Source organism: Manihot esculenta, chromosome 13 (genome assembly GCF_001659605.2).
Source record: "Manihot esculenta cultivar AM560-2 chromosome 13, M.esculenta_v8, whole genome shotgun sequence".
Taxonomy (NCBI): domain Eukaryota; kingdom Viridiplantae; phylum Streptophyta; class Magnoliopsida; order Malpighiales; family Euphorbiaceae; genus Manihot; species Manihot esculenta.
Genome location: NC_035173.2, coordinates 30,929,507 through 31,000,610, shown reverse-complemented (window position 1 = coordinate 31,000,610; position 71,104 = coordinate 30,929,507). Strand labels below are relative to the sequence as shown.

General features: G+C 35.1%; 7 protein-coding genes across 10 annotated transcripts; 3 read left to right on the top strand and 4 right to left on the bottom strand.

The window, feature by feature from the left end:
* Window positions 1-2,695: 2,695 nt before the first annotated feature.
* On the bottom strand, window positions 2,696-3,321 carry LOC110629573. The gene has a single exon (XM_021776604.2). It carries the CDS (start codon window positions 3,271-3,273, stop codon window positions 2,947-2,949), a length of 327 nt encoding a protein of 108 aa, XP_021632296.1. The 5' UTR covers window positions 3,274-3,321; the 3' UTR covers window positions 2,696-2,946.
* Window positions 3,322-4,733: 1,412 nt separating this feature from the next.
* On the top strand, window positions 4,734-10,963 carry LOC110629572 (E3 ubiquitin-protein ligase FANCL). Of its 3 annotated transcripts, none has more exons than XM_021776602.2 (11): window positions 4,734-4,909; window positions 5,076-5,147; window positions 5,920-5,990; window positions 6,706-6,790; window positions 6,865-6,939; window positions 7,075-7,189; window positions 7,300-7,357; window positions 7,436-7,507; window positions 8,587-8,717; window positions 8,791-8,914; window positions 10,540-10,963. In XM_021776602.2, the coding sequence occupies exons 1-11, from the start codon at window positions 4,907-4,909 to the stop codon at window positions 10,613-10,615; spliced, it is 882 nt and encodes a 293-aa protein (XP_021632294.1). In that variant the 5' UTR covers window positions 4,734-4,906; the 3' UTR covers window positions 10,616-10,963. The 3 variants fall into 3 exon arrangements, with proteins under 3 accessions (XP_021632294.1, XP_021632293.1, XP_021632295.1); XM_021776601.2 differs by having other exon boundaries at window positions 4,736-4,909; window positions 10,499-10,963; XM_021776603.2 differs by having other exon boundaries at window positions 4,737-4,909; window positions 6,712-6,790; window positions 10,499-10,963.
* A 3,332-nt stretch (window positions 10,964-14,295) lies between these two features.
* LOC110629370 (probable xyloglucan endotransglucosylase/hydrolase protein 6) lies at window positions 14,296-15,981 on the bottom strand. The gene is made up of 4 exons (XM_021776307.2): window positions 15,735-15,981; window positions 15,541-15,641; window positions 15,240-15,436; window positions 14,296-14,909 (listed from the first exon to the last, which is right to left on the bottom strand). The coding sequence occupies exons 1-4, from the start codon at window positions 15,922-15,924 to the stop codon at window positions 14,519-14,521; spliced, it is 879 nt and encodes a 292-aa protein (XP_021631999.1). The 5' UTR covers window positions 15,925-15,981; the 3' UTR covers window positions 14,296-14,518.
* A 22,074-nt stretch (window positions 15,982-38,055) lies between these two features.
* Window positions 38,056-39,653, top strand: LOC110629691 (EPIDERMAL PATTERNING FACTOR-like protein 2). The gene is made up of 3 exons (XM_021776776.2): window positions 38,056-39,094; window positions 39,188-39,222; window positions 39,316-39,653. Exons 1-3 carry the CDS (start codon window positions 38,986-38,988, stop codon window positions 39,559-39,561), a joined length of 390 nt encoding a protein of 129 aa, XP_021632468.1. The 5' UTR covers window positions 38,056-38,985; the 3' UTR covers window positions 39,562-39,653.
* A 9,455-nt stretch (window positions 39,654-49,108) lies between these two features.
* On the top strand, window positions 49,109-53,454 carry LOC110629807 (dentin sialophosphoprotein). Of its 2 annotated transcripts, none has more exons than XM_043949565.1 (2): window positions 49,109-49,128; window positions 50,708-53,454. In XM_043949565.1, the coding sequence occupies exon 2, from the start codon at window positions 50,803-50,805 to the stop codon at window positions 53,212-53,214; it is 2,412 nt and encodes an 803-aa protein (XP_043805500.1). In that variant the 5' UTR covers window positions 49,109-49,128; window positions 50,708-50,802; the 3' UTR covers window positions 53,215-53,454. The 2 variants fall into 2 exon arrangements, with proteins under 2 accessions (XP_043805500.1, XP_021632642.2); XM_021776950.2 differs by lacking the exon at window positions 49,109-49,128 and adding an exon at window positions 49,248-49,625.
* An 808-nt stretch (window positions 53,455-54,262) lies between these two features.
* Window positions 54,263-60,213, bottom strand: LOC110629808 (cytochrome c oxidase subunit 6a, mitochondrial). The gene is made up of 4 exons (XM_021776951.2): window positions 60,004-60,213; window positions 59,461-59,576; window positions 59,196-59,238; window positions 54,263-54,537 (listed from the first exon to the last, which is right to left on the bottom strand). The coding sequence occupies exons 1-4, from the start codon at window positions 60,113-60,115 to the stop codon at window positions 54,503-54,505; spliced, it is 306 nt and encodes a 101-aa protein (XP_021632643.1). The 5' UTR covers window positions 60,116-60,213; the 3' UTR covers window positions 54,263-54,502.
* A 4,671-nt stretch (window positions 60,214-64,884) lies between these two features.
* Window positions 64,885-66,382, bottom strand: LOC110629659. Its single transcript, XM_021776735.2, has one exon. It carries the CDS (start codon window positions 66,115-66,117, stop codon window positions 64,993-64,995), a length of 1,125 nt encoding a protein of 374 aa, XP_021632427.1. The 5' UTR covers window positions 66,118-66,382; the 3' UTR covers window positions 64,885-64,992.
* Window positions 66,383-71,104: the final 4,722 nt, after the last annotated feature.

The following is a 71,104-nucleotide window of genomic DNA, read 5'->3' as shown; positions in this document are numbered from 1 at the left end:
TGTTAGCATGACCGATAGAATTAAGGGCTAACGATTCAGTTTTGGGATTACAAACAGACTTATCTAAAACATCCAAGACCAGGGATTTAATTTTACAAGAATTAAAATAAGTAGAGGCACATTTAGATTTATTTAAAGAGACAGGGGTAGAAATGTCATTTGCCCTCCTTTCTAACCCTAAAATACCTCCTTCCCGATCATAAGGGACACCCGTGCCTCCTCCTTTTGCGGCTCCTTATAGCGCCGTGATAAACATCTCCATCATCTTTGTCCAGACAACATAATTAGAATCATTCAATTTTATGTCGGACAGTGGCTGTGCTGAATCAAGAGTGAATTGGTTCACTGATTTTTGATTTCCATCTTGGCTATTCTGAATTAACTGGAATAGTTTTTGTGACAGGTCTGCTATTGGATCAATTATTGCCTGGGATTGGTCAACCGGGCTGGGGAGGTCGGCCATTGTTGTTTTGGTGAGAGAAAGAAGTTGGGAAAGGTATCTGGTAAAGGATTATTGCAGGACGGCTATATTTTTAGACCGAAACCCGCTCTGATACCATCTTAAGATTATAGGAAGAAAACTGTTTTTATTTTCTTGTCTCTTGTATAGTAAGTTACAGAGTTTATATAGTACATAATATGAACAATTAGACCTTTGATTGTGCCCTCAATTATGTCCTAGAATCATGCTATGCTAAACATGGTAAGATATGATCACTGATTGATTTACAATCATGACAGAGGATTCTTTCCAACACACTGATTGATTTCCAATCATGGCAGAGGATTCTTTCCAACACAAGCTTCACTCTTATCTACGTGTTCTTTCGCATTTGATCACCTCCCGGTCTTTTTCAGTAGGATCTGAAACATTGGCAGTTGAATGAACCTTATCCTTGTCAGTTGATGAAATTTTGCCATCAACAGCAACTTGTGTTTGTCCATCCAAGGATTTGGAGGTTGGATTGGTAATGGCATCTTTTTCTAAATCTTTCCCAAAACTGGATACAACCCCTCCACAGGATCAGTCCTATGTGTCCCCTCCAAAACTGTTTCAACTTTGGGATCTAAATTTCTAGTATCAGTTGTCACGGCAGCTTCCTCCTCAATAATGTTGGGTCTTTAAGCTTGAACCTTCCTTGATGGTTGAAGAAGGTGCACTTGCAGTTTTGATTCCTAGATTCCCTGCCTCAATATCCATTGATGAAATTTTCCTATTAATTACAAACTCCATCCAAGCATTTGGAGGTTGGAGAGAGTCGGTTTGATAGAGGGAGAAGAGAGAGCGAAGGGAGAAGAAAAGAGAGAAGAGAGGCTATTACCATAATTGAATGACATGTTAAGAAAATAATAGTAAAAAATTTTAGTTGACATGCCATGTAGATGCTCTACACTCTGTGCCCATTTGAAATTTGGATAAAAATTTTAAGAATTTTTAAAAATTGATTTATTGTGTCAAAATTAAAAGACGAAAATTAAATCACAAAACGTTGTAAAAAGTTAAAGATTTTTAGTGCTAATAATCCATTAATTTTTTATTGATTGTTTGTAAAATTAAACTATATGCTCAAAAGGGTAGATAAAAATTTTGGGAACCATTGATATTGGCATCATCATGTCATGCCCATCAACAAAAAGCATCTACCAAAAGGCTTTAGAGAAAATTAACTATATGGATCATGTGTGGTGTAGTTAATTGTAAGACTGCATGATGAAAGATCTGACAAATACCACCTCGCAAGCCTTAAAAAGTTATTGTTTTATATTTCTACCCACTGAGTTCAATTGCATGCTTTTCATGGCCACCCTAAATATTAGATAACACACTCTTCAACGACTCGAGGACACGCCTTGCTAGAACTACCACCACAGCTCCCAGAATCTGGAGATCGATCACTTCTTACTTAGTCAGAAGTGTACGACCACGTTTTGAACAGAGTTCGGCGGCCGGAACGCACGTAAAGCTAGCTGATGAGAATGGGTGCAGTAGCTGCCATGGTGATTCTGCTGGTTTTTTTAAATCTTGGAGCTGTTGCTACTGCAGCTGATCAAGAGGTTCCCAATTTCAATCGGCTTGTTTCTGCTTCTAGCAATGCATCAACCTATAATACAACTCTTGATGAAAAGAGAGGTATCCCAACAGGATCCAATCCTCTTCATAACAGGTAGCTAATGTGAATCATTCAAAAGATTAGAGCTTTGCAGTTGAGTTAATTAGTGGGTTGCTTCAACTAGAAGAAGAAGAAGAAGAAGTTTAATTGTGATTCCTTGTGTTGTTTTGTATAAAAAAGACAGTACTGGGGAGTTTCTGACATGAACATGCATGAGTTGTCTGTTGGTTTCAAGTCTAGTATCATAAGTGTGTTTTTTGTATGTTTAATTTATAGAATTATTTATTTAATCATGAAATCATCATGTGCTTTGTCTTTCTCGCCTTTCCTAATATTTTAAATTCTCGGCCATCATTTTTTGCTGAGTCTTGTAATTTTATTGCATAAATCAGCAATATAAAACTCTTACTTTATATATTTTATTTGTTAATGTGCATGCCTCTCATCAATATGGCACGTGTCTTCATTTTCTATGTAAAGTTTTAGATTTTTTTAATATATTTTTTAAAAAATATTTGTTTAATTTTTATACTCAAGATTTTTAAGAAAATCAACCAATAACTTTAATAATATATAAATACATATAGTCAATAGTCTATCGACCGCCATTAAACATTAATCTTCTAATGTAAATGAACATCTCAACGGCCATGAGAAAACTCTGAGGATAGAAGGAAGGTAAATGACCATCTCACCCCCAAGCCAAGTAAGAAGGAGGTAAAACAACTAAAACTCATTGGCCTATTACATTGCAAATATAAAACACGCATGCATGGTAATTAAACACAGAAATATTTAGACAAAAAAAAAATGCGGAAAGGAATGTTATTGGTGATCAATATCTATATGCCACACAGCTACATTTGCATCGAGCCATGCATTTCTTGCAGTCGGAAAGTCTTAACATAGCACCATCGCAGTCGCATTTCTTAACACATTTGGACCTTGAGCCACCACCCCACAAGCACCGTGCCATGCACCGTAGGATCGGAGCACATGATGGACACCCATGCTTCATCTGATCAACTATGCACTCCTTGCATCCGCTGCCGGCAGTCGACGCCAACGGGCAGGCCACCGTTGGAGAAATGACCATCAACCACAATATGAGAAACATGAGTGATAAACCACGTCTTGTAAACAGCTTCTTCTTCGTTTCCATCTCTTGTAAACAGCTTTTACTACCGCTTTGCTGCTATAGCTCTTTGTGCCTTCCCTTATTTATTGAGTAGAGAGCTCTGCTGTGGGACTTGCAATGTCATTAAATAATCTCATTAATTGTATCATAGAGAAGTATGCAATTTCTTGATTTGCTCAATCTTTCATATCTTCAGGGTTCATCTGTATATAACACTCTGGAAATTCTTCCATAACTTTGACCTGACTTCTACTCATCTCTCCTGATGGCACAATAAATACACGTTTGCATTAAATTTTTTCAATGATGTACAGTTGTTAGATTTCTGTCTAGCGTGCACCGCTTGGGAGTTAAATTGAGAATTATCTTCCTCAACTTATATTTTTTAATTATTATTTAAATATTTATGAAAAAATATTATTATCTTTGTAAAAAGAATTAAAAAGTATTAAATTGTAGTTTATCTTAAAAAAAAATACTAATTTATTATAAGTATTTATATTTTCTCTCTTTTAGATTTATATTATTATATTAAACATAATATAATAATATAATTTCACTTAAAACATTAAATATTTGCGATTTTATTATTTTATATTCAGTATTAATAATTTACTACAAATATTTAATAATATTATCTACATGCTTTATGAATTCAAACAATAAGTCTATTTTAATTATATATATTTTTCTATATTTTTTTACTCGCACTTCAATTTATGTGACTCGTAATACTTAAAAAATTATAATCCCCATAATTTATAAATAAAAACAACTATTATTTTGCAATCTCTAAATACATTATTTCTTGCTCAATTTATTTGAAATTTAAGAATAATCACAAGTTATTAAAAAATATTAAAATATAATAAAATTAAATTACGTTGGATAATAAATTAATAATGAATAATAAATAATAAAATTAATAACATCAAATAATTTAACACATTTAATATTATATACAAAATTAAAAATATTAATATTTTATTCACATATATAAAACTTACTTTAGTCACATAATTATAATTTTGAGTGGATAGATCAATATCAAATTCAAATTCTACTTATAAATAAATAAAAAATTTATGAATTAAATTTTTAGAACTAAAAGATAAATTTTATGAAATAAAAAAAATGATAAGATTCCATTAAAATTTAGAAAATAAGAAAAAGAATGAAAAGCTTACCTTCAACTTATGTAAAATTATCAAATAAATGGTTCAATGGTAAATTCAAATTTTACCTATAAATAATTATAAATTTACGCATTAAAATTTAAGGATTAAAAAGAGAAATTTTATATTTAAGCTGAACGGAAAACTTAAATTATATATATAAATAATTAGTATATAAATTTTAAAGATTAAAAGGGAAATTTTGTATAGAAATAATTGTGAGCTAATGTTTGATAAATAATTTTAGATTCAAATTACACTCGTTTCTTTTTAACATTTTTTTAATAATTAATCCTCAATTGCCTTGCCAAAAAATACTAACAAAAAGAAAAATAATTGGCGCCTGAAAAAAAGTCGAAATATGAACGAACAATGGTATTCCGATTTCTATAGGCCATTTGTTTTATGTCTCCGATCAGACTTCTCCTCGGCTTCAGGCCAATCTGACGGACGGCCGTTATTTGTCTTCCTTGCCAAGTCAAATGGTTCTTCTTTTCCCTCTGTTGCCTCATTCGTGTTCTGTGCTATACTACATTCGCTCTGTATAATCTGTTGATATCTAAAACAAGGCCACCATCTGTTTGATAAAATTCCGACATCGGTCATGCCACGGTAAATATTTGAGCACCTTATCATTTCTTTCAATTGCAGGAATTTGCTGAAGAGAACAGGAGCAGAGAGCTAGCAGCTTCGTCTTCATTTTACCGCTCCGTGTACTCAGAGGTGACTAAATCTCACTTGTCCTATTTCCTCTTTGTATGCGCACAGATTTATCAATTGCTTTGAACTCAACGAAAATACTATGCATGCATTTGCAATTTTCAGCTCTTCGAAGTCAAGTTCTTTGGTAATAAGGGGGAATGATGCATAATCTTCTATCTAGGTTTATAGAAGTAGTATTTTATTTAGGATGTTTGAGTTGGTACAGGATTCCTAATTATTGTGGTTTGTGATTTTCTTATATTGGGAGTATGGGGACGATTTGTTATACTATAAATACCTGTGTTGTCTAGGTATTTAGTAGAGTCTATTATGATTGTTATTGACAATTGAGAATTAATAAAAATTGAGAGTTCATTTCTTTTTCCCCTTTGAGTATTTCTCGTGGTTCTGCCTCGTTTCATTTGCTTTGACACATGATTTTGATAAATTCTTTTTCCTCTTTATTAATGTACACTAGAACTTCTTGTGATAGATTTCTCAAAGTTTTATACTTATCCTTACGTAGAAACTGTAAAGGTTATGGGTTCTTTCCTTTATAAATATATGCTTGTGAAGGTTTTGGTTCTTTCTTATACAAATATATTGTTACATATCAAGGTATTGAGCTATTGTACTGTATCCTCATCATACTAGCAAAAAAAAGGGGCCTAATCTGCTTCATGAAGATTTACAGAGCTATTGCAATGAGTTTCTTGCTGCAAATAATTGTTTCAAGTTTTCTTGACTTACTGACGATTACCTTGTTGGTTCCTTTTTTTCACCTTAAATACAGATAGAAGAAATTGGATGGGAGCATCTGGTGAATTTGGCTGGAGACCTAAAGTTTATTAGCTTTCGCATTGTGTAAGATGTGTTCTTTGTAGAACTCAATAGTACTGAGGCACAATCTAGCTTTTTTTTCTTCCCTTTCATGTTCTGTGGCCCTTATTCCATTTCCCATGTAGTTTATCCCTACAAAAGATGCACAAATTTTTTTCTTGCACATTCAGATTTATATTAATGCAAATTCTTGGTGTCTAGAGGTTCTCTTGGCATATAGTTTGTTTTGGAAGAAGATAAAACAAACATTTGGTATAAGGGATTACATTGTTGTATCAGAACACAGTTACCATCATAGAACTGCCTGCAAATTCTAGCTAGCTTATTGAGCGTCTATGTATCTTATGAAAGCAGGAAAGCTAAACCTCTTTTTCTTGGTGGCTGGTGCCTAGAATCAAGTGTTTGCAAGTGCAAAGATGTGCTTTTTCTCTTCCATGAGCATGTTACTGTTTATTGTCTCAAATTTTTATTCCTTTTTATATTCAAAGTAGCAAGGACGTTTTGCATGAAACAGCTTGATTGATTCTAACATAACATGAATGCAATTGGACTACTAATGCTTGATGGTGTATGTATTCCATTGCATTGGTGAAAGGTAGTTTTCAAGGCATAACTCTTTTTTAACAGTGGAATTATCACACTATTGAGTTTTGATTCCTTTGTATATGCATCTCACGGTTATATATTGTGATATTTTAGTCCTTCAACTTTCCATTAGAGTAACATTTGTGTATTTAAGTGCCAGAGATAAGAAGGGACGAGTGCATATTCTCGAAGTTCAGTTGGATAAAACCTATCCAAAATGTCCACCTTCAGTTTCTGCAGTAGGTATTTCATAATCCCTTTGGGATATTGGTTCATAAGTTTCTAGGTTGAATGTGTTTTTGGCTTCTTATAGGATGTACCATATATATTCAATGTTGAATGGTCAATGAACTCAAGATTGAAAGATTTGGTGCAGCAGTTCCAGGAAGTATGCTATTGCCGGCTTTATTGCATATTTCTTTAGCTTTTCATTTCAAAAGCCAGTGACTTCTTGGAAGAGTCTTTATCAATAGGTTGTCTTACACTAACAGAGGGTATCAATTATTTGTTTGTAACATAGCAGCATTTAGAGAAGCTTCAGGAATTTTGGGCTACCTTGGATGATATTGATAATTCTCTTTGCGTAGTTAATCTGAAACAGACATCCCGAGCCGTGTCATTTCGTCAAATGGATATAGGTAAAACTGATTTTAATTCTGCATGTACTGGTTTTGTATAACCTTTTATATCTTTTATTATTAAATCCTTTCATTCCCCTCCTGTTATTCTTACCTTCCTCTTTTTTCAGGAAATGACTGTTTCATAATGCTTTCTATAAATTCCAAAAATCCTAAAGCTTTACCAGAGTAAGTTGCCATCTTATACTAATGTTACTGTTTGATTGCTTTTTCATTCTGTAATCGGCACTGAATTTTAAAGTTTAGGTGTCGGTTTTTGGGTTCAGGTCCAATTGTGAACTCTTTGAGAAAGTTATGGAAAAGAAATAGCAAGCAATGGTACAATCTTGAAACTTCTTTTGATTACAGTCAGTGACTCAATATTTTGAATTGTTAAACTTGTTGTGCGAAGTTATTTGGATATACAAATCAGGGATGCAATTTTTAGAGAAACAACCATTTACATATCTTACTATCACCAATAATTATTGAACATATCTCTAATTTCAATATAGTCACTAAATTTCAACTTGTGTTGGCAAAATCACTCAACTGTTATTTTCTTTAATGATTGTTATTAGATTTTGACAGAATTCCAGCCAAATGTTTGGCATGATCGGCAAGGAATAAAATTCTAATCTAGTTCTATGGCTAAAAGCAGGCAATATCTTTTTTGGGGCGGTCAATTTCTACAAAATTTAGCAGTACTGACCTTGTTAGATAAATAAAAGTTTGATTACGTTGATATGGATTGAAAGTTAGTAATTCGTGCTGGAATTCATTGATAAGATATGGTGACAATTGGTGAAATTTAGGCCCATTCTCATACATGTACTTGGTTCTCCATTTGGAATATGTTGTACCTTGGTTGTTTTTTCCAGCAGCAAGCTATTGCTCGATGGCATCTTTAAGGTTCTATCGTTGGTTTCAGAAATCAGATTATACAAGCACAGAACTTAATTGATTTTCTTATTTTCTTTTTCTTTTTCGAGAAATTTCCTGAATTCCCATTTATTACTCTCTAAATGGCTAAGTGTTTAGTTTCAACCATGTACTTATTGGAAATGTTCCATTTAGTCCATTTATCAACTTTATATTCAAATTAACTCAAAAAGTTTCTATTTAAGCTTCGTTAGCACAAAATTCAAAATTTGCAAGCTAAATTTCTTGATTAGTCAAACAATAAGCAACTCAATTCTTGATTTTCTTGATTATTGGGCTCAATTAAACTTATATTGAAATTGCTAGGTTAATTTGGATAAAAAGTTAAAATTGAACTAAATTGAACATCTCCAATAAGTACAAGGGGTGAAATTGAACATTAAGCCTTCTTTATATTACGGAATAAGAATTTTCAACTCGATGTCACTTGCACTAATCACTGAATAGGGTATATGTGCACTTTGATTACTTCACAGGATGAAGGACAAAACAATTCTAGAAAATCTTACATCCATCCTGGAGACCCAATTACCAAAGCCTCCAGATGTCCAGAAGAATAATCAACAAGTTGAATGTGGAATTTGTTATGCTCAATATCTCCCAACTGGTAATGCTTTGCCGCATTTATAATCATTAGATGTTTATTATTTATGCATTGTAACTTTGAAATATTATTGTAGATGATGAGCTTGGACCCAGGAGTGGGACTGGAACTGACTATACTTGTGATAATAGCCATTGCAACAGGGCATTTCATAGTGTTTGTCTTGGGGACTGGTTGCGCTCTATAACAACAACGAGGCAGTATGTTCATTTTATAGAATATGTATTTTATTATGGCTGTACTTGTCGTTCTCCTTACTTTGTTATAGAGGTCTCTTAAGTTGAGTTTGCTGCATTCCTACCCATATGCTGTTAGTAACAGTTATCCGCCAAAATGTTCAAATTTGATAATTGATATAAACTTCGGTAGCATCCAAGTTATCAGATGTGCCAACCCTGCATGTTGACTGGACAACTGTTGAGTTGTGCACTAAATCAAATGGGATCAATACTTGAACCAAATAAGACCTTGTTTCAAAACCAGTTTGACCTGGCTGGGTTTGGCTGGATAATTATGTAGTATATATTATATATGTATATACATCAAAGTCTTTTATTTTCATTATTTTTAACGCTCCCTCAAATTTTCTTTTTCAAATGACACTTCTCTTTAAAAAAAAAAAAAATCATATGAGCACTATATAGATCTGTTGCAGATATGTATGTGCAATTTGGTTTAAGAAGCTTTTCTTTTTTATCTGTTTTTTTTTTAATAAAAAACGTACAAAAACTACACAAGTGTTTGTGTGTAGTTGTGAGTGCGTGATCGCATGCATATCTACTCATATGTGCTTTTTCTTATTTAGTTCTCAAACTTGTATGAAACTTTTATGAGGAACTTTAATAATCTAAATAACCTCTTATTATTGAAACTCTTTTAACTATTAAATCATATATTTAGTTTTCACCTTGTTTTGAAATACTTCATCACCTCATTTAGATGAAAATTTTTCTGAGAAATACAAATTATTTTAAATTAATCTTGCTTTCTGGTTCCACGTTTTGGTCCCTACTGGTCATTGTTTGAAACATTAACCTAGTGACAAGGTCCCTTGACCGGGTGGGTGTCTGCGCACATCTGATAACACTGGATAATGCTCTTCTTATCTTCATATCTTCTACTTCGTTCATGCTCTTTTTGGAACAAGTTACACGTGCATATGGGTATGACCCACTTGCGAAGTTTGCCAAACCCATACAAGAACCCAATTGGATAAATTCTGATAAGGCAGTGTACTGCTACAATCTTCTTTGAGAAATTTAAGCGGTCTATTTAAAGGGGAGGTATAAATGATGGGACACGTGGGTGCCCTTCAATGTTAGATTCCCTCATTTTTCTTTTTCTTTACCATTATTATTTTCTCAAGTACCTCAAACAAATGGACCATTGCTTTGGCCAGTGGTATAGAATAAATATAAAACGTGGTGAAAACAACATAATTTTGTTGCCGACACTGATAAGAATGGCTGCTGTTGGGGTGGCCTCGCTCAATTGCAGATTTTTGCTTTTAAATGCTTTGTTAATTATTGTTGAATGCATGTACGCGTTGAAGGATTGCTGGAAAAGCTGAATTTCCGGAATAACATGTCCAAACCTGCCTTTACTTGTTATGCACTTTTCCTTGATAAACATATATGTCCATTGCTGCTATTAGATGTTTCCAAGTTGCTCATCAGTGACAACCACACACGGAAAAACATATTTTGCCTTTGCCGTCGATTTTTGTTCTGTATTCAGTATTCTTAGGTACTGGGTTATTGTTTCTGTGCATTCTTATTATGCAGATCATTTAATGTCCTGTTTGGGAATTGTCCCTACTGTTCAGAGCCAGTTGCGGTCAAGATCAGCAACACAAAGAAGTAAATCTAGGTCTTCACTGGAATCATGTCAAGTATTTCTAGGTGATCAATCTGTTGGGCACGTAGGTAAACTGCGAATTCCCAAAGTGAAGCAGTAACATTCTCTTCTATTTTCTTTTAGTGTAAATTGAGCAGTTTACTCCGTTCATGAATCCAACCAAATGATGATTTTGGCAACTTCAGGAGCATTAATTTTAAGCGGCATCCAATGTAGCCTTACCACCCACTTTTATTAATTTCTTTTTGGCGGAACTGTGATCTGTGATGCAATTATGAAATAACGCTTTCAAATCATTACTTTGTTGTACTAACCTTATCTGTTAGCCTGTTGACTTGATTACACCTAATCAAGACTTGATTGCAACCTGCCAAAGAGATCCATTTTACTTCTAGTTACTGAGTTTTAATTTTTTTTTTTTTTTTTTATTGCTGAATGCTGATTGATCTTATATCAATTGGATTAGTATGCTTTGCTTCTTGCAGCATTTCTTTTGACACTGACAGGCATGCTATTTTTGGTTGGACCATTGAGTGAACCCAACCGTCCACTGCATTGGCAGGTATGCCAATATGAACCAGTTTATCCTTCTGTAGCTTATTGAATTTGGTTATTGCTAGCAAGGATGGTCCCCTACTGTTACTGAGGGCCGCAACGGTTGAGGATCTTCCTTTCTTTGTGTTCTTATTTGAAGTTGCCTGCATTAAACTTCAACTACCGCTAATAATTGGACAAGGCTGGTTGTGATTGCAAAAAGCGCCTTCACAAACACATGTATAATATCTAATATTTAGGATAAACATCAGGTGTTTTTCTGACTTTTAAGGGTTGTAATAATATCCCCTGAAATTAAAAAAATGTTACATAAATTTGCTTAACGATAAATATTTGCACAGTGAAATCCTATTTAACCCGGTACTATCGGTTTTTAAATAACATGCTAACGTGGCCTCTTCAGCGTAGAGTTCAGCTAAGTATATCTTCAACGACACAACAGTTAGCTTTCGGCGAGAGCTTTTGGCGTGACTTCTTCTCGCTAGGGACTTCAACGCCCTTATATTTACTCCGCATCAGAGAAACTATAAAGTAAGACCGATGTAATTTTAGATGGTACAACAAATCAATAAAAAATGATAAATAAATTTAGAAAAAATAGTAATTAATTAATATTTTTTATAAAAAAATTAATTAGTTTACTTTATTTATTTATTGTATCATATAAGCGTCTGTCTATATGATATAATGGTCGATTTTATAAATTTTTTATAAGGGGTGGAGTGTCAAATAAAAGTAATAGAGGAGAATAATTTATGTTATTTCTATTTAAAGGAAATGTTATTCATAGTTTTTTTTTATATTTAGCGTGATATTTATATTTTTAGAATAATTTATATTTATATATTTATATTTATGTCATATGTCTTTAGTTTTTCCAAATACATCTGATTTATAGGAGAGGAAGTAATAGATTTATGCAGGTTCATTGGAAATGAATGCTTAGTGAGAGAAATTTTTAGAGAAATAATGAAGATGAGAGAGAAGAAAAGAGAGTGAAGACTTTTTAGTTGAGGCAGGTGGGAAGAGAAAGAAGACAATACTTTACCGCCATATTGGATATACCATGACAACAACTTAAAAACCACAATAGAAGGTAGGAGGATTTTACAGTGCAAAGATTTCATGTTGAGGATTCTATGTTATATGTATAAAATTTTTGAAATTTTATAGATTTGGAAAATAAACTTAAGAATTATTAAAATTGTCATTACTTTTTTAAGGACTCTAAATAGGTGACATCATATCCAATCCATGTTATACTGTGAAGGAGCAAAGTAGCGAGAAATTTCACCTCTTGGAAAATTATATAATTTGACAAGAAAATTGTTGTCACAATAGTAGATGTTATTTTTAAGGGAATTTACCATTTAATTCCCTGAGAAAATTTATTAATTCATTTTTTAATTTTAAAAACGAAATCTTCCAATTTAACATACGATATTATGAAATCCAAAAATATAGAGTTTATAGTGGTTATGTAAGTTTAGATGGAGAAAAAAAGTTCATCACCTTTTATCTTTTTTTTTTATCTGTTAGTAATATCTAACCGGCTCTTTATTATAGTGCCATTTATTTTCATCATTCTGATCTATACGTACAGATATATTAGAGTATCTCTTGTCTTGCTCTTCTTCCTTTTGTCACATATAGATAGAGTTGTAAAATGACTTGATTTGCTCTTTTTCCTCTTGTCACGTTGTTAGATTAGGCTTCCTTCAGATAAACTCACATGTGAGGTCAGTCCGGTCTGATTCTCCTTACCGGATTGAGACGCGCAACGTGAAATTGATTCACTTTGAGAAGGGCTTGATGGACTTTGAGTCTATTTTTTTTTTAAGCCCCAACCTTACTCCAAATATAAAAATATTGGAAACACTTATCACAATATAGCAGATGTTTTTTTTATTCACTGAATATAGCCTATGTTAATTTGGGCAGCCATGTATATAGATAGTTGAGAAACCAAAGTTCTTTTCATATGAGTTAGTGCTCGGAACACGATTACGTTATTATATGTATTGAATTCAGACGATGCCAAGTAATAGGGCATACAGAAGATTCGTACCATTGACCAAGATGTATCGTCTGTCGTGAACCACAAATACCAATGCACATTATTGATCTTCTACAGTAGATTTGTAATGATTCAATCATATATCGATCAACCACATTTGGTGCCATGGGGGCTATAGGGTTTTGCAACTAGGACGTCTAGTGACGTGTCTATATGGGATATTTAAAACTAAACTTTCTATACAAGGATTATGCTCGTAAATTAGGATTTTTCGATTTTGATTCTAAGTATAATTTTAATTAAATTAAAGTTGAAATAAAAAATTTGATTTTTGATTGTTAGAAATTTAACTTAAAATCAAATTTCTGTTCTGGATTCAGTTTAATTTTACACAATTTCATGTGATTTCAATTTAATTTTAATTTTAATTTTGATTCTAGATTATTTTTTATGGATGGAAAAATTTATTAATAAAAGAGAGAAACATAAGAGAAGCGCAAAACCCACCTGCCAATTCTAATTTTGTTTGATTCTACTGTTATGATTCTATTTTAACCCTAATTTTAATTTCAATTTTAGTTTAAATATATGTTAATTATTGCGTATTGAATTGCAATATTCTTTTGTTTTTCTAAATAGTAAATGGTTTTAAATTTTAAATATTAAAATAATATTAATAAATGATACTAATATTTAAATAATAATAATATTAATTTTAAAAATATATTATATATAATTTTCAATAAAAATATTATATTATTATGTACAGTTATTATTTGTTATTTTTCAATTCCAACACAATTGTTTCTTCCAATTAGATAACTCTAGAAACTGTGCACTTGCATGTAATGACTCTGCAATGAGGCAGTGAATATCAACTTTAGGCCTCACATACTCTGCAATGAGACAGTGACCACCCTAGTCTGAGGGACCATATGTATGGATGCATTGCATATGTCAAACAAGTACTTGTAAAATCTTGCGATTCAAGCATCAATTTTTTTTTTTTTGTTTGACGAAGCTCTTGTGGGGAATTGGACACAGGAATAAGGGGGACCAAATAATCTATGGGTAAAAGTTCATGACTTTGTAGCATAACGTTTTATGGACCATTTAATAGGCCACCCATTTTCTCTGTTTCCGTTTCATCAATTTGAAATAAGTACCAACAGCAAGGTTTTTATTTTCTTCCTTCAGCTTTTGAAAATTTATACATAGAGAAGAAGAAGAAGAAGAACACTCATTTCAACAATCATGCATAAGCATACTAGGACATGTACGTAAAATATACATGAGACATTTCAAGTATATGATCAATATCAACGTATACGTAACAAATTGCTTCATGGGTTGTGCTTATTTGCCTCAACATTTTTCAGACCCCGGCCATGCACTCCGGTGGGGCAACTGGGTATCGAGACTTGTCGGTGCAGTAGTCGTAAATCATGTGGTTGATTCGAACCCACCGATATTTCCTAGCTTCTACAGCGTTGAGGGATTGATAAGTAGTACCCTCCCACCAATTACTAGGGTTTGCTGCACAATTTGCTGGTCCTGGAACTGGGCATCCTTCAATGTCAAAGTCCTTGTAGTATGCATAGAAAGGAGCTTTGCTCCAGTCAATTTTTTCCAGGCCACCTCTTGTTGCCCAGTCATCAGCTTCCCATAATGTTGAGTAGACTCCCATTGACTGGAACTTTGGATATGGGATTCCTTTGGCTTCATTATTCTTGTAAACCCTAATTGGCACATCATCTACATAAAACCTGCAACCCCACCAGCAGTAACATCATTAAGATAGATCACTGCTTTAACATTGTCACAACTAATTCTGATCTTAATAGTTATGGCCTCTCAGTTAATGGATACTGACCTTACATAGTGGACTGGAAACTACATTAATTAATATAAAGGACAAAAACTACAAAAGTTAACCTCCTTGTAATAGTCGATTAAAACTGTTCGTCCGGTTAAAACCGGTCTAAATAGCATCTCTCGTCGCACATTAAAATTTGAAAAGAGTTTATAAATAGTTAGGTTTAATTACTAATTAAATATGTTTAAATCAGTTTTAGCCGCTGAATAATTAAACTTACACAATATGGTGATGGTTCCAGAGGATGGTGTAAGAGTGGAAGTCTGCAGAAGGGTCAAACCACAAGTTAATTCTTTGTTCTCTATCACCTTTTCCATGAGCATAGATATTTGTTTGGACAGTGTATGGCTGTCCTGTCCTATTCCCCAAGAATTCAAAGTCCAGTTCGTCTCTTATGTTGTCGGTGTTCGAATTCATCTACAACAAAAAGTTCAAGAAAAAAATATCAAGTTCTAACACTCGAAGCACAGAGATTACTGGAGTCTCTCTTTTCTTTTTTCTTGCATTAATTAACAACATACATAAAAGGCAGTGACAGTTCCTGCAGAGTCTCCAGGGACGAGCTTGATCTTCATGCTTACACGACCAAACAAGTACTGCATCTTGGATGCAAACCCACATCCTGAAATTCAACAAATGTAATTAATTAATAACTACGATCATAGTAATCTAATCAATTATTTAATAATTAAAGTGAGCCCACGAGAAGTTTAACCTGAGCTTTGGTCAAGAACGAGTTGGATAGCTCTCCCTCCATCGATTTGCCTGATATGTGACTCAGACCAGGTGACTTTAAAATCCTGAAGAAAAGTTGCAGGTCTAGCAGAGACAGGGAGAGAAAATGAGAGAAAAGAAAAGAAAAGAAAGAAGAAAGCAACGCTTCTTAAGGAGAGACACAAGGCCATAGTTTGTGGTTGTATATACTAAAAAGAGAAGTAAATTAAGAGTATGATTTAAAGAGGGTTATGAGTTGAAGCTTATATATAGGCGTGGAGGATTAATAGGGCAGCGAAGGCTAAAAGATGGTGACTGCTCTATTCAAATGGAAAGCAACACTTAGCGTTTAGCTTTCAAGTCCAGCTAATGGCAAGCCGTCGCTAGGCCCTACTCAACCGTCAAAGTTATTTTGGTTCGAGCTCTTAGTAGGCCTGGCCATGGGCTAGTTCTGTGATCTAATTTGCCTATTGAATTTGAGCCGACCCGATTTTTAATAGTTTTAAAACAGTTACGATTTTTTGATAGTTGTGATATGATTTTAATTTAGTTTTCAAGTGATTACAGTTCTGATTTTTTATAGTTTCAATTTTGATTTTAATTTAAAAAAATTATAATTGGTACACTTTAAAAAAGATTTTGATCCAATTTAAAAATCGAAATCAATTTGATTCGATTCTAAATTAAATCGGTTTAATTTCAAAATATAAAAAATACTCTTTTAAAAAAAAAAGCTATTACATATAAAAAAATATTTAATTTTTTATTTAATTAACAAAATATTCTTCATCTTGTTATTTTTGTAAGTATTTAAACATAAAATAAAAAATAAAAATCTTTTCTTTTTGCTTCAAATAAACAGAGCCATCTTTTTCCCAACACTCTCAACCCATAAATAGGGAGATACCTATCATCTAGTGACTATTGCTTCTAGTTTGTATGTTGAAGATATCTGTGGCCAGCCGTGAGATGGTGACTGACATGGAACGGTCCGATTGACGGCCACTTCCATTGTGGGACCTACTTCCATGTGGGCCATTCAGTCTACTTGGACGATTTTATGCCCATCACTTCAACTTCTTTACAAATAAAACTTCCATCTTCTGCTTACTAATCTTATCTTTTAATTCTAATCTTCACACGCTAAATACACGTGGCTGCTTCATCACCAATCAAACTAAGTATCAAACCATAAATACACTACTAAAATTGAAATTTTTGAATTTTTTCTCCTTTAAATAGAAAAAATTATTAAATTATATATTAATTATATATATATATATATATTTTTTTTTCATTTTTCATTCCATTATTTTTTAAAATTACAGATTTTAAGAATAATTAAATAGATATTTTCCATACAAATAAATGAATGAAAATTGGAAAATTAAGAGAAAAAGAGACCCACATATGTGAAATCCATATAAAATGATGCGAAGGTAGAAGACAAAGAGATCACTTTTTGTATTTGAATAATTGGAATTGAAGAATCAGTGTGATCAATCAGGAGACGCCACGTTTCACCTAATATTCCTTGGGAAACTTGCCCACGTTTATCTTGGATTTCAGTGTCCTAACAACAGAGCCATGTCATATTTCATGTGCACGTGGCATTATTTTATTGGAAATCTATATGACTGGGGGTTTGCCGAAAAATTAATGACTTGTGGGACCGTAATTTGGATAATTATATCGCGTAACCCTCATTGCATATGAGTTATATGTAAAGATTAAATAATTTTATATAAAATGATAATTCAGTTATAAAAATAACTTTTATAAAATTATAATCATTTAACATTATTTTCTTAAAAAAATTTTTATTTTTATTTTTAATAAATTAAATAATAATATTTTTTTTATCAAATTGCTATTACATATAAAATTAGAATTTCTGGAGAGGATGTAATTTTTCCAACATGTGAGAGTGACCATTCAAGAAAAAACAGAGAGTGACATGGTGGACCTTACTCCTAAGAAACGTGTCAAATGTTGATTGACTAACATGTATACAAATAAGCCAATGAGATTTTAAGTTCACTAAATTGACATCTGAAATATACTTGAAAGGTGTAGATTTAATTGAAAAATGTTGCTACTTTTTCTAGGGCTATCTGTTTGATATCTCAATCAATTTTATCAACTTATCAAAATTTTACTATTCAAAAATACTTCGAAAGCAATATTTTTTAATTTAATTTATAGTCCCATGTTTATATATACAAAAAAATTCGCTTTGAGTTCAAAATATCAAACTTTTTAGTATTTTAAAAATTTTTATTATCCAAATTTTAATTTTGATCTCTTATTAATACAAATATTTTGTTATAATTATGACTTATAATGTAAACATGAAAATTTTTAAAGACTTATTTTACTAATTATAGTTAGAGAAATGTTCATCAATGTAATTGAAGATTATTTTCTATATTAGTTACAACACCGATTATAATATTATTTCTAAATTAACTGATATTTCTTTTATCACTCAATTGATACCGTCAGAATAGAATAATTAAATGAAATATTTAATTAAATTAAAATATCGGTCTAATATATATAAGTGTGTCATAGAAATGTCATTTATTTTTTACCCATATAAAAAAAGAGGCACTTTAGCTTATTAAAGTCCATGAAAGAAGAGAGATTAATTATCTAAATCGAATTTATATGTATTTATTGTGTAAATGCATTGAGTTCCATATGGATTCCATCCGCATTTTATATTATAGATTACGAATTCGATCTAAATAAGAATTTTGTATTCTAAAAAAATATATAGTATGAGAGGAATTAATTATTACAGTTTGTTGAGGGTAAAAAACATAAATAGTTTCAAATTTTTTGTGATTGTAACTATTTCCATATGGATCCCACGTAAATATGCGTTGCATGTTTTTACAATTGGGAACGTTGTTGATTAGTAGTTTGCTAATTAATGATAATAATAAAAAATAAAGTGTCAGCAACGAAGCTAGAGGTAAAAGGTGCAACTGCCGACTGTTGATTGGACAGGTAGATTTGACTAATTAACAACAATTTCATTTGTCACAGACAGTGTTGTCTTTTTTGTTTTCTCAGTTGTATTTTATAAGCATGATTAATTATGTGATAATAATAGCGTCAATAAAGTTAGTTGCTATAATGTTTCCTATTATCATCGTTAAATTTAAATTAAAAAAATAATTAAAATTTTTATAAAAAACATAATATTTTTATCTCAATAAAAAAATCCAATAACTATAAAAATTTATGGTACCATATTAAATTTAAAATAAATTTAATTTAATTTATAAATTAATGTAATAAAAAATTAAAACTCTTATAAAAAAAATATATTATTGCATTTACAGGTTTAGTGGTAAATATATTTAAAAAAAATATTATCCTTTTTCATGTTTGTGATGCCTTTAGCTTTTGTTTTATATATTACTGCTTTAATTCTTTCAATATTATATTGAGATTAAAATGTTAATTTTTTTTAAAGTAAAACTACTGATTCTATTAATAAAATAATAAAATTTTATCAAATAAATAGTGATATTATCTCAAATAAAGATGATTATGTCTAATTAATTTTTTAGCCAAAATATGAGTAGTTATAGTAGTATTATGACGAGTCTATCTAATAGAAATATCAATTCTAGAGTGTAACAAAAATTTACGATCATTCAAAATTAAACTCCTGTATAAGATAATTTGGCAAAAATACTTCTAAGTGTCTGTCTAAATCTCTGCATAAGATAATTTAACAAAAATACTTCTCTTTCTTTCTCATCTCTTGAACATAAATCATTAAAGTCTTCCGAACAAAGTTACAGAAGAAAACTTCTACGAGATAACACTTGAATAAGGTTCTAAGATTGGCGACTACGAGATAACACTTGAATAAGGTTCTAAGATTGGCGACTACGAGATAACACTTGAATAAGGTTGTAAGATTGATGTCGTCGCCGCGATTCCGGAAACTCATAATATCTAGTAAACCTCTATTGAATATTACCTTTCAAAACAATCGAATAAATAAAATTTGAAGAAAAACCAACCACTGAAACAAATACATAACTCTTTCACATTAATGAAAAACCTGCTCTCAGTAATTATCTATTAACTGAGAAGCAATCATCAAAATATAAAAAATTATAAAAAAATTCTGAAAACTAAGAGCTTTTTTTTCATAAAAAATAAAATGTATGCATATGAAAAACCTTTCCACCATATATAAATTATAAGTGACGATCGGAATATATTTAGAGTTTTTAATAGGGACAATAATATCTTATTTTTAATCGATAATCAATTAATGAAAAAAATATTAAATTTAAGGAGAAAAAAATGGCGTGAGTATCAAATTACGGAGTTAATTTTTTTATTTAAATATTTAACAATATTCTGTAGGTAGCCCTAATTAAGCTAAGAGAGAGAGAGAAAAAGATAATACGGGTTTGATATCAATTTCACTTGATTAGGCGTCACTTGTCTTTCTAAAATAAAGTTTCATAATTGGATAGCTAATTAATTTGATTTGACAATTCACAATCACATTATTCATTATCCAATAAAATTAGTTAATCAATATAATTATTAGTTACATTTTCTCGAATTTCAACTTTAAATATTGAATAATTTTAAAATTTTAAAAATAATATTTGAATTTTTTTAATTAATATTAGTTACCGTGCATCCACGTAATGGCCAAATTGAAAGGAAATGCTCTACGTCTGTTGATAAATTCAATATCAGGTACTGTGTCAGCATCAGCCTAGCTCAATCAGAGAGTTGCTAAATATATACTGGATGTAGACATATATATATTAGTAGTTAACAGATTAAATGGCTAGGGTTCCAATCAAGTGTATGTTATTCTAATTTCTATCTCATTGATGGAGTTTGAAAAAGGATTGGCTTTCCCTTCTCTACTTATCTAAATGTGTAGCCAAACAGAACAAGGCAGACCCACATAGGAATGAAATAATTAATCATGTAGGGTTTGTGAACAAAGTCCATGAAACTATTCTAGGAAAGGAGTTAGATGTTCTTATACCGTAAAGTTTTGAATTCAAACATTGTGGATGAGAAAAAATTTCTAATGGAAGAGCCCTCTTCATTTAGATTCAACATCTCGACTCTAAATTAGTCGGAATCAATAAGTTATCAAATAATATAGGTTTAATATAGAATGAAAACAACTCTATAGTTTAATTATCAATGGGTTACCGAATAATATAGAGTTTGATATAAAATGAAAACAATTCTATTGTTTAATTGCAGAAGAGGAAAAGGAAGTTGATGACCGCTGGATTCCTTCACCCCGGGCCAGGGGCTTGACCACAGCCCAAGGCCCATGACGTAGAGGCCCACACACCTGATATACATAACAAGTCTGGCTCATCCAACCCTCAAGGCCGGGCTCGACCCATCTTCTTCACTCAAGCCGGCCCAGCCCACACGAAGCAGGCCCTCTCCACTCAGGCTTAGCGTCCGGCCCAACTCTTGGCCCAGCCCAGGATCCAGAGAAATATTCACCAGACAGCCTGGCAGATCCGCTCGAACGTACGCACGAGGAGAATCAGAGGCCGTTACGCATGGAGCAGGCGGCTGATACCCTAGTACCTCCGAATCCGCATGGCAGAGACGCGTGACCCAATCCTGGAGAGACCTTTACACGTCACCAACAAGCAAGACAATGTATAAAAGAGGAGTCCCCTCCTCAGAAAGCTTAAGCCTTATTCAGTAATACAAAACCCTTGTAAAACCCTATTCTATTGGATCTCAGATCATCAATTGGCGCCGTCTGTGGGAAACGAAGGAGATCTTTTCATCACCAGAGTTTTCACTTTCAAAACCCACTGAGATCCACGATGGCAAACCACCAAGAAAGTAACCTTAATATTCCAAATGACCTGAGCTCTGCCCAAGAGGGGCAGCAGTTCTCCTTTTCTAGCCCTACAACGTTGAATAACCAAACACCTATTTCTCTTAATCCCTCGCCAAGCTTGGCAGGGAATACTTCCACCATGACCCTGCCTAACCAAGACATTCAAACCATGGCTCTCCAGCTACAAACCACTGCTCACTGGTTGGGGCAGATAATGCAACAAAGGGGACTTAGCATCCCAGTAAACGCACTCCCAGTAGTGGAGGAACCCAGAACCGATGCACCCCAACCTACCTCTGCCCGCCTCCAAACTAACAACCACGATGCCGGAGAAGAGGAAGAACCGGAGGCCCGAATCCATGGGAGAAGGGCAAGAGAGTTGATAGAAAATGAAGAGGTGGATGACTATTCTGCTGAAACAACCAGGGAAACGGGAACTGAAATAGAGGAGGAAGAATGTAGTTTGGGCAAAAGATCCAGCCCGGAAGACGAGAAAATGAACCAAAAGCTGAAAAGGTTGAAGGAGCAGCTCCTAGCCGAGCTAGGTAAGAAAGATCAGAGTCAAACCTCCTTGCCTATTTCTTCTCCCTTCTCCAAGTTAATGCAGCAGGAGACCGTTCCCAAAAAGTTTATGATGCCGCCGATGGCGGCCTATAATGGGGCTGGTAACCCGAGAGAGCATGTCATGAACTATAAGACCTTCATGGAGTTGCAAACTCTGTCAGATGCTCTGATGTGCAAGGTGTTCCCAACAACGCTCTCGGGACCAGCGAGGGCATGGTTCAACAGCCTGGAGGCCGGAAGCATTAAAAGTTTCGGAGATCTTGCCACCCGCTTCATTAGCCGGTTCGTAGCCGGGGTGCCAGCAGATAGGAAGACGAGCTATCTGGAAACAGTGAGACAAAAAGCTGGTGAATCCCTCAGAGAGTATGTCGCCCGTTTCAATACGGAGGCCCTGCAGATTCCCGCGCTTGACGAAGGAAGGGCAGTAGAGGCCATGCAAAAGGGAACAACCTCTGCCGAGTTCTTTGGTTCTCTGAGCAGGAAACCTCCGACCTCACTGGCCGAGTTGATGAAGAGGGCGAAAAAGTATATAAGGCAGGATGACGCCTTAGTAACAAGTAGATTTGCCAAAGGGGTGGCAGGAAAAAAGAAAGCCCCGGAGGAGGGGAGGCCGGAGAAACACGAGAAGAAGCGTGGAAAGAGGCCTGAGCCGTACAAGCAGGCCTGGGAAAGAAGGGATCAAAGGCCTCCCCCTCCTCCCAGGGCTCATGAACCAAGAGTGCTCCCTCCTTGGGTCCCGGAGAAACCGACTCCATTAAATGCGTCCAGAGCCGAGGTGCTCATGGCTGTCCAGGATAAGGAGTTTCTCCAGTGGCCCAAACCTTTGAAGTCGGAAGCCGATCAGAGGAATCCTGACAAGTATTGTCAGTACCACCGGACGCATGGCCACGATACAAATAACTGTTTTCAGTTAATCGCGGAGATTGAAAGATTGATAAAAAGGGGGCATCTCAAAAATTTTGTGAAGAAACCGGAGGGGCAGAGGCCTCAACCCGGTCCGGTAGCCCAGATGCCCAGGAGAACTGGAGCTGGACCAGTGAATGATGGGTCCAGTGGGACTATTAATATGATTGTTGGAGGAACTGGAGGACGGATGAACCGTCGAGGAAAGAAGAGAAACCGGGAAGGGGAGACCACCAATGGCGAGGTTATGCAGATCGTTGAACACTCTCCCATGACCATCGCTTTCTCTTCGGAAGATGCACAGGGCATTCAGATGCCCCATGATGACGCGCTTGTCATTGAAGCAGTCATTCATAATTTTCGGGTGAAGAAGGTTCTGGTGGATGATGGGAGTAAGGTCAATTTATTGCCATATCGGGTTTTCCAGCAGATGGGAATCCCAGAGGAACAGCTGGTTCGGGACCAGTCACCCATCAAAGGGATCGGAGGAGCACCGGTACTTGTAGAAGGGAAGGTGAAGCTGGCCCTTACCTTGGGAGAAGCACCCAGAGCTCGCACCCATCATGAGGTGTTTTTGGTGGTCAAACTCCCACTGAGCTACAATGCGATTTTGGGGAGGCCGGCGTTGTTCAACTTTGAAGCTGTCACTAGCATCAGGTACTTGGCACTCAAGTTCCCAACGGAAGAAGGAGTGGGAATGGTCCGGGGCAGCCAGGAAGAAGCAAGGGCGGTATACTTGGCCACAGTAACAGAGCCAAGCTCAACTGGAGAAGCACTTGACTCGGAAGTTCTAGAGGTCAGGGATGAAACAAAAGAGGCCTGGACAGAGCCAGTCAGAGAGTTGGAGACTTTCCCCTTATCAGAAGCAGATGCAAGCAAGGTCTTCAGTTTTAATGCCAGCCTCACCAAAGAACAAAAAGGTGAAGTCATGACCCTGATCCGAGGTCACGCGCCGACCTTCGCATGGAAGCCCTCAGACATGCCGGGAATTGACCCCAAAGTGATGACACACCGATTGAATGTCCTCCCCGTGGCCAGACCAGTAAAGCAAAAGAAGAGAGTAGTGGGAAGAGAGAAGCAGCAGGCTACCCAGGAAGAAGTGCAGAAGCTAGAAGAGGCAGGCTTTATTAGGGAGGTTATGTACCCACAGTGGTTGGCAAATCCTGTGTTAGTCAAAAAAGCCAATGGCAAATACAGGATGTGTATAGATTTTACCGACCTGAATAAGGCCTGCCTTAAAGATTGTTACCCCCTCCCCGATATTAATAAGATGGTCGACTCAACGGCCGGTTTTGATTACATGTCTTCTTTGGATGCTATGTCTGGTTACCACCAAATCCCAATGGAAAAGACGGATGAGGAGAAGACCTCATTTATAACTGAAGATGGGACTTACTGCTACAGAGCTATGCCTTTCGGATTAAGAAATGCCGGGGCAACTTACCAACGATTAATGAATAAAATCTTTAAGAACCAGATCGGCAGGAATGTAGAAGTGTATGTGGATGACATGGTGGTTAAAAGTTCAACTTTTCAACAACACATAACGGATTTAAGGGAGATATTTGGGGTGTTAGATCAATACAGGATGAAATTGAATCCAGCAAAGTGTGCTTTCTTCATCAGGGGAGGAAAGTTCTTGGGATACATGGTGAGTGGAAAAGGCATTGAGCCCAATCCGGAGAAGGTGGAAGCCATATTGAATATGCCAGAGCCGACCTGTGTAAGGGACGTCCAGAGATTAACCGGGAGAGTAGTGGCGCTTCATCGATTTATGTCGAGGTCGGCAGAAAAGTGTTTGCCATTCTTCAAAAAATTGAGGAAGGTTCCGAATTTTGAATGGACAGAAGACTGCCAAAAAGCCTTCACAGAGCTTAAGGAATACCTCAGCTCGCCTCGCGTGCTCAGCAGCCCTATAAAAGGGGAAGAACTCCTGATATACTTGGCAGCCTCAGAGCAAGCAGTCAGCGCAGTACTAGTAAGAGTGGAAGAAGGGGAGTAGAAACCTGTTTTCTACGTCAACAAGGTACTCAGAGACACTGAGGTCAGATACTCGAACATTGAAAAATTGGCGTATGCCTTGTTGTTAGCAGTTCGGAAACTCAAAGTTTATCTGGAAGGCCACCAAGGATTTGTGGTGACGGACCAACCCTTAAGGAAGATCCTACGAAGGCCGGAAACTTCAGGACGGATGTTAGCATGGTCCGTGGAAATCAGCCCTTACTGTCTGGAGTACCGACCTCGGACAACTATAAAATCTCAAGCGCTGGCTGACTTCATAGCAGAATGCTCATTCAACGAGGAGAAGGAAGGATCATCTTCGGAGATACCAAGAAAAGAAGGAGAGGGAGAGCTTTCCCAAGAGTCCAGCTGGAAGCTATATGTAGACGGAGCATCAGGCTCTGAGGGCAGTGGCGCTGGGATAATACTTAAGGGGCCGGAGGGCTTTAAAGTATGTTATGCCTTACGGCTAGAATTCAAAGCTTCTAATAATGTGGCCGAATATGAAGCCTTGGTGAACGGAATGTTGGTAGCTTTGGAAATAGGGGTAACCGACCTCGAGGTGAATAGTGACTCTCAGCTGGTGATCAACCAGGTGACGGGAGTATATCAGGCCAGAGATCCCATCATGCAGAGTTATCTCGATAAAGTAAAAACTGTGGAAGCCGACCTCACGGGCCGAGGAGTTATTACCAGATTTCAGAGGATACCTCGAGATGAAAATGAGGAGGCAGACCTGCTTAGCCGACTGACCAAAGAAGAGTTAGAGCAGCTCCCTGATGAAGTATACATACAGCATGTCAGCACACCTGCTTTCAAGAAGACAAACACAGTACTGCAGGTGAAACAGAGCCCAACTTGGATGACTCCATACCTGAGATACTTGGAAAAGGGCGAACTCCCCGAAGATAAAGTTGAAGCCAAAAAAATAGCAGCTCGAGCTGCCAATTACCAAGTAATAAGGGAAACTTTATACAAAAAAGGGAAGTCCAGCCCATGGCTCCGGTGTGTGAGTCCGGAAGAAGCTGCAAAGGTAATGGAGGAAATACATAGAGGCCTATGTAGGGCTCACGAGGGAGCAGGGACATTAGCTAACAAAATATTCAGGCAAGGATACTACTGGCCCACTGTTAAAAAAGAAGCAGAAGAGTTTGTCCGGAGGTGTGACGTATGTCAGAGATTTGCTAATGCCATCAGGACCCCTGCCACTCCTCAAGCAAGCATATCCAGTCCATGGCCTTTCTCACAATGGGGAATTGACATCCTGGGACCTTTCCCCAAGACTACGGGGCAAAGGAAATTCGTAGTGGTGGCTGTGGAATATTTCTCGAAATGGCCAGAGACAGAAGCAATAGCCACAATCACAGCTCGCAAGATGATAGATTTCGTATGGGGACATATCATCTGCAGATTTGGCATACCAAGAGTACTTATCTCAGACAACGGCAGACAATTTGACTGCAGCACTTTCAGAGCCTTCACGACAAACATGGGCATATGGCATAAGTTCTCCTCCGTGGCTCATCCTCAGACTAATGGCCAAACGGAAGTCACTAATAGAGCTATCCTTCAAGGATTAAAGAAACGGCTGGATGGCGCAAAGGAGAATTGGGCAGAAGAACTCAATAGCACTCTATGGGCACTCCGAACCACTCCCAGAGCGCCCACTCAAGAAACCCCGTTTGCACTTGCTTATGGCACAGAGGCTGTAGTCCCAGTTGAGTTGCAGATCCCCACTCATCGAGTTCAATTCGTTAGTGAGAACGCTAATGGGGAAAAATTAAGGAGCAACCTAGATGCTCTTGAAGAAGTTAGGGAAGAAGCCTAAGTCCGAACCACTGCTTATCAACAACGAGCGGCAAGATATTACAATCAAAAGGTCAGAGAAAGAAACTTGAAGGTGGGAGACCTGACTTTAAGAAACCTGGAAGCTACAGGAAAAAGAGCAGCCGCAGGCAAGCTAGCACCGACCTGGGAAGGTCCATTCAAGGTGACGAAAGTGGTTAAGCCCGGGGTATACCGAATCGAAGATATGCAAGGAAACCCCGAGCCCCACGCTTGGAACATCCAGCACCTAAAAAGGTATTTTCCTTGAAAAATTCGTAAAGAAAAACGTTGTATTTTGACAGACATGAGTAAATAAAAATTGTTTATACAATGTGATTACCTTTATGAATAACGTTCTACATAAAAAGATCCCATGAAACAAGGCCTCAGTTAGGCACAAAACCAGCTGAGATGACGAAGCGACAGTAAGGCCAATGAGCCTGAATCTTGTACAAAACCCCAAAGCGGGTACCAAAAAATAACCGGCGAGGCCCCGAGGTCGTCCCAGCAATTCAAAGAAAAACAGGATCCCGTAAGATCTCCTGGAGTCAAAAACAACCGGCGAGGCCCCGAGGTCGTCCCGGAAATTCAAAGAAAAACAGGATCCCGTAAGATCTCCTGGAGTCAAAAACAACCGGCGAGGCCCCGAGGTCGTCCCGGAAATTCAAAGAAAAATAGGATCCCGTAAGATCTCCTGGAGTCAAAAACAACCGGCGAGGCCCCGAGGTCATCCCAGAAATTCAAAGAAAAACAGGATCCCGTAAGATCTCCTGGAGTCAAAAACAACCGGCGAGGCCCCGAGGTCGTCCCGGAAATTCAAAGAAAAACAGGATCTCGTAAGATCTCCTGGAGTCAAAAACAACCGGCGAGGCCCCGAGGTCGTCCCGAAAATTCAAAGAAAAACAGGATCCCGTAAGATCTCCTGGAGTTAAAAACAACCGGCGAGGCCCCGAGGTCGTCCCGGAAATTCAAAGAAAAACAGGATCCCGTAAGATCTCCTGGAAATAAAAAACAACCGGCGAGACCCCGAGGTCGTCCCGGAAATTCAAAGAAAACCAGGATCCCGTAAGATCTCCTAGAATCAAAAATAGGTCGGTGAAGGACTTAAGAGCCTCCCGAAATGAAAAATTTCCCCACACCACAGGGACAACTTATAAAATCCAATTCTGACCTCGGAAAGAGAAGAGCCCAGAGCTGTTTAAAAAAAAAAAAAAAAAAAAAAAAAAAAAAAAAAAAGAGAGACCGAGCTCCCAGCTCGGATAGACTTATCTTCGCAAAAATTCAAGGTACGAAAGAAAAAGGCCGAGTTTCCAGCTCGGATAGTCAGGTTCCGACCTATGAAAAAGGTACAAGGCCTAATAAGCTAAAGAAGCCCCGACCTCGAAAAAGACGTTAACGCCAAAACTTTGGCTTTCGAAGCAAAGGCCGAGCTCCCAGCTCGGATAGACTTATATTCTTAAAAACTCAAGGTCGAGCTCCCAGCTCGGACCGATATTCACAAAGGCCCAAGACCGAGCTCCCAGCTCGGATAGACTCATATCCTTAAAAGATCAAGATACGAAGGCCAAAGAGAAAGGCCGAGCTCCCTCCATAGAAGGACTCATAAATGAAGAAATCCTTAGGAGGATAAAAAGGCTATAATCAAAGCCTAAATCAGTTTATCTGGAACAAATATACAAAGTCACAACCAAGAAAGAAGGACTAAAAGCCAAAAACTGACATGATAGTTGCCATTAAAAAGGTACGAGATTTGATCTCTCAGACTATCAGCTGAGAGCTGAGCTCGCAACTTAAGATTAATTCAGAGCTTATGAATGAAAATATGTAGTTTACATCACAAATACGAAGAAATATGAAAAACAAGAATAAAAAAGAAGGAAACTGATATTTCATTAATGACTATTACAATTTATCTCTCCGGCGAAGCAGGAGGATAAATAGTCCTTAAAGGACTTACATCAGTAAGAACACCCTCGCCTGCATTATCTCTATTTACAGCCACCTCCGAAGGAAGCTCGGTGTCCCTTGGGCCAGAGCTCTCAACATTAATAGTAGGGGCAACTTCTGACCCAGGGTGGAGGCCTTCTTTCTCAGAATCAGGATCATCCTCCTCCGACCCTAGCTCGGATTCCCCTGACGAAGACTCAGCTGGCCGGTCTATGTTCCTCCGAGAATCTCCTCGGGGCAAAGGGAAATCATCCTCCCCGTATAGCACTGACTCGCCATCTGAGTCCACTTCGCGCCTACGAAGCTTGGCCAAAGGAATATCAGGAGCTTGTCTAGCTTCTCTTAAACCGCGATTGTAGCCAGTTACATACATGCGGTAGGCCTTATCAATGATAGCCTGTTTCATTTCACCAGAAGCTTTATACTCATCAAGATGTTCTTCACAAGCCTCAGTTACAAATTCCTTAAACTCAGAAGAGTCTTTGTAGTCCTGAAGATGAGCTTCACAGGCCTGTTCAATTTTAACCTTCAGCTCATCAGACTCCTGATACTCCGCTATACACTGTTCACGCTTTAGCTGAGCCTTCCCTTTGACATACTTTACCACCTCGAGCAGGGCTAAACATTTACGTTCCAAAGCCCTGACTTCATTTTTTAGCTGTTGTTGGCGAAGGTTGAACTCTTCAGCCGAGGAAGACAGATCTTTGATACGTTCAGAACTTGTGCCCAATTCCTGCTCAAGGACCTCCACCCGGGCTAGGGCACTTTCCCTCTGAGCCCTCGCCTCATTCAGATGAGCTTGAAGCCCTTCAAAATCGGCCTTTAAGGCCTCATATTGACGCTGGACCTCAGTTTTTTGGCTTACAGCCTCATCCCTCTCCTGAAGGGCCGCTATCATAGAGGACAGCTGCTTTACAACCTCTATACAACGAGCTTCCACCTCAGCTGCCCTCTCATCGGACTCCTGGAGAACCCTGTGAGTACGAGACAGCTCTGATTCCAGGGATTTGCTATGTTCTGCCGCCTCAGCCGCTCTGTCCTCAGCTCTTTTAGAGGCCTCCAGCGCAGAATGCAACTCCACTTGGAGAGACTGGATCTGCTCCCGGGCGGCTGCCAGTTGGCCCCTCGCGTCGCTGGTGGCAGCCAGGTTTTCATCGCGACGCGCTTCCTCGATCCGGCGGTCCACGGACTCCCGGAGAGAGAGGTCACGGGCATCCACCTCCATAAACAGGCCTAACACCTAGTACGGAAGAACAATTGTCAAGAAAAGAAACAAAGCAAACTCAAAGAGAAGTGAAAAAATAACTTACCATTAGAAGCATTTCTCCAATTGTGGATCCGAGCTCCTCACGAGAGCGAGATTGGAAGGACACCTGGTCCTTGGTAGAACTGGCCAAGTGACCAGTCAGGGCCAGAAGACGAGGATCCAAAGCCTCTGTTATTCCGCCGAACATCCGCTCCCGGAGAAGTGCGGCAACAGCAGTGGCCGGAGACTCAGAAGTGATGCCTGATAGGTTCAGAACGTTGTCAGTAGGGGACGACGAAGGAACAGCAGAAACACCCTTCCCCTTCCCAATGGGAGAAAGAGGTGGGGAAGGACCCGCAGCAGTCCTGGATTTCTTCCGAGCAGGAGATGGGACAGGCGTTCCAGAAGGGGTCGGACGCTTGCCCCCGGTCTTTGAGGGGACGCCCTCAGATCCCTCAGGCTCAGTCCTCACAGGGGCAGGGGCACCTTCACCAGAAACCTCTGGGCTTTGATCCTCTAGGAGGATGATCTCCATCCCTGTCCCAGAGGTCTCCTTGTCTTCAACAGGGGACTTAGATTTTCCCCCTGACACCCCTCAGTAGAATGGGCAGCACCCTGCCCCACTTGTTCAGTAGCTTGGGTCTGCTCCACAATAGCTAGGGAAGTTTCCCTCACGACCTCTGAGGAGGCTGGAACGGATTTAGACCCTTCAGCAGGCGTCGAGGTTGAGCTCGACCCACCACGGCTAGATGGCCAAGCTGATTTGGTGCTGCGAGAGCTCGGCTTGGAAGTTCGAGAAGAAGCTTTGACGGGAGGTCGGCTGACCTTCTTGGAGGAAGCGGCCTGAGCCAGCTCTGCAGCAATCTCAGTTACAGAACGCCCATCCCCAAAGGCGTCAAAAATTGCATGCATGTTCTCCCGAGACAGGTCAAGATTCTTGGGGAATTTGATGCCATCCATTCTAACCTCAGAAGCTGCAAGAAACAAGAAGTTATAAAGAGTCAGCATACTTCCTGATATTATGAGCAAAGAAGAAACAGAATAGCCGGACAAAGCACTATACCCGTGTCCCGGATATCCCTAAGGTTGGACGCAAACATACACTTCTCGACATCATACTTCCTCTCAACGGAAGTCAGTCGAAGCAGCCCGACCTGCTCAATAAGACTCAATTCGGGCAGATCGTTACAGTCCGAAACGATCTCCCCCCACCTTAGGTCCACATCCCACAATCGGCAGGACCCTAGTTTTAGTTCCGCCACAAGGAAATTCTCTACCCATCCCTTTATAGAATCCTTGTAGCCCGTAAGAAGAGATAGCCCATTACGGGGGGAAAAGTAATAGAAGTTTTGCTTCGCCCTAACCAGGCGGAAAAAAGTGACAAACAGACAGGCCGTAGGTGCGAAACCCCAACCCAGACAGATAGACTCGAAACAAGACATGAATAAAATGGAATTTGGGGATAACATTCGAGGAGTTACCCCAAAGTATTCAAAGACCTCAACAAAGAAAGGGGTAAAAGGAAACGGTAGACCAAATTCTCTCTGCTTCAGGAAAAACACTATGCTACGAACCTCTTGGGGATCCACCAAACCAGGAGGGGGAGGGTAAGGAAGAACTATCCTCTCATTTGGAAGAGGTGCTCGAATAAGATACAACGGAGTATCTAAAAGCCTCCGGAAAATGTGATTAGTTATGTTGGAAGGTGTAATATGCGACTCAAGGTCAAAAACATCAGGAAGCTTTGAACTTGCCATGGAAGAACAAGGAAGCGTACCTGAGAACACGATGGGATGAAAAATCGTACAAGGAGTTGCAGGAAGACAGAGAGCAGACAATAGCTAGTTCTTCAAAAGACAGAAGGAATTCGAAAAGAAAGGCAATTATGAGGCAGGGCGTTGATCTGAACAGTTTTGTCTTGGAGCGGCGCGATCATTAATTGTTCTCGAAGTTTACCCTCTCAACGGTTAGGTAATAACCGGCGAGACGGTAAAGGGGCAAAAGGATGATCGCTGGGCTTATCTACATCTATCAAGGGCCAAGTACACGATGACAGCCCATCATTTAAAAGCCCATTCGCCATCCACATAATACAAGCCCAACTCATCAGTCAGAGCAACTTAGCCTACTACTTTACCATCCCTATGGTAAATGCCGAGGAAACAGAGGGGCAAGTCATGAAAAGACTCAAAAGTACAAGCAAATGGGAGCATGATAAAGGTCAGACTTGCTCATCACTTAAAAAGTTATAAGATTTGATTTATCGTTATTAAACAAAGGATGTGAGATCGGAAAGAGGCGCCAAGAGCACCTCGGGATCATACAGAGCTGAGAGCTTAGAGTTCAACTCATCAGAGGCCGAGCTCATAGGTCGGATTAGTCCAGCTCGGACAGCATGACTTGAGAGCTCGGCCAGCTAAAGGAAACTCAGAGCTCATTTCACTAAGCAAAGACAGAACTCTTGGGTCGGTTAGTCCAGCTCGGACAACATGACTTGAGAGCCCGGCCGGATGAAGGAGACTCAAAGCTCAATTCATCGAAGTAAAGACCGAGCTCACAGGTCGGTCAGACAGTCCAGTTCGGAAACTTGAAAGCCCAGTTGGCTAAGTGGATCCGGAGTTCAACTCATCAGAGCTCGCAGATATGGTTAGATCAGCTCGGAAAAAAGCAGGACAGAGCTCAGTTGGTTAAAATTATAAGGCGAGCAATCTAAAGTATTTCACACATGATAAAGGAAGAACAGCTTGAGCATGAGAGCAGAACAAGAACTTCATTAAAAGAAAAGTACATTACAGCACGTTACAAAGGCCTACACTACGGGATGAAAGACTATCCTTAAAGGATTTACATATCCAGATACTTCATCATTTACGATTATCACCTACCCTACTATTTTAGTCTTCAGTTCGGAGGACTTCTCGCAGCTCGAAATGTGAGTTTTTCAGAAAAGGCCAAGATCTGTCCCGCTATTATAGGGGAACTGAACAAGTTGATTCCCATAAGCATTTCTCACTGTCCCCCTGGGCAAACGTTCGGTTACCCGAATGTGATGCACGGTACATTCGAACAAGCTCAGATATTGTATGTCGGCCGTGCACCACACATGAAAAACATAAGTCTTCGGGCTATGGCCTCGAAGAGATCGCGAAGTACACATTCGAAGAAATCGCTGGAGACTTGACTGAGTGCAGCAGATCCCAGTCTCACATAATACTGGTACTTCACACCAAAGGGAATAATAATACTGGTACTTCACATCAAAAAGAACAACAAGCTGAGCACCGGCGCCACTCCCATTTATATCAAAAGAGGACAACAGGGGCATCGAGGAAATTCCCTTTTTCTCTGCGGAAAAAGGTGAAGTTAGAGCGAACCCCTCAATAGCCCAGAACTTCTTTGGAGCTCGGACAACAAGCAGAGGAGGAGGCCGGCCAGACGACCTGGGTAAAGCAGTTTCAGCAGCTTGCCGAATGGTCCCACCCTTCGACTGCCATACCAGAAGGATCTTCAATGCACCATCCAGACGCCTTAGAGGTAACATCAAATTTTCAAGAATTTTGAACTGACCCATTTTTATTTCAGGAACTGCAAAAAGTTTCAAAACAGAGACAAGTCAGAAATAGTTCTCCCTTAAGATGATAAGAGCAAAATCAAAGCAAACCTCTGGGGCACAAGGCAATCTGTTTGAAGAAGGCGTCGAATAGACCTGCCACAGATAAAACAAGAATTTTTCATTTCAACAGAAGGCTCAAGAATGAAGAAAAGCTGGCGCTGATATATACTCGGAGCCTGAGGACTTAGCACGGGGCAGAGCTACACTAGACTCTAAGCCAGTGATGTCAGATTCTTAAAAGATATTCACGGGAAAGGAAAGAAAGGAGATGTCCAGATAATGATGACAAAAAAAGCAAAGGCGGCAGAGGACAAGAAGAATAGAAAAAAGACAGAAAGAGAAAAGAGCATATAGAATTCAGAAGCTGCGCAACGACTGAAAGATGAAAGGATGTTATTAAGGCACCTGAACCCGAACAGACGCGATCATACTAGTTCTTGGTATTCACCCCCTCGGCAGTTGGAGCAATAACTGCCGAGAAGGTGAAGGGGCAATTGATGACCGCTGGATTCCTTCACCCCGGGCCAGGGGCTTGACCACAGCCCAAGGCCCATGACGTAGAGGCCCACACACCTGATATACATAACAAGCCTGGCTCATCCAACCCTCAAGGCCGGACTCGACCCATCTTCTTCACTCAAGCCGGCCCAGCCCACACGAAGCAGGCCCTCTCCACTCAGGCTTAGCGTCCGGCCCAACTCTTGGCCCAGCCCAGGATCCAGAGAAATATTCACCAGACAGCCTGGCAGATCCGCTCGAACGTACGCACGAGGAGAATCAGAGGCCGTTACGCATGGAGCAGGCGGCTGATACCCTAGTACCTCCGAATCCGCATGGCAGAGACGCGTGGCCCAATCCTGAAGAGACCTTTACACGTCACCAGCAAGCAAGACAATGTATAAAAGAGGAGTCCCCTCCTCAGAAAGCTTAAGCCTTATTCAGTAATACAAAACCCTTGTAAAACCCTATTCTATTGGATCTCAGATCATCAGAAGTAATAAATGAATTATATATCGTCAATCTTTTTTTTTGAAATGAAACTTTTGTGATTTTATTATTATATTAAAGAAGTCACAATAAAAAAAGGTAAATTAACATACCAAACTCTCAAATCTGACTTGAAATGGGCATCCGTTGCTAACAAATGGGTAACCACATTCTCAAACCTATAGCTAAAATAATATTTAACATCAACGATCTCACTTAAAAGAGATTTACAATCACTAATCAAACCAAAGGATGATCTAACGGTAAAACTTGATGAATTAATTTCTTGAACAACTGAAAAAGCATCTGATTCAATCAGAATTCACTGTCAATCTTCACTTTTTATCCAAATTAAAACTTCAACAATACTTATAACTTCTGCATTTTTTGCTGAGAAGAAATTTAGATAACGCCAGACTTTAACTGCCACAAACTCCCAATATGAATCGCGTATAACAGCACCTAAATCCACTATGAGGCCATATGAGAAACTTGAGAGGGAGACTGTTTTTTATATTCTCACACAATAAAATTTCTATTAGTCCACAATGACCAACAAATCATGAGTATTAATTTACATTTATCAACAGAGGCCGGAACAAATACAGCTAAGAACCAATATATCATCAATCATTCGATTAATTAAGTTAAGATGGTAATACTCGAACGTATATTTAACAAATGAGTAATATGTTTTTTATCCACTGAACTAAGTCAGGACGGATGATAACCACCTATCTTAATTACATGCAAATTGCAAAATAATTGTGATGGGCTCCCAACTGTGATAGGTGTATTATGCAATATTTCGTCCGACAATATGTGGGTTATGTCTATAATGCTGATGTTATTTTATCTGGCAGTACCAGTTTAGAAAGAGCTTAAAGCCATACCTAAAATTTGCATCTTCACATGCTCTCGATTCTTGTTAGTCGATGCATCATTTTCTTAAAGGCCACAAATGTTATGAGTGCTGCCCTTAGCCAACTTAATTTCGATGGAGAATTTTTATACGCATTTAGGTGTATAAGTCAATTAATAGATGTGTATTTAAATTGAATTATTTTAATAAAAAATTAGAATTTCATATTAATAAGTGATTTTTATTATATTTTAGATAGAAGAATTTCTCTAATTTTGATTAGGGTTTTATTTAGCTTGAGTTAGAACTCCTGATTTTTTGTATATTTTTAATGAATTTTCTATATATTATAATATTATTATAATGTATTCATTTTAGTAGTAATTAAAGAATTATGAAAGTTTTAAACTAGATTAATTTAATTAAGGAAATAAAGAGAATGGTTTTTAAAATACAATTTAATTTGATTAATAGGAGAAATAAATTAAATATATTATGTTAAAAATATTTTGAGAGATCCATGATGCTTACGAGTAAGATTATTATGCATCACATCATATAAAAATACTATCCTTTTAATAGTAAATATATATTTGTATAAATTATTTAATATTCAAAATTTACTGATTCGATTAATAAGATTCGCACTAAATAAAATATTAAAAAGGCATAGCATTTCTTCTCAAATTTTAAAAAATCGTCATAATTAGAATTCGATTTCGAGATTTTAAATCAAGAGAGGAGGCATCCACTATTCTATTTCAAACTTTTTCAATTTAAAATTTTAATATTATATTTCGTAACGTAAAAGAATCTAAATTGAAATAATAAATTAATCAAATCTATTAAATTAAATATTTTAAATAATAATAAGTTTTATATCTCTTTAGCCAATTAAATTAGAAGGTAATATGTTATTATAAAATTAAATATAAATTATAGATAAATAGGTTACGTAAGTTATAGATAAATATATAAATCACAATATCATACGAAAAATTAATTAAATAAATAATGTACTAATAATAATTATAAATTTTATTTTAAAAAAAATTATAAATTCTATTGCTAAATTATTAATTCTTATTTCAATTAAATCTATATAAATTCGTAATAATATAGAGTTTTATGTGAATTCCACTATTATTTTACATTAAAAGTCTATATAAAGTGGTTTAAGTAAATTTTTCTTAAAATATTTTAATTTTTATTTAAATTAAATCTACGTATATATACCAATGATATATATAATATATAGATTTTTATATAAATCTTAAAATTTACATAACAATTTCTTGCAATACAATGGAAAGACATCAACAGTTTACCCTTAATAATAACATTAAAATTTGTGGATTAAATTTTTTTTTAAATTCTAGTTCAAAATTTTTTTTTCTAGATCAGAATAAAATGTGATTTTATAACGTTTTTAAACGTGCAGTAGAGTTTACTGCACTTTCAAAATTTTGTAAAATACAATTTCTTTATTTATCGTATTTTTAGACCACGATAAATAATTAATTAAAAAAATTTATAAATATTATTGCACTTTTCAAATAAGATAACATTTAAAATAGATGCAGACTGCAATGCGATACCATTGCAGGTGCGGTAATGGTTACCCACATATTTAAAACTTCAATTAATTGAAATTATTAATTTAATTTTTATTTATTTAATTATTATATTATATTTTATTAATTTATATAATTTATTTAATTATATATTAAATTTATATAAATATAATTATAAAAATTATATTAATATTAGTATTAATATTAATTATTTTAATTTATTTTACTTGAATACCAAAAAGCTGAAAATCCCAAAATGTTAGCACCTCAATTTGGAGCCAAATTGGAACAATATAATCAAAACGTAAGACCTCTTATAAAATTACATTAAGGGAAAATCTCAAAGGTGAACAATATGATCAACTAGGAATTTGAAAGGAAGAAACCAAATCAACCATAAGTTCTTGAAAATATGCCATATAAATGGAAAATTCCATTTTTAAAATTTATCAATTATCTTGATCTTCCAGTTTTACATAGGAAGGCAACAATAATTATTTAGTGGTAGAAATTTGGAAGTTCTCTTTCAATTGCTGGTAGTACTTTGAAGTGGTACCCTTGTGAGTTTGGAAGACGACTGAGCCAAGATACTTTGCTTGTCTGGGAGGCTTGCTCCTCAAATCAGATTCTATCTGCCCTCTTTTTCTTTTTCTTGGGGCCTACTGTTCATGGGCGGTTTTGAAAACTGAAGCCACTGTTGATCTGATGTACAATTATTGGCCTAAGGCTTTGTTCTGATTTTGGTAGAACAAGTTATTGCAATCTTGCGTTGTTACCTTTGGGCTTGGGCCTTGAATTAACCCAGCGTATCAATTTTTTTCCCCTAAAATAAAGGCTTTTGAAGGTAAGGCTGCTGTATTTCTAAAAGGGAATTTAAGAACAACATTACTGAGAAGGCAGCCAGATTCTTTTGAGTTAGATATTTGGTCAAAGATAAGAGGGCAACAACATTGATGAATAGATGTGAGTGACAAAGAACAAGTACCCAGCATTTTGTGGCGTTAGAAGTGAAAGAAAGGACAGAAAAATAAATGTTATGATTTTATGAAGGGATATGAGAGTATCACATGTGATTACAGTGACATGATTGAAGAGAGATACGAGGAGTAAATGAGCAGAAAGTGTAGCATCTGTTCCTTTCCTTCCCTTTCCTTTCCCTTCCTCTCCCCTTTCTTCCACACTTCTTTGTTGAGGAGAGCAAGGCATTTGCCGTGATAAGGTGGCACTCCTGCTGCTTGCAAGAAATCCCAAAAGCAAAAAAATCTCAAATATTCATGATATGATTATGAGTGAATGAAAGCGATAACCCAAAATATTCACAGCTGTAATAAAATGTCAGTTTGTGGGAACTTGTCTCTCATATCTGTTATGGAATTTTGTGTTGTTTTTTTGCTGTTTTGGGTCCTTATTGTCTTTTTTATTTCTCTCTATACTCTAAGCTAACGCTTAACGCTACTTCTGCCCATCTTTCGCTCTCTCTCTCTCTCTTTCTTCTATTATATGATCTTTCTTTGTTACTTGGTTTTTGGGGCTCAGTAACCAACGTTAAGGTTCTTCCCTTGTTTGGCTTTCTTTTTCTTTCCTCTCTCTTTGTCCTTCTTCGTTCCATCACCTCAACAATCAGAAAAGAAAGAGAGAGGCAGAAAGCCGCTTGCAATAATGTGTCATTCAATTACTGAGTTTCTTGTTCTATTACGAAACTCTATGTGCACATTTTTGTGTTCATCTTCTCCTTCTTCTTCTTCTTATATATAATTTGACTTCCCCTGTTTTCTACATCTTTTCTTCCTCTGCTAGCTTTTCACTCAAATACTTTGCACAAACAGCCCCCAATTTTTGTATCTGAAAAAATGGGGTTCACTCACAATCTGTTTTTCTGTCAGAGGCTTGGTTATGTTACCATTTCCTTCGTTCTTCTCTTGGTTTCAAGCTCCACCCACGTGAGATTTAAGGCAGAAGGTAAATGGGTTGGTGTTGAATTTTGAATTCGAAAGCCAAAATGTGTAATTTATGCAGTTTTAAGGTGAAATTAACTCGCTTGCTATGTTGCAGGCAGAGCCACTCCCAAATCAGCTAGCATTCCACAGGTGAGCACTGGGTTTGTTCCTATTTATCCCAAGACATTACAGCTTAAATAAGACAAGTGAGAAATTGATTGGGTGTTGTGTTGCTTTGGTTAGACAGAAAATGAAGAGAAGATGATTACCAGATCTCAGATAGGTTCAAGGCCTCCGAGATGCGAGAGAAGGTGCAGCTCCTGTGGGCATTGTGAGGCTATTCAGGTGCCTACAAATCCTCAAGTAAACAATGGCAACAGAAACTCCTCATCAGTATCCAACATTGCTTATGCAAGAGGAGATGACTCCTCCAACTACAAGCCAATGAGTTGGAAGTGCAAATGTGGAAATTTGATCTTCAACCCTTGATCCTCTAGGTGTTTTGTCAAGACAATTTTTCATTTTTCATTTCTTCTGAACAATGTACATTATTGATATTTTAGTGGACAGTTCTCTTCCAATTCTTCTTCTTTCTCTTCTACTGCTCAAATAGAAATTGGTAGTTTCCACATAACAGGTCCAAACTAGAGGAACAATAACCTGTTAATTGAAAGGAGGTAGGAATCTTGTTCCAGTACTGCCACCACATGCCACCATTTGATATTCCCAAGAAATCTAGAAAGAAAGCAAGGGAAGTAATTACTAATTCCAATTAGACCTTCACTGCCAAGGACCCAACTCTGATCCAATTCACAGGCTTTGAGTCTCAGTATTTAGTTATTGAAGCCTAAGAAATCAGAAATTATTAGTTTTTCAAACTTCCCACAAAATGGTGATAATGGCTGGGGGCATCTTACCCAACAAACGGTAGGTTTGATTCGGCAGAAAAATTACAGAACACCTAAGCTACAATTTCTTCAAGTTTTCACATATTAGATCAGACAGAAGATGCTAATTCAACGGCTGAAAATCACACATACGTAAGCATGTGTACAGCGAATCAATACCCTTTAATCATAATAAACATGCAAGATTCTTTTTATTTTTTTGAAAAAAAAAAAGGAAAAAAGCTTTTTTTTTTTTAAAAAAAAGGAAGCTGCTGTTACTGTGTGTTTGTAGAGAAAAGATCCTTCCATTCTGGGACAAGAAATGGCCTATGGAATCCTAATTGCATCTACAAAGAGACAGTGAAGGGAAAAGAGTGTATGTGATTAGAAGGAGATGATGTGTATCAATCAAGGAACTCTAACTATTGAAAAATGATGAGATGTTACATGGGGTTTTCCTCTTTGGTGAATCTTTCCCAGCAATTTACAACAAAAACTATGATATTTTTTTTTGGTAGATATGACTTAACACGAGACTCAGAAACAGAGAGAAACCTATCCAATGAAGAACACTGGAAATATAGTCCTTGTGAATGACTACTCTTCAGAGGACACCACAGTATAGTAGGCTGAGGAAGACCCAGAATCAAAGACAGGGAGGGAGTTCTGTTTTGGGCAAGCTATAGTGAAGCACGTTTGAGGAGGTGAGGTGCCTTAATCTTCATCCGGAGTTGGATAATCAGCCTATGATGAAACCATGAAAATGTAAACGATAATAATACAGTTAGTTTTACTTGATAGGTTTATTCAATTTAATTAATTTTGAAAATTATCAATTAAGCCTTGTACTTTAATAAAAAGCCAAATAAATCTAATTTAAAATTTTAAACCAATTAAATCATTATACTATTATTTAAGAGTAAATAAACTATCATTTAATATAATATTATTTTTAATAATAAAAATATTTTTTATATGATGAAACTTTATTTTTTTAATTATAAAAATTAATATTTTATTATTATAAATAATATTTTATCTTTAAAAGTTTTTAATATTATGTTAGAATTTATTTCTCACAAATCAAATTATATATACTTTTACTAATTTTTAATTATTTAATATTAATATGTGAAAAAAGTATGATTATTTAAATAGTATTTTAAATAAATTATTATAAATATATTTTAAAATTAAAGTTATTAATTAGTATTATTAATTTGGATAAATAAATTTCAGACAAAAGTAGTAAACAGCAGAAGGTTACGTTCCCAACAGTTAATGGTAATTTCAAGGAAAAGGTAGAGAAACACCAATTTAACCAAAGAAGTAACTGCGAAACAAATTCTATAGATCTAATCATAATTCTTATGATTAACAGCTTCTAATGAATCCAAAAGAGCTAGCTAGTAGCTACCATCTTCTTTAGCAGGTCTGTATAACTTCTGAAATCCATGGAAAGATCTTCAGTTAGATATATACCAACAGATGAAGTAAACCATAAACAACCATACAAGCTGATAGACTATAAGTAGCCTTAGAACCCTAGTTAGCAAGCTTATTCAGATGTTTTCCATTTTAAGCTCAATAAAAAATAAAAATAAAAAAGAGGAAAAAGATTAGAATCTGCTCAACAATAATTGAAAGCTCAAGAAAAGCTAGCATAGTAGCATTCTTTTTCTCTGCTCAAAACTAAAAGGACAAGCTGATGGGCATCTATACAAAAAGCTCATCTTTTAACAACCTGAATCAAGGTAAGGTGACCCATGAACCCCATCAAACTTTGAGAAAAAAATAAAATTATTGTCCATTGGAAAAGAATAACAAAGCAGAATGGAGAGTGGACAAATGCAGATACAGCAGTCACGTGTGGCTATGGAAAATCTCTCTAAGCCTTAAAAAAAGAGAATGTTGGTGCAAAGGTCAAGAAAGCATACTGAAAAAGAAGAAAAGCTGTGGTCCATTGTGCAAAACGGATTCGGATTCCCAATGCCTTTTCACGATGTTTCTTGTGCTGTATTCCAACCAACACAGTTCAAAAAATCACCTTTATCAAGTTATGGACAAAATATACTATGCTGATAAATCACTCAAATAAAATCATATAGGCCACAGCTCACTATACAATTCCCATCTTCAGATGCATATCTGTTGATCTTCTGATGGGGCGTTTTCGTGGGGGCCAGTTGCCTTTTGATGTGATGAGAATTAAGATGATCAGATTCCAAAAGTAACTAGATTCTTGATGTGGAACAGCACGAGCACAATAACTAGAAGGGTTTTGTAGTACTACTTGAACCAGTTGATTTAAATCTGCATGTGCTGTCTTTTTGTTGATCTTCTGAGGGAACCTAAGAAAAGCCTTCCAAGCCTGCAACAAATGAAAAGCACACGACTTCAGATATGCACGTTTCAGGAGACTTCTTCATCCCTATCCATCTTTCCCAGCATACAAGAAGATTGGATACTGACATTACAATCCCAAGGGGATTATGAACATGCATGGCAATTTTCAAGATAGTAAAAGCTTAATACATGCCTTTTAACGATTTCTGTACCGTTTCATGAGTCATGATGGCTATCTTCTAAGCTTAAGTAGTACTTTCAATCACAAAAGAAATTTGCCAATGAATTTTGAATTTCGTCCGTAACACAAACGTTTACATCCATTGGTGAATCATTAATGGATTTCAAAATATGTGGGTAAATTTAAGATGAAAATCTGTTGATCCCACATATTTCTTGGTCTATAATGAAACAGAACAGAAAGAAATTTCTTTTATTACTTTCTTGGAGGTGAAGGATGTTTTCATCATCCCCCCAGCCCCCTTAGCACATGTTGATGAATGGGTTTACTTTCCATCCACTTCTAGTGACATTAGATTCAATTGCAAGGAAATGCAAATTATGAAGAGGAGGGAGATGAAACAGTAAACTATTGAGACATTAAACCACTCTTTGTTTTACCCTGAAGTACCAGCTTTAGATAAAAATAACTGGACATGGGTTTGACGCTTACAGACTTCAAAACAGAAGAAAATAATTAAGGCCTGGCCTACCGCTGGACACATGCCCATATATCATTCCTATAAACTGGGTCCAGGTAACAAATCATTATCCTAATTTCTAGATAGGACACTATTTTATATAGTGAAGTACTTGGGGATAGGACACTATATAGTGATAACAAATCATTATCATTCCTAAAAGGTCTGTTTATATCCCACGCATTGGAATGTTCAAGGAGGCATGGCATATATTGATAGAGTCTTCACCATCCAAAGACACAAATATTTGGCATGAATAAGAACTCAAACAGAGATATCAAGATGAGAACATTTTTCCATTAACTCTATAAGATGGAATCCTTCACCACTTTCTTCTTTTCATGTGAGTAAAGGGTGCCACAACTCACTCATGTTGTGCCTATGAACAAAATTTGAGGAGCAAATAGGAAGCCTTTTGAATTTTCTCACGAAAACTACATCAGAAAAAAGAAATGGACCTGATCAAATCCTGTTTCATGGAAGTCCGGAGGATGGGGACAGATTATTGGTTCTCTATCATATTTGTTCATCAATGCCAAGCTACAGTTATAACAGTTGGACACATGTGAATCCATATTTTATATGATTCTACCTATTTCTTGGACTATCAAAAGCATAACACACTTGTCTCTCAACCTCTTTATGAGACTGTGTGCAGCTTCTTTGCACTAATACATATACCAATGACAAGCACAAGTACTAAAATAAGTCTGTAGTAATCAAGCACCAAAGACAAGACAGGTGAGAATAACTGGTATAGAACAGCTAACAACGCTGGTTGTTTAGGCTAGATTTTGGGTTTGTTAGGAATCTAAATGAGTAGAAATTTAGGTGAAATATTAAGCTTCGTATATAGTGTAGAATTGAGAAGTGAAATTAAACAAGAAAGAGAAGATTTTGGAGCTGTTTGCAATACAAGTTACATACTGAGAACAGTGGAGTAAATAATTTAGGTTTCACACTTAACTTCGTTGGTTAACAACAATAATATCCCATTTCCATACGCATCAAATAACAAAGTAGAAATGCAAATGCATCCTGAGCATCCTTCCTATAATTTTTATCCGTTTTGTTTTTTCACATATATTAAGAAATACAATTTTCTTTATTAACTTTTCAATTATACCCATTTTAAATATATCAAATTTTATTAAATACTAATAAATATTTTAAGAGTTTTATTAAAAATAAAACAAAATTAAATTGGATTATAATAGTCAATTTATATGTTATTGTAGTTTAAAAGAGGAAAGTGAATAGGAATTTTGGAACAGCTAAAAAAGGAAATATGAATAAAAATTATGGGATGGAGGGAGTATTACTTATGTCATAAATATTCAATTGTTCGTTAAAACTCACTAAACCTTGATTTTTTTAACAATAAGGCTATTGAAATCAAACAGGCTATGTACAAAATGAAATTATGTGTTGATCAACATAGAAGGTTTTTAATTAGAAAGATTCAGAACTTTGAGATTCTAATTATGCTTGATTATAGGAATTTTATTTTTCTACCTTTATGGTAGATATTCCTAATTAGAAATGTTGTAAATATTCCTAAATTAGATTGATTTTTTGTGTATAACTACTTAAATCTTGTAAAGATCAATAGATCAATTCAATTGAAATAGAATAAAAAATTTCTCTAAAAATTCTTCATAGTATCAGAGTCTAAGCCTGATTTAGGATTCTAATTCAATTTTGAATTTTCAAAACTCTAGACAACCAAATTAGGTAATCTCCTATCTAAGCCTATTTTCTTTCATCATCGCCACTCCCAGGAGGGTCGCAGCCTCCTTGCTGGCTGTCCGCTTGTCTCGTCTCTGGTGAGTCATCTGTCGGTGCATGAGACTCTGCACTACTCATTGCTAACGCGTGACCCTGTTTCTGATAAGGATCTTCTCGTCTGTCCGTCACAGTTGTCTTTGGGCTTCTATTTTCAGCCTGCCACTACTGTTCCTTGCTCTATTGGGAGTTGGTTAGGTATTTATTTGGTGTGAACAACCTCTTTTTACCCTCTTTTTGGTATTTTTTTTTAGCTTTGTTGCTACTCTTTACCATGGCAAAAGCAAAAAGGGTTTCTTGCTGAAGTTGGGTGTTGACTGGGTGTTCGTTTTAGTTGGACAACCTCTTTTCATTGCTATGTTTGCTTTATTACTATTTTCTAACATATTGTCTCCATTGATTATTGATTCTGATGTAAATAGACACATGACAAACTCTTCTAAAAATTTCTTTAAATATCTTCCATGTCTATAAATACTGTCATAATAACAGATAGTTTTTCACTACTATTTCTAGAACCGGTTCTATTGTTTGTACTCCAAATATCAAGCTATCCTCTGTTCTTCATGTTTCTTGTTTCTTTTTTCTTTTTTAATCTTTTATCTGTTAGTGCTCTCACCAAAACACTTAACTATAAAATTGATTTTTTTTCCTGACCATTGTGTTATTCAAAACCTTAAAACTGGAAAGAGGATTAGCATTTTAGCTATAGTAGATTGCACGATGACTTATATATGTTGGAAGAAAATCTGAGTTTGAATTTACTTCGGCATCTTTTTGGAAGAAATCAATATGTCAACCAGGAAATTATACAGTGGCATCAACGATTAGAATACCCATCCTTCTTTATTTTAGGGAAACTTTATCCTGATTTATTTTTCAAGATTCAGTGTAATTCTTTAATTTGTGATGCTTATGAGTATGCTAAGTATATAAGAACCTCTTATCCCTCAAGTAACAATAAGAGTACAATCCCTTTTGTGACCATCGACATTTGGGACCTGCTCAAATGGTCTCACTATCTGGTAATTGTTGATTTGTTATTTTTATTGATGCTAACTTGGATTTATTTGATAAAGGCAAAGAGTAATGTATTTTCTTACTTTTAATCTTTCCACAAGATAGTTTGTACTCAATTTGATGTTAAAATAAAAATTTTGAAAACTAATAATGGTACAGAGTATATGGATGATCATTTTTTCTGCTTGTTTAGAGTCTAATGGGATACTGCATCAAATTAGTTATCCTTACAGTAGTGTCCAAAAAAGTGTTACTAAAAGGAAAAATAGATACCTATTGGAAGAAGCCAGATCTTTTCTTTTTACCCTAAATCTTTCAAAAATCTATTGAAGAGATGTAGTCTTAGTCGCAGCTTATCTCATTAATAGAATGTCTCTCAAAACTCTTACTTTAAAAGTCCTTTAGAGGTGCTACAAGGGAAAAATGCTTATATTATTCCACCAAAAGTGTTTGGATATACGTATTTTATTCATAGTAGGATAGGTAAAAAGTTCGAACCAATGGCTCTTAAATGTGTGTTTATTGGATACTCTTTCACATAGAAAGGGTACAAGTGCAATCACCCTTCATCTAGAAAATACTTTGTTAGTATGATTTTACATTTAAAAATATTGAATCTTACTTAAGTACTATCTACATTTAAAAATATTGAATCTTACTTAAGTACTATCCCATCAAAAGAGGGAGGACAATGAGAGAAAAGAGATGATTCCTAGTTTTATAACTCTAGAGTTTTTCACTCAAGAAGAGACTACTATACAAAAGGGGACTATCGGTGTTCAAGAAAAAATAATTGGGCATTTCAATAACTCAGATTTAAGGAGATACTTAAGAAAAGACAAAATAGAAGTAGAAAAAGCAATTGTGCAACCTACTCAGTGTCATGAATCTTTCTCTACTCCACTGGTGAGTCAACTCTAAACCTTGAGCCCATTGATAATCTAAATAAAACAATTGCTCAAAGAAAAGGAGTTAGGTCTTGCATAAAATATTTTACTTCTTTCCCTCTTATTATTCTTTGTCTCCATCCTATAGAGTATTTGCCTTGTATATTTCCTCTGTGTCTATCTCACAGGATTGGAAGGAAGCTCTCAAATATTAATTGAAAGGAAACAACTATTAAAAAAATAAAGTCTGACTAAAAATGAGATATGGGAGTTGGTGACTTTTCTACCTGGAAAAAAAACAGTTGGCTGCAAATGGATATTCACTGTGAAATACAAAGCAATTGGATCAATTAAAATATTCAAAATCAGACTAGTTTTCAAGGGATATACTCAAAACTATAGAGTGGATTACCAAGAGATATTTTCTCATATTACTAAAATGAATTAAATCAGAGTTTTACTATCTTGCACTGCCAATCTTGACTGGAACCTACAACAATTTAATGTGAAAAATATATTCCTGCATAGAGGCTTAGAGAAGGAAGTATATATGGACATCTCTCTTGGATTTGCTGATGAAAAAATCCAAAGAAATGTGTGCAGCCAAAAGAAGGTATTGTATGGATTGAAATGGTCATTCAGAGTTTGGCTTGACTGATTCAGTAGAGCCATAGTTTCCTTTGGCTATCAATAGAGCAATGTTGATCATATCCCTGTTTATCAAATATCATAGGAGTAAAATTATTTTTCTTATTATTTATGTTGATGACATAGTAATAACAGGAGATGACAAAAAATAAATGGCTCGATTAAAAAAGATTCTGACTCAGAAATTCAAAATTAAAAATGTAAGAAAACTTCAATATTTCCTGAAAATTAAGGTTGCTAGACTGAAGAAGGGATCTTTATCTCCCAGAGGAAATACATTCTAGATCTCTTGGAAGAAACTAGTATGTTAGGTTATAAACCAGCAGAAACTCCTATTAAGAGCAATTACTAGTTGCAAGCAAAGATTGGTGAACCAAGAGACATTGACATATATCAGAGATTAGTTGGCAGATTAATTTATCTCTCACATATTTAACCAGACATAACATATGCAGTCAGTCAATTTATGCATGTTCTTTGTACACCCCACATGCAAACTGTCTTTTACATTTTGCGATACTTAAAGTCTATCCCTAGAAAAAGGCTTCTTATTCTCCAAACATGTCCATATTCAAATAAACACATTCACATATGCAGATTGGGCTGGATTGATGATAGAATGTCAACTTGTGGTTACTGCAAGCTTGTCACTTAGAGAAGTAAGAAGCAAAGTGTTATTGCTCGATCAAGTGTTGAAACGAAATGAACTCTTATGATTACAAAAATTATTGAAGGAATTGAAACTGCTGAAGAGGAACAAACTGCTCAGTATAATTCATAATTCGGTTCAACATAACCGAACGAAACACATAAAGATTGATCGTCACTTTATTAAAGAAAAGTTAATAATGGTGTCTTAAGATTAAATCATGTGACTTCTGATGAACAATTAGTTGACGTGTTTACCAAAGGGCTTAGCAATAAGACCCATCACACCTCAGTTTGCAGGTTGTGCATGTGTGATATCTATGCACCAACTTGAAGGAAAGTGTTGACCAAAATAGAAAATTCCTAATTAGGAGAATTTATATCTTTGAAATGCTAATTATACTTGATTATAAAGATTTTATTTTTCTACCTTCTTTGTATATATTCTTAATTAAATGTGTTATAAATATTTAAAAATTCCGATTTTATTTTATATCTCGATACCGTAAGTTTTGGACTTACGTTGGACATGTCGGACACCATAAATGCCAGACACATAGCCATTGAACATATATATTTGGCACTCCCACCATGTCATGTATGTATTTTGCTAAACTTTCACATGAACTAATTGTTCGACACTCAAAATATCAAACAACTGAATGTTTGATACTAGATGATATGAATATCAAATTTGTTTATTCCACAATATAATTATCGAACAAGTAAGTTTAATAGCCTGAATCTGTAAATTAATTTTTGGATTGAATGATTTGAATTTTTTTTTTTTAATTACGACCGATTTAAAAAAAAAAAATCTCGGGATCAGACTCCCATCCGTAAAGGTGAGTACGAGAATGAGGGTTGCCAAAACGCGCCAGATAATAAGGAAGCATTGCATCCAATACTCTAGGGTCAACCGGAGAGGTTGCTTGCATGTCCAAGTAAAGAGGCGGAGCAGAGATTTTCACACCTTTCACTGTGACGACTCCCTGATCCTCACCGGAGTCGAAGCGTCAACGGCTGCCCCAGCAGCAGTGGACATGCCGCGGGGAGCGGAAGTGTTGTTGGTCCTTGCAAAGGTTCTGCAGAAGGCGGAAGCTAGAAGCTTTGAGGCCATTGCTCAACTGCTAGGTAATTAATTCCATGCTATAATCTTTTTTCCTCCGTTTCCACTTATGGGGAAAATAAAATAGGAGTTTCAGAGCCACCGACATTTTGACAATGTAGAAAAGAACCTAAGCATCAAACGGCGCCGTGTGGATAACAAAAAAGGCACTGTTTGATGCACGTAAATATCACGCGCTTTAAACGATGATAAATAGAAATGACTACATACTTGTAATTATTATTAGTATCGAGTTTCTGAGTGTTTCTTTCTTACTTTATGGTTATATAAAGAGAAGGTTTTTGTGATTTTCATGTACTCTGTTTCCTTTACTTTTATTCCTTACGAGGTCCAATCTGATCAGAAAGGCATCCACCATAAAGATCAACGCTGGAGCATTTCTATTCCAGTATGTGCAAAGTTACAATCGCTAAATCTTTGTTTATTTTTGGCTACATTGCTCCAAATAAAGGGCTCTGTTTTTCACCATGATTGCATAATCTAGTGGCTCTGGTTTTTTCGGGTAAGTTTCTTTTGTTGTTGTTTCTTGCCGTTTATAATTTTCTTGAAGTGGGATTGTTTTGGATCACTTATATTTTGTGTGGATCAGAATTTTGTCTCGAAAATTGCTCTCTGCTTCTGCAATTTACGTTGCGTTTTCGTTAGTTTTCGTCGAATTTGAGTAGTGGATTGGCTTTAACATCCAGAAATAGTTGTAAATGTGATGTGAAAATGAAATGGTATAAGATCTTCTCTTGCTGTTGATGATTGTTTGTAATTCGTTTTGGATCATAAGGGTAATTTTATTCCGTCTTTTATTAGTTGCAACTTGCGAGCTATTCTTGGTTTCAGCTACTCTGCTCTGTTCTTCCTTTGTTCTGTTAATCTTGTAGCTTTATCTGTAGACTAGATTTTTCTTTTGTTACACTAATGCTCATTTATATTTTTTAGAAAGTTTATTATTTAGTTTTGAGTCTGACAGATATTAACAACTCAATATTTGTATTTTCAATAATTTATTAAAATATTTTTAACTTTCCTCTTCCTCAATTAAATTCAATTTTGCCCTCAATATTCCTTTCTTCTTTCTCCATAACTCAATTTTTAAAATTCAATTTTTTTTTCCTTCTTTGATTAACCTAATTTTTTTACTTTTTTTCTTCCTTAATGACCCAATTTTTAAAATTCAATATTTTTTACTTCTTCTTTAATAATACAATTTTTAAAACCCAATTTTTTTAACTTTCTTCTCCATCTTCCTCTGTAACCTAATTTTTAAAATTCAATTTTTCCTCCTCTTGTTTCTCAGTAACCCAATTTTTAAAATTTAATTTTTTTTACAACAAAAAGAGTAATAAAAATAATTTAATCTTTTGATATATTTTTTTAGCAGAAATTTACAAATTTGACACAAAAACTATTTTATATACAGAATCAAAAAATAAAAATATTTTAATAGATTTCTAAAAATCAGTATTAACTTATTAATAATTGCACTACTCATGAATTAAATAGTAAATCTTTCATTTTTTTTTTCAAATAGTGATTTATAACAAAGGAGGTTGAAATAATTATTCTGCTATTTTAGCCTGCATTGGTTTTCAGGTAACTTGTCACAGATTTAGCCAACGCAAGTAATTGATATTAAACCTTGCAGTAAGGTTGTTGAAGGAGAGAAGCATTGGTAGGGAGCCAAAGTCATGTTTCGGTCATCACCACATAGCAGCCAGAGATCAAAAGGTTTCAAGGTGAAGCATGCTTTACAAATAGGTCTTCTGCTAGGTGTTGGAATCTGGCTGCTTTGCCAAGTCGGGCATTCTTATGAGAAGAAAGCTGCAGGCGACGACAATGTCAAAACTGAGAATGCCATTATAAAACTAGGAAGAAAAGGGCTACCTGAAGCTGAGGAAACTATCGTTAGAGATGTGAGGCACAGAGAGGAAGAAGAAGAAAAAACTAAGCCTGACAACAACGTGGGAACTGGAGGTGGCGACCATGATATCCATGATCGTATTAAAGAATGTGACCGAAGGGACGATTCCACAGATGGAGAAAGCAAGGAGAATGTTGGTGGAGAAAGAGAGAGGGAGGATAGCTCTGATAATCACCAGACAGAGAAGGAAGAGATCAAAGACAATGTTAGCGAAGATAATGGAGGAGAAGAGAAAAAAGTGAATGAAGAAACTGCTAATGGAGAAAGCAAAGAGGGGGAAAATGAAGGTAAGGAGAATGAAGATAACAAAGAGACAGAAAGCGAAGAAAAGCCAAATCAAGAGAGCCCAGAAATCACAAATGAAGAGAAGAAAACTGTCGAAGAGACTCGAGGAATTACAATTAAAGATGTTGTAGAAGAAAGCCAAGGTGCAGAATCTAAAGAGACAGAAGACAAGGAAGAGAAGATTGAAAATTCTGGTTCAGCAGAAGATCAGGTTCCTGACGGAAATTACGAACATAGTAGGGAGGCTAGAGAAGAGCATTACAAGGGAGATGATGCTTCCAGTGCAGTTGTTCATGAAACTCAAGATGAAATCCCTAGAGAAGAGCATTACAAGGGAGATGATGCTTCCAGTGCAGTTGTTCATGAAACTCAAGATGTAATCCCTAGAGAAGAGCATTACAAGGGAGATGATGCTTCCAGTGCAGTTGTTCATGAAACTCAAGATGTAATCCCTAGAGAAGAGCATTACAAGGGAGATGATGCTTCCAGTGCAGTTGTTCATGAAACTCAAGATGTAATCCCTAGAGAAGAGCATTACAAGGGAGATGATGCTTCCAGTGCAGTTGTTCATGAAACTCAAGATGTAATCCCTAGAGAAGAGCATAACAAGGGAGATGATGCTTCCAGTGCAGTTGTTCATGAAACTCAAGATGTAATCCCTAGGGAAGAGCAAGGTGATCTGGAGAAGACTAGTGAGTTGGAGCATGTGGAGAACAAAGAAAAGAACGAGTCTGAATTTGGCAGCAAAACAAGTAACACTGAGATAGTTGATGTCAATCAAAATGAAGTTTCAAATGGTGAGCCAGTGGATAAAAACAATGCCACAAGTCCTGCAAACGAAGAAAGTGGCAATGAAAATAAGCAAGAGTCGGAGGAGGATTCCCATGATACATCCACAATAGCAACAGAAAAGAATGATCAGCAGCTGTTAAAGTCTAACTCCAATCCAGTTACATCAGAAAATCATGATTCCTCACCACAAAATCAAAATGAAACGCCAGATATCACCATGTTAAAGGGAGAGGAGCCGAGTATGAATGACGTTGTACATGTACAAACTGAGAAATCTGACTCAGATGCCAGTGGCCAGCATTCAGATTCAAATGAGACACCTCTCACTGCAACTGAAAATGTAGATTTAACTAATCAAGAATCAACAGGTTCTAGCAATTCTGAATCTATTTCATCTAACGAGCAAACTGCTGACTCCAATAAACCTTCATCAGCAAGCCAATATGATGATGCAGTCCAGGGTGAAAAATCTGATAGTTCTGAAGAGGGAAATCCAGAAATTGTTGCATCGTCGAACACAAATGAGAATTCAGATGATGCAGTGCAGAAGGAAAATGTTGATTCTTCGAACCCTCAAGAGGAAGAAACATCAAAAAATACAAACAACAATGTGGATGCTGACCAAAAGGAACAAGTTGTTTCTTCAGGATCCCAAGAGAAAGATGTGTCTTCGAACTCAAAAGATAACGGTGACTCTGCCCAGAATCAGAGTGAGAGTTATGTTCACAGCAACACAGATGACCGTACAGTTGCAAGCCAAGAAGAACATGTTGATTCTAACAACAGTGAAGCTAATCAGAATGAGAACAACAATGCAGTTGAAACCCACGTAAATGACAAAAGCAACACACATACCAGCACAGATGCAAGCCAAGAACAAGTTGTTTCCTCTGAATCTTCAACATCCCAAATACAGAAAGATGAATCCTCAAACACAGACGATGTCAGCCAGAATGACTCAAATAATTCTTCTCAAAAGGATGCAGTTGATTCTTCAAATTCTTCAGTTTCTGAAGAAAAAAAAGATGCTCGGACAGATTTTGGAACCTTGCCAGATACAGGAAGCCAAGAAATTAATGGTGGGGATGCAGCAGCAGAGTGATTCTTTTTTTTTTTTTTTTACTTCCTGCTAGAATATAGTATACTTAGACAATTTAATAATTTGTTACCTTATTTTCCCTCAGATAATCAGGAGAATTTGTAAGGCGTGTGTTTGTTGTTGTGCTTCATTGCAATAATAGTGCATAAGGAGTCGTACTGTTTTCTGCTTTATTGAGACAAGCTGTAAATTAGAAAATTGTGGCTTTGATATAAGTAATGAGAGATTCCAAATTTCCTTCCATTCTGGTATTTTATTCTTGGGGTATATTTTAAATTTGCAATTTGTGGCTGGACAAAGAGGAAGAATTTACTTGGCTATCAGTAATTTAGTAGCCTATCAACCTTGAAAGAGAAGTGACACCTTGTCTTTTACTATAATCTTCTTTTTTAAAGCCCGGACAGCAAACAATATCCGCTCACCGGCATCAAATTTTGGTGGATGAAAAAAATTTGAGCTTTAATAAAAATGAAGCAAAAAGTATATAATTTATATAAATGATCAGTTCAATGCCAAAGCGAAAATACAGATCACTGATATATTAAATATGAGAATCGGACCAAAACCACTTTAGATTTTTAAAATAAACTCAATAAAACCAATTATTTCAGTGTAATTCAATTTGATTCTTTCATCTGATAGGCTATGATTCTAATCTAGTTCTCAATTTGCAAAAATGCAATCCAAACAGCAAGAGCAACAAACCAACAGCAAACAACATATGCGATTCAACTTCAACAACAAAAATAATTTTTTTTAAAAAAAAATTTGCTAGCCATTAATCTTCAATGTGCATTCTCTCACAAAGTTGCTCAAGAAACGATTTGCCATTTACTTCAAAAGCATCCAACGATAATAATAAACATTTCACTCCTGTGTCTCTCAAAAGACAAATCTACAGTATTCATTAAAATGAGTAATCTCGATATCATAATATCACGGTTATTTTTCATCTAGTGGCAGGGAATCAAAATGGAGTTTCACAACATAGAAAAACTAATGCTAATGTTCAAAACTCAAAGCTCATTCAGTCAACCTCAATGGCAAAGACTTGCCAAATCAGTAATATCATTAAAGATGAAAAGAGAAATCAGAATTATTTCACCAGATTTTAATTTATTTTGTTTGGCAGCATGCACTGCACAGGTGAAAGAAAATAGGAACAACTAAACAACTTGCAATATGTAAAGTCCCAACATCAATTCATCCAAAGCAGTCCAATTGCTGACTTAAGAAAGGAATGCGCTAAAAGAGGTATTTCAGAAATCTTCATGCAGTGGGCCACCATTACTTAATGGTGCTTCTTCTCAAAAAGCCCATATGGGCCTGCATATCAAGAGGGAAAAGCATATCAGATATTAACAATCAAGTACCTGTCCAGATTTATCACTTGAACCAAAAAATACACAATAATAATGAAATTTAAATAATCAGAAACATGCTAAAGGAATCTATGAGAAGCCTTGCATAGCACTTCAACAGCAGCGACAAACATGGTTATTTTACTCTGCACTCTGTTAAGATTCTGTACGAGAGAGAGGAAATAAGAGGGGGAATTTTTTTTTTCTATCTTTTGCTTGCCTCTCGTGTTTGGAATTAGGATGACTAGAAAAGTAAGCCTTTCTATTCCAGACACAATAAACTGAGGAAAATAAACATATTTTCCTCCCTTTTCCAAACAAAGGAAAGTGAGAATTCCAACTTATTTTCCACAGTTTATTTTTCCTTCCTCCCACTTTCCCTATACCCAAACAGAGGTTGGAGTTGGATTCAGCTGAACTGAAAACCAAATATTTGTTAAGAATTGAACTATCACGCAATTCAAAAATAAGCACAAAAAGTAAACAACACATAGATTTAACGTGGTTCACCAATTTGACTGCATCCACAGCAGATAGAATTTTCTTATGAGTTTTTAAAGAGAATACACTAGAAGAATATTACATATTTATATATCCAAGAAAAATACAAAAAAGACAAAATAGTTAAATCCGCAACCGTGGGGTATGGTGTAGAGTCCATAATATATCATTAGGCTTCATATCCATATTTCAACAATATTATGTTGAATGCTTCACCCACCAATAGATGCTACCTAAATGCTACAAATTCCAAACATAGTATAATAAAACAAAATGGGTCATAACATAAAAACATGGACTATGCAAACTTCCTATCTTCACACCATGTTTCAATTTCTAAACTGCTCAGTGAATCCATAAACCATCCTTTGGAAATGCCACAAGAAGTTCCAACACAGAATCACAAGGCAGCAGTATTATTACTTATACCCAAAACTTAATTGAAAAAATAACAAATGAAGTACCAGAATATTTAATAAAGCTGTGGAATAGAACTTTGGCACATTTGAACAGGCTAGAATCAATTTGGATGCTAAGCAAATTTATAGATACACTAGGTTAACTACACATACAATAAACCCATCAACCTTCTAGATAACATTTTACAGCTAGAATAAGAATCACATATTTTCTTCCTGCCACAGAACCTCATTAATGTTTCTAAACCACCGTTTGTGGCACCACAATCAGATGGGAATCAATAATGACTCTTTACTACTTAAAAGTCTCCATTCAGATAACCCAAATAACAGAGTGCTAGTAGTTCAATTGATGAAAGATGAATTCCAACTACTAAACTTCAGAATGCTGCTCTTCACTTTATATTATACAATAGGAGAAAAAAAAAAAAAAGAGTAATTATGAACCACATTTATCAATTTGCAAATGGGGCTCTAATGAATGCAAATTGTACACAAATTCACAGAAGATAAGTACTTCATAAACTTAACAAACAATTAGTAAGCTCTCCCAAGTAAAGTTGAAATGCAATGAAAATTGTCAAAAGTAAAGAATTATTTGTTGGAAAGAATCCTCTGCCATGATTGTAAATCAATCAGTATTGGAAAGAATCCTCTGACATGATTGTAAATCAATCAGTGATCTTCTGTCATGATTGTAAATCAATCATGATCAAATCTTACCATGTTTAGCATAGCACGATTCTAGGACATAATTGAGGGCACAATCAAAGATCTAATTGTTTATATTATGTACTATATAAACTTTGTAACTTACTACACAAGAGGTAAGAAAATAAAAACAGTTTTCTTCCTATAATCTCAAGATGGTATCAAAGCGGGTTTCGGTCTAAAAATATTGCCGTCCTGCAATAATCTTTTACCAAATACCTTTCCCAACTTCTTTCTCTCACCAAAACAACAATGGCCGACCTCCCCACTTTAAATATCTCCAACAGCCTCTATGTACCTTCCTTATCTTGCAAATTACTCTCTGTCAGTCAGATCACCAAACAGTTAAATTGCAGAGTACTCATGTATCCTCATTTTTGTGTTTTGCAGGATATTCATACGGGCACGGTACTGGGCCGTGGTACTGAGAAAGATGGACTGTACTATGTGGAGGAGGTCTCAAGTACTGGGTCAACTCATTTAGCTCAAGGGTCCTCAACCCGACAATTATAGCTCTGGCATCGGCGCTACGGCCATCCCTCAAGTGATTATCTTCGTACTTTGTTTCCTGAGTTTAAATCCATTGACATTCCAGTTTGTACTTCATGCGTACTTGCTAAGAGTCATAAGAGTACTTATCATATATCCACAAATAAATCTGATACTCCCTTCTCAATAATACACTCTAATGTATGGGGGCCTGTCCCGGAAACTGTCTCCTTTGATTATAGATACTTTGTGACTTTTATCGATGATTGCACTCGTGTTACTTGGATGTACCTGTTAAAACAAAAAAGTGAAGTGGCTGAGAAATTCTGTGATTTTTTCCGCATGATTAAAACCCAATTTCACAGGACCATTCAAGTCCTCCGATCTGACAATGGGGGGGAGTTTGTCAATAACCATCTCCAAGCCTTTTTCCGGGATAATGGGATCCTTCACCAAACTACTTGTCCTTATACACCACAGCAAAATGGGGTTGAAAGGAAAAATCGACATATCCTTGAGACTGCCCGAGCCCTATTGTTTGAAGCCCAAGTTCCTCCTAAGTTTTGGTCTGAAGCAGTTGCCACATCCATTTACCTCATCAATCGACTTCCGTCTCGCGTCCTTAATTTCCAATCTCCCTTGCATACCTTGTCCTCTCATCACACCATCCCTTCCCATCTCAACCTTCCACCTAAAATCTTTGGTTGCATAGTTTATGTTCACATTCCTAAAACACACCGCACTAAACTTGATCCATGTACTCTTAAGTGTGTTTTCTTTGGTTATGGTGTCCATAAAAAGGGCTATCGATGTTTTGACCCAATCTCTAAACGGCTTTTCACTACCATAGACTGCACCTTTCTGGAAGAGGAATATTTTTTTCCCTCGCCAACTAGCAGTGAGGGGGAGACAACGGCACAATCACCATCACTGCCAAATTGGCTTAGTCAGGAGGGGCCAGAACTTGATTATTCTTCTCTTCCTGAGACTACACCAGAACTGGGAGACACTGACCATTTAGTACAGTCCTCGGTCTCAACGTCACAACCAGAACCTGACACTGTAGAATATCCTGAGGAACACACAACTGAGGTATGTGAATCTGAACTTTCTCATGTTTCTAATAATCTTACCACTGAACCCATTTCCCTTGAGGTTTCTGAAACAGGCCAATATGTTCTACCCCCTCGGAATAATAGAGGAATCCCACCCAGGAGATATGATCCAGAATTCGAGGCGGCCAGATCCAGATACCCTGTGGCAAACGTTACCAAAGGAGAAAGACTATCACCTCAGTTGGTCAACCTACAGAAATTCATTTGCTCAGAATGGATACCAAAGGATGCCACAGAGGCCCAGAAGGACAAAAGATGGGTTGAGGCAATGGAGATCGAGATGGATGCCCTAGAGAAAAACAAGACCTGGGAAAAATGCTGGCTACCCAAGGGAAAACGACCGGTGGGATGCAAATGGGTGTTTACCATAAAGTATAAGTCAGACGGAACGGTGGACAGATATAAAGCTAGACTTGTAGCAAAAGGATTGGCAGAACTCCTATGGATCAGAAAGTTGATGTTTGAGCTTGGATTCCCATCAAAGGATGCAGCTGAACTCCGTTGTGACAACAAGGCGGCAATAAGCATTTCTGAAAATCCAGTTCAGCATGATCGAACAAAACATGTTGAAATAGACCGACATTTCATCAAAGAAAAGTTGGACAGTGGTTTGATATCTTTACCGTTTGTTCGACCAAAGGATCAATGGGCGGACATCCTAACCAAAGCAGTAGCTGGACGAATATTCCATGAGGTTTTGGGCAAATTGGGTATGTTAGATCCACATGATCCAACTTGAGGGGGAGTGTTGGAAAGAATCCTCTGCCATGATTGTAAATCAATCAGTATTGGAAAGAATCCTCTGACATGATTGTAAATCAATCAGTGATCTTCTGTCATGATTGTAAATCAATCATGATCAAATCTTACCATGTTTAGCATAGCACGATTCTAGGACATAATTGAGGGCACAATCAAAGATCTAATTGTTCATATTATGTACTATATAAACTCTGTAACTTACTACACAAGAGGTAAGAAAATAAAAACAGTTTTCTTCCTATAATCTCAAGAAGTTAAATTTGGGTCAGGCCTAACTCACCTCAAAAGCTAGCTCAAGGGGGAGGATTGCCTATGACCCATATAAGGGGCACATTAACCCTTTCCACAACCGATGTGGGATTCAACACACCCCCTCACGCCCAGAATTTTAATGGTTCGTGACATATTCATGGGAGGCCCAACATCAGATGGGGAGGCTCTGATACCAAGTTAAATTTGGGCCAGGCCTAACTCACCTCAAAAGCTAGCTCAAGGAGGAGGATTGCCTATGACCCATATAAGGGGCACATTACCCCTTTCCACAACAGATGTGGGATTCAACATTATTCTTTATTTTTGTAGGAGACAGAAAAAAACAAGAAAATTAACGGTTCATTGATAAATACCCCATGGGAACTCCTTATTGCGAACGTGCAAATATTGGTAAGCCTGCATGAACAGAAACAACATTAAGTAGATACAAGTCAGATTCCAAAGGTATGCCATTCACATCAGCACGTAACAGAATTAAAAAGAAACAATAAGGAGCTTAAATACTCCACCTGGTCATGCCAATTGACCGAGTTATAAATGTAGAAAATCCGAACGGGCCTCTAGATAGCTATTAAATGAACAACAAAAGATTTCAGATGTACAGAGAAGAAAACTTACAGGGGGCTCTTCATAGTGAGGATGACCCTTTGATAGGTTATAAATAGCTAAGATAGAGCATGCAGCAATGCCCAAATATGTTATCTTCTCCCATTTTGATGCCTCAGCAGCCTCATCTGATAAAATAAAAAGTCATGAAATCAATCACAAGATGAAAACTAAGAGAGGAGAGGGGGTGAATTCCCACAAGTATCACAAAAGAATTGAACCCGAAATTATAAAACACGCTATTGAAAGTTTATTTCTTCACAATAAGATTCAAGTTTCCTATTACTCATTCCCCACATTTCCCACTATAGCAACAAAGGCGATCAATGAATATAAGGAAAACCTAGGGAAGAAAAGAACAATCAAATACAGTAACCCATCTCAAAACCTTAAACATTCGTAACTCTAACAATTAATTAACTTGCTATGAAAACAAAATCACATTTCGCTTAAAACTGGCATCAGACTTCTAAAACAGCAAAGATACTGCATATAAAATACACACGCACAGAGAGAGAGAGAGAGAGAGAGAGAGAGAGAGAGGGAGAGATCTACAAGCTTCGTCTTGATGAGCGGAGGAAGAGAAACGTCTCTTGGAAGTAGCGGACGGCCGGGAGCTACCGCGGAGAGTATTTCGAAGACCAGATCGCAAAATCGCCGACGCCATGCTCACTGTTGTTTTGACCTTTTCGTTTTCCTATGTATTGAGCTGAAATTGGGAAAGAAGCTGTTCCTGCCCTCGCTCTCACCAAACAAAAGCAGCCTACTAAAGATTTTTAAAATAATAATAATAAATTACTATTTAATCCTTAAATTTTCACTACTAACTTTGACCAGTATTTTAAAGATTATATTTTTTTCATTCTATAATTTTTATCAAAATTATTTTTTTATAACTATTAAAAAAATTATTTAATTAATTTTTTAATTATACACTTTTTAAAGATTTTAATTTCATTCAATATTAAAAAATAATTTAAATATTTATTTAAAAAATAACAGTTAATAATAAATACTATTTTAATAAAATTAAATAGAATTATAATAATTAATTTATATAATATTATAATATAAAAAATAAAAGTGAATAACAATTTTAAAATAATTAAAAAAATAAATATTATGGAATAGGGGAGTATAATTGAGACTCGTTTGTTTCGAAAAAATATTTTATAATATTTTTTGATATTTGATGCATTTAGAAAATTTAATTTTTTAATTTAAAGAAAAATTAAACTATTTTAAAACAAATAATTTTCTCCTTTTAAAATTATTTTATATATATTGAAAATTTTATTAAGATTTTTATATATAAATTTATTAATATATTTTATTTTTAAATTAAAATTAAATAATAAAAAATAAATTATTTTATTGATAAATATTTTTTTAAACAAATAGAGCCATTCACCTTAATTTTGTTTTCATCATATATTTTGGTACTCCTTTCAATTTTATCAATAGTAGTTTAAGACAATTTAATGTTTAATCCTTAAATATTAAAATTATTTACAATTTCATACTTTAGTTTTGCAATCATTTACCATTTAGTTTTTTTAATTTTAGATATAGAGAGGGAGAGGAGAGATGAAGAGATGAATGAGGGGTAAGATTGTACTTGATTACAAATTAAGGGTTAAAAATGTTTTTCTAAAAATATTTTGGTGAAATAAACGTAAAATGTTTTAATAAAAAATAAAAATATGTGGAGTATATTTGAAATTTTGTCAATCTAAACTTATTTAGTATGTTAATCTCCAGACATGTTTCATATCCAATTAAAATTTCCTCTACATTAACACAATCAAATCCATTTATTTTAATATTTTAGATAATATAATTTAAAATATTAATTTATATTTAAAATTTTCAATAATTATTATAAAAATATAGTGTATAAAAAATTATAAAAATATATAGTATATTTATGTTTTGGGCTTATGGGCCTATGTTTATGCTTTAGGTTATAGGCCTTTGTTTTGCAGCTCTCTTTCTTTTTTTTATCCGAAGTTTTGTGGCTCTTTGTTAAATGGGGATTAGGCCTTGAACTTGTATTTTGTAATTTTTTTTTTAGAAAAATTATTATTTGGTATCTATATTAGAAGAAATTTTTTATTTAATTTTTTAATTTTATAAAATATATTAAAGATTTTTAATATTTTAAAAATTTATTGATTAGTCTCTCAATTAATTTTAATTGTCAATTATTATAAAAAATTTTAAATATTCTTAATATGGAATATTAATTAGTAGACTTTTTATAAAATATAAAAATTAATTAAATTTTTTTAAATTATAGAAATTAAATAATAAAAAATATAGTTTTTTAAAATATTAAAAATATTTTAATATATTTTTTAAAATCGAAAGATAAATTAATGGGTTTTTTATAATATAAAAAAATAAAATTTTCAGTATAGAAGAAAATAACCTTGTCAAGAAGCACTTCTTTTTGCTAAAAATAGAGGCTTCTCTCACTCTATTATAGAAGGAGATTCTCTTATCATAGTTCAAGCCTGTAAGAGTAACTCGGCTCCCCTTAATATTCAAGATATTATCTTTGACTTGTTAGATATAGCTAAATCCTTCCAGTCTATCTCTTTTTCTTAGGTACGTCAGGCTCACAATCAGATTTCGCATCTCCTTTGCAAAAAGTTCATCAAAGATAGTTCTTTTAGAGTTAATCCCTTGTATCAGATGAATTTTATCTTTTCTTTGCCGCTTGATGGCCTTTAGCAATAATATATATCTTATAAAAAAAAAACCTCAAAAAAAGCTCAAGTGGAAAAGTTAGGTTTCATTTTGAGACTTTGAAATATAGGTATCTGTGACGGCAAGCAAAGTTAATATATAATTTGAATAAACTCTTATTTCTCTCTTATCTTTTAAGAGAGAAAATCTCTATATTCTTTTTTTTTTCTTTATATGAGGTGAGGTCTTTTTTCATTATTGGTCACTGTAGTTTTTCTTATCTCTTCTGACAAAGGTGATCCTTTTTCTTTCTATCCGTAAATTGAATTTCTCTCTCTACCTCCAAGTTAATTGAATAAATAATTTCTTTTATTTTTCGATAGTTACAAGTGTATTTAACCAGTAAAGGATTGAATACATCTCTTATAATTGGATGGTGCTTTATAGATCAATAAAGGAAACTTATTTTTAGGGATAGATACCTCTTGGGGTCAAGCACCAAGTTTCCATGCCAACTATTAAAGCCTAGATTTATAAAAAGCTTTGCCTACCATCTCTTTTCCACTTATTACTAATCTTGATGGTTTTCCTTTTAATGGCATTGATTTTTAGCGTATTATGTATTAACTCTGGAATCTAGACACTCCAACCATACTTTACTCATCCTAGATTGTTTCTTCTATAATAGGTTTCCTCTAGGGGCTTTAAATGGTTTCATTTCATGTGGCAAAAGAGATTTCAGCAAAGTGTTTTAATTATATGTCTTTAAAGTTTTCAATTTTGATCGAGACTAAGAATTCTCTTACCTAATTTTTTTATACTCTATTCTTATTTGTATTTAAATATTATCTTTTATTTTTCTATTAGAATCATAGAGAAATTTGACTCCTCTCTATAAAGGATAATTGCAATGGTACTAGACAACAATAATGAATTCCTTAGTTTTCTTTTCTACAAATGGCATCAATGCACGACAAATTGTACTTTGTCCAAAAAAAAAAATCAACTCACGACAAATTGAATTTATTTGCTTTAGCAGCTGGCCATCTTTTTTTAACAATTAAATTCAGCTTTAAAATCTTTTGTATTTACTCAATTTTGCAATCCTCTGTCCACTTAAGAAAAATTCTTTAAATAACAGTAATAATAAAATTTTCCCATCCATATATAGTCACAGATGTTATGTCTATCTCCCACTTGTCAAATCGAGGAAGAAGAAAACAAAATATATTAAATTATTTTTTGAATTAAAATCAATTAGACGGCCGATTCTCAATTGATAGGGGAACATCCCAATTACATAAAAAGAAAATTAATTTTTTTAAAAAATTTAATAATCAGTTTATTGATTTCATCGTACAATTTCTCATAGTTAATATGGCACAAAACGCCTAATTATTAGTGAAATTGATTAGGACTGATCAAATATTTGTGTTATAAAAAAATAATTTTTAATTATATTTATTTTAAATATATTAAATTTTATTAAATATTAAAAGATATTTTAAGAGATTTTTATAAATAAAATAAAATTATAAAAGTCTATTTATATATTATTATAATTAAAAATAATTAAAAATAAAAAAATAGATGAAAATTATGTAACAAATAAATATATAAATTTAAATATAAATATTTAATCGGTTATTAAAAAAAACTCGATTTTTATTTATTAGAGCCACATAATAAACGTGGAAAATCTTTGCTTTGAAATTTTAAATCGTGTTGCATATTATGTGAAAAAATTAAATTTTAATCATGAAATTAGAAAATAAAAGGTAAAAACGAATATAATAAGTCAATGTAAGCCAACTTGTTGAATATTTTAATAAATCATTTTTTTTTGTAATTTGTGTATTTTATTTATTACACTGTTGATCGTTGAATTTGAATTGCTCTACATTAAATATTTCTTTTTTTTTTCAGATATATATTCAAAAAAAAAATAAAAATTATTATATAATTTTTATAATATAAAAAAATTTGCTAATTAATTTCATAATTTTAAAAAATACATTCATCATACTTTTAAAAATTTATTAGTTAATTTTTTCATTAAATATTTTATTATTTAATTTTTATTATTTTAAATAATTTATTAATTAATGTTTTAAATTTTTAAAAAAATTATTAATTAATTTTCTTAAAAGTATTTTAGATTTTTTTAAAATATTTAATAATAAAAATTAATAAAGAGATTAAATAATAAATTTTTTAAAATATTAAATATATCTTAATATATATTTTTCAAAATAAAGAGATTAACTAATAATTTTTTTTATATTATAAAAATTAAATAATTATTTTAGTAAAAAACTATTTATTATCACACCATTAATATTATAGTTATTCAAAATTGAGATTTCAAATTTGTATCTCACTTCAAATTAATTATAAAAAACACAAATATATAATACTTTTTAAAATTATAACTTATTTTTTATTATTTAATTTTAATTTAAAAAAATAAAATATATTAATAAATTTATATATTGAGATGTAATTAAAATTATCAAAATATAAAAAAGCAATTAAACATATCGATAAATTTATATATAGAAGTATAAATAAAAATATTAAAATATAAAAAATAATTTTTTTAGATTGCAAATTATTTTTTAAAATAATTCAATTTTTTATTAAAAAATATTTTCTATTTATTATTTTTTAAATAATTTAAATATTAAAAAATATAAAATATTTTCAGTAAAACATAAAAATTTTCAATAGTAAAATTAATGGGCCATTCATTACCGTGAATTTGTATGAGACCAACTATGATCGGTAAATATAATATATACATATAAAATGATTATATTATAAAATTTCTGCCACTAACGCGGCGCAAGACCATCACACCTCAAGAGATCGGAGGTTCATCAACTGCTTCGTGCTGCTCCTTTCATGATCATCCTGTCTAGAACAGCTACTATTTGTGGTTGGAATTTGAAAGTCTAAAGAAAATTTGCCAACGCAGGAGCTACTAATAATATTATCCTCATGATCTTGAAGATCAAGGGAGTACACAACATCTTCTCTGCTCCAACCCGCATGCAATAACACATGAGACAACACCCTCACTTGCCCTACCACATCTTCTTTACCTAGCTTGGCCCCACAGCCATTCTCTCTTTCTTGATCACAACCGTCCATCATCATCATCTCCCTCACCTCCTCTTCTCTCCACCCTCCATCTCTCAACTTCCAGAACACGTCCTCTAAACAATCTCCTAGCTCCCAGTATTCCAAGTCCTCACCGCTCCACCATCCGTGCGTGTTATCACGCGTCACCACTCTCCTACCTCTTTCTGCCACCTCCGTCCAAAACTCAATCCTCCGAGCTGCCGTCGCCGCCCAGGCCGGCACATTAATGGGTCTCTTCTGAATCGCTGGCCTAATAAAATGAACCCCTCGTTGCAAGAATTCAACCTCCTGAAAGAACCTGGCAACATCAAAGCTCAAAACACGCACACCGCCATCATCGACGTAAAACACCGGATTCCCAGCGGCGTTGGGCGTAGAAGGAATGTAACAATTGCCGTATATAGGAACAAGAACTGGGGCTTTATCCAAGAATTCCTTCACTATATCCAACCTTCGGTTGCTATCATCTGGTTTATCACCCCAAGAACGAACCCAGTAGTTGTTGTTAGCTACGTTCTTGGAGATATTCAAGTAAGGAAGATTTAGCAAAAGCTTGAGTTGCTGGGGAGATGAAGAGCGCCAGTTAGGGAAGTGATGGCCAACAGGAAGGCCTTCTTGGAGAATGGAGCGAAGATCAGGAGGAAAAGAGAAGTTAAAAGTAGATTCAATGGAGGAGAATTCAGAGTCAGTGAGCCCAGGGAGGACAGGGATATTGAAACACTTGAGATATTCTATCACGGTTTTGGCATAGGCTGCGAAAGAGAAGCATACAAGCTTAGAGGTGGGATTTTGAGGCCTTATTGAGGTTAGGAACTCTGTTGCCGTTGCCACCATTGTTGGTTTTCTGGAGAGCTCAAAGAAAGTGGAAGCATACACAGTAAAGATTATATCTTTAATTCTTTAATGAGCATAGAGCGTGTTTGGAAGAGGAGAAGGAAGAGGGCGAAGGAGTCGTATGAATGGAGTTAAAGAAGCGTATGGGTTTATTAAGAGAAAAGTTTGACTCTCTCGTGTTTTGAAGTAGTAGTTTACGTCTTCCATGACTGGCGAAGATGGGTTTCCTTAACGAAAGTCGGGAAGATATCAATATCAACGTCTGTGATGGAGAAATGGGACTTGCCTCTCGTTTTCCTTCAAACGTAGTCGTTTTATCTTACATTGTAATTCTTCTTCCCGTCTTTTGGGCACGTAGACTTTTTAATTTCCGGAAATATTTGCCTTCGTAGACCGGAATTATCTAAAAATTTCTCATTATTTTTTTTTAATTTATATGTGCTGCAAAATTTCAATGCTGTATCTTCTGCCCTAACCCTGAATTAATGGATGTTTTGGACTCATTAACCATTTTTTAACCATTTAAATAAAAAGCAAACTGTGTATTTCATATTTAAATAGTTTACGATAAACTAAATATTTCAAATAATAATTAATTAAATAAATATATTTAGTAATTAAAATAATATATATATATATATATTCATTAGGTATACTGTAATTAATTAATAAAAAATAAAATTAATTGAATTTATTAATATAGTATATAGAAAGACTACTGTTTATTTATTCAACTCATTTGAAAAATAATATTATTATTATTATTATGAAATATACACACACGAAGGTATGGGCAAACAATGAGCTTCTAGAGACTGGTAGCCTTGGAGTATGACAGAGGCAATTTAGCGAAGGACACGTGGGTTGAGTCCAAGACGTGGAATTCAGAGATGTAGCGTAGATTATGGTGTTTACTTTTAGTATCCAAATAAATTTAAATCATTTGATTTGATATTAACTAATTCAAAGCTTCAATCTTCCAAATGTTATAAATGCAAACCGTAGACTAATATGAGTTTGGAATTGGAGTTTGAATTTTTAAACACGGAGGAGGAGTTTTTATTAATAGAGTTTTGGTAATAATTTTTAAAATAGTATTTAATATTTTAATTAAAGTTTAATGGAGTATATTATGAAAATTTAATTTTTAAAATTTATTATTATTAAAATAATTAATAAATTAATAGTTATCTAATAGAATAATAATTTTTTTTAAAAAAATATAAAAATACTCCGTTGATCTTATAATTTCTATATGTATGTATCCTGCTTTGTCATGCATATGATTACAGTAACAAAAAGCACAACCATTTGACATGCAACTCAATATTTTTTTTTTCTTTTCTCAATTTCCTATGATTCTTCCCTGAATTATGGAATTTGTCCAAGTTAGACAAAGTAACATCTTTTAGAAAGTGTGTAGGACCTTGTTGCTGCTCTAAAATCTTCCAGTTAGTTGTCTTTCTTATTTGTTTTTATTGTCAATGAAGGTATATGAATGAATGAATAAGGATTAAATATAAATTATTTGTTAAAAAATTTTACATTGATAAGTAACTTCATCATCTAATTATTATGGAATTAGTTAGTTCAAAATAATTTAATTGCTCTCAATCAACATCTTGAAACTACTTAAAAATTTTCCATAAAACAATCCATGACCAAGTTTAAAATGGAAATTGAATTCTCTCTAGAATCCGAAAGAAAAAAAAAAATTCTCTCTATAGTTTTATTCCTACTTTTTTCTAGAGAAGCCAAGTATTTAATTTTTTTGTGCCTTTCCTTATTTTTTTATTAGAAAATTTTGTTTTCGTATTTTCATACGTTCCCTCTAATAATTTTAGTTTGTCATCTAAATTCAAGTTGAAAAAGAATGAGTTGCTCCATTAGATCTGATTGCTATAGCTTTTAATGGAGGCTAAGGTTAAGACTTTAGAGGATCTAGCTTTCTCAGTCGAACAGCTCTATGTGATAGCAGTAATTAATTAACTTCCTATTTTAGTGCTTCTATATTAGTGGGTTAGTGCTTTTATGATAATAAGTTAGTGCTTTCTATTTTAGTACTTTTATGTTAGTGGGTTAGTGCTTTTATGTTAGCGGTTATTTCTTAGTTGGTTATCGCCTTGTAAAGCCTATTTATGGACTATTTATTCTCAATTTTCATAAATGATTTCACTTCTATTTTGGTCTCTTCTTATACTACACTTACTGTAATTTTATCTTTGCTGCGTTATTAAGAAACGTTGCTAACAGTGGTATTAGAGCCAAGGTTAAGCTGTAGTTTTCTTGTACATTTTGCAAATATTGTCAATAAAGTTTGACAGTTTTGTGCAATCTACGATACCTCACTTCGATGGTCATTATGATCACTGGAGCATGTTAATGGAAAATTTCCTCAGATCGAAAGAGTACTGACAAGTTGTTTCGGATGGGGTACCGACACCAGCAAATGGAGCATTAGCACGTGGAGTACCAGCAAGTAGACAACAGCCATTGAGGGGTAGAAAGCAGAAATTGAAGGACTGAAGTTGAAGGATCTAAAGGCAAAGAATTATTTATTTTAGGCAATCGAACGTTCAATCTAGGAGACCATTTTGTGTAAAGATACTTCTAAACAAATTTGGAACTCCATGAGGAAAAAATATCAAGGCTCCATAAGAATAAAGCGTGCATAGCTTCAAGCCTTAAGACGAGATTTTGAGTCTCTACAGATGAAGGATGGTGAATCTATCACAAGACAGTTTTTGTATGTTCTTTGATACTAAAGTTTGATTATGTTGTATGCGCCATTGAAGAATCCAAGGATATAGATACACTTTCTCTTGATGAATTGCAGAGCCCATTGTTAGTGCATGAACAGAAAATAATACGAGATTTTGAGTCTCTACAGATGAAGGATGGTGAATCTATCACAAGACAGTTTTTGTATGTTCTTTGATACTAAAGTTTGATTATGTTGTATGCGCCATTGAAGAATCCAAGGATATAGATACACTTTCTCTTGATGAATTGCAAAGCCCATTGTTAGTGCATGAACAGAAAATGAACCGAAGTTCAACGATAGAAGAGAAAGCTTTGAAAGCATCTACCTTTGATCATTCCTCAAGCTCTAGAGGAAGAGGAAGAGGAGATCGTGGCAACAGAAATGGGAATACAAATTCCAAAACTGATGATGATCAATCATACAAAGGGAAAGGACGGTTTCAACACTTTGACAAATCCAAAATTGAATGCTACAAGTGCCATAAATTTAGTCACTTTCATTCTGAATGTCGTACCAAAATATCAAATGATAAAGAGAATAGAGAGAAGTCAAACTTTATGGAAAATCATGAAGCTGAAACTTTGTTAATGACTGTTCAAGACAGTTGACTCTAGAGTTTGGTATGTTGATACATAATATAGCAATCATATGTGTGATAATAAGTCTCTCTTTTTTCATTTAGATGAAACTTTTCATTCGACTGTGAGTTTTGGTAATAGTTTTAAAGTGAATATGATGGGAAAGTGATATTAATATTAAAACTAAGAATGGTTTTATAGATACTATTTCTAGCGTGTTCTATGTTCCTGGTTTGAAAAGTAATTTACTTAGTGCTGGTCAATTGCAAGAGAAGGGATATGTGATAACCATTCAAAAGGGAGCTTGTGAAATTTATGATCCTTCACGAGGAGCAATTGCAATTATGCAAATGAGCTCAAACAGGTTGTTCCCATTGCAAATTCAAGTTGCCCAAACTTGTTTCATGGCTAAAATAAAGAATCTATCTTGGCTTTGTCATTTCCGTTATGGCCACTTGAATTTCAATGGATTAAGAACTCTCCAATAGAAGAATACGGTGAATGGTCCTCCTCAAATTACTATTCCATCTCAAGTTTGTGAAGAGTGTATTGTTAGCAAATAACATCGCTCTCAATTTCTACAAGGAAAATCATGGAAAGCGAAAGATGTTTTAGAGCTAGTCCTAATATATACAGTCCAATCAATCCAACTTCTAATGAGGTAAGAGATATTTAATTACTTTCATTGATGATTTTTCTCGGAAGACTTGGGTTTACTTTTTGCAAGCTAAATTAGAAGTCTTTTGTGCATTTAAGAGCTTCAAAGTGCATGTTGAAATGAGTAAGGAAGGCAATCAAAACTTTCCGTCTCGATCATGGTGGAGAATATTGTTCAAAGGAATTTGAACAATGTTATGATGAACAAGGCATTTGAAGAGAACTCACAGCTGCCTATTCACTACAACAAAATGGCATATCAGAAAGCAAAAACAAAAAACAGAACAATTCTTAATATGGTGAGAAGCTTGCTGGTTTTGGCCTAAGGCAGTCAACTGGAGCATCCGTTTACTGAACATAAATCCAATATTTTCAGTACAAATTACAACTCTAGAGGAAGCATGGAGTGGACAAAAATCAGTTGTTGATCATTTTTTAATTTTTGATTGCATCACATATGCACATGTATCTGATGAGAAAAAAGAAAAAGTTAGATGATAAGGGTGAAAAATATGTCTTTTTTGGCTTAACTGAAGTCTCTAAAGCTTACAAGTTGTTCAATTTAGTCACTAAAAAGAGTGTGATCAGCAGTGATGTGATTTTTGATGAAGAAAACACATGTAATTAGGCTAAAAGTGAGTCATAGCAGCAACCTATATCAGTCTCCTTTGAAGAAATAGAGAACCAAAATAAACACCATGTACAACTTCTAGAATCTAACTTGCAACATCAAATTGCTTATAAAAGTTCACCGAAAATCTAGCCTATTGAAAGAGCTTAGCCTCGTTCTAGAAGGAAACCAACTTGATTGACAGACTATGTAAATGGAGATGATTTAATTGATGATGATCCAACTGTTTATTTTACTTTATTTGCAGATTATGATTCTCTCATATTCCACCAAGCTATCTAAGATCCAAAATGGCAGCCTGCCATGAATGAGGAGATGAAATCTATTGAGAAAACCAAGACGTGAGAGCTGGTCAAT

Excerpts from the sequence above, each read along its gene's own strand:
- LOC110629807 (XM_043949565.1), top strand. The coding sequence starts at position 50,803 with ATGTTTCGGTCATCACCACATAGCAGCCAGAGATCAAAAGGTTTCAAG.
- LOC110629572 (XM_021776601.2), top strand. Across the intron at positions 5,148-5,919 it reads ACCGCTCCGTGTACTCAGAG|ATAGAAGAAATTGGATGGGA; the intron begins GTGACTAAATCT and ends CCTTAAATACAG. Across the intron at positions 7,358-7,435 it reads AATCCTAAAGCTTTACCAGA|GTGTCGGTTTTTGGGTTCAG; the intron begins GTAAGTTGCCAT and ends TTTAAAGTTTAG.
- LOC110629808 (XM_021776951.2), bottom strand. The coding sequence starts at position 60,115 with ATGGCGTCGGCGATTTTGCGATCTGGTCTTCGAAATACTCTCCGCGGT. Across the intron at positions 59,577-60,003 it reads CGCTCATCAAGACGAAGCTT|ATGAGGCTGCTGAGGCATCA; the intron begins GTAGATCTCTCC and ends TTATTTTATCAG. Across the intron at positions 59,239-59,460 it reads CTCACTATGAAGAGCCCCCT|GCTTACCAATATTTGCACGT; the intron begins GTAAGTTTTCTT and ends CTGTTCATGCAG.
- LOC110629659 (XM_021776735.2), bottom strand. The coding sequence starts at position 66,117 with ATGGTGGCAACGGCAACAGAGTTCCTAACCTCAATAAGGCCTCAAAAT.
- LOC110629573 (XM_021776604.2), bottom strand. The coding sequence starts at position 3,273 with ATGGAAACGAAGAAGAAGCTGTTTACAAGACGTGGTTTATCACTCATG.
- LOC110629691 (XM_021776776.2), top strand. The coding sequence starts at position 38,986 with ATGGGGTTCACTCACAATCTGTTTTTCTGTCAGAGGCTTGGTTATGTT. Across the intron at positions 39,095-39,187 it reads CGTGAGATTTAAGGCAGAAG|GCAGAGCCACTCCCAAATCA; the intron begins GTAAATGGGTTG and ends GCTATGTTGCAG. Across the intron at positions 39,223-39,315 it reads AATCAGCTAGCATTCCACAG|ACAGAAAATGAAGAGAAGAT; the intron begins GTGAGCACTGGG and ends TGCTTTGGTTAG.
- LOC110629370 (XM_021776307.2), bottom strand. The coding sequence starts at position 15,924 with ATGGCCTTGTGTCTCTCCTTAAGAAGCGTTGCTTTCTTCTTTCTTTTC. Across the intron at positions 15,437-15,540 it reads GAACTGTCACTGCCTTTTAT|ATGAATTCGAACACCGACAA; the intron begins GTATGTTGTTAA and ends TTTTTGTTGTAG. Across the intron at positions 14,910-15,239 it reads TGGAACCATCACCATATTGT|GTTTTATGTAGATGATGTGC; the intron begins GTAAGTTTAATT and ends GTGGGGTTGCAG.